Source organism: Salvelinus fontinalis, chromosome 33 (assembly GCF_029448725.1).
Source record: "Salvelinus fontinalis isolate EN_2023a chromosome 33, ASM2944872v1, whole genome shotgun sequence".
NCBI classification, from domain to species: Eukaryota; Metazoa; Chordata; class Actinopteri; order Salmoniformes; family Salmonidae; genus Salvelinus; species Salvelinus fontinalis.
The window spans coordinates 14,866,741-14,938,829 of NC_074697.1; the positions used below are offsets into that span (position 1 = coordinate 14,866,741).

General features: G+C 43.7%; 2 protein-coding genes across 2 annotated transcripts; one reads left to right on the plus strand and one right to left on the minus strand.

Annotated features, from left to right (window-relative positions):
• Positions 1–7,820: 7,820 nt before the first annotated feature.
• Positions 7,821–36,879, minus strand: bicra (BRD4 interacting chromatin remodeling complex associated protein). Its single transcript, XM_055895163.1, has 6 exons — positions 36,799–36,879; positions 33,447–33,492; positions 21,447–21,492; positions 19,883–19,948; positions 17,574–19,493; positions 7,821–8,646 (listed from the first exon to the last, which is right to left on the minus strand). Exons 1-6 carry the CDS (start codon positions 36,857–36,859, stop codon positions 8,440–8,442), a joined length of 2,346 nt encoding a protein of 781 aa, XP_055751138.1. The 5' UTR covers positions 36,860–36,879; the 3' UTR covers positions 7,821–8,439.
• A 14,531-nt stretch (positions 36,880–51,410) lies between these two features.
• napab (N-ethylmaleimide-sensitive factor attachment protein, alpha b) lies at positions 51,411–67,589 on the plus strand. The gene is made up of 11 exons (XM_055895166.1): positions 51,411–51,604; positions 56,145–56,224; positions 58,874–58,990; positions 59,295–59,341; positions 60,759–60,836; positions 62,494–62,549; positions 63,843–63,927; positions 64,035–64,139; positions 64,237–64,305; positions 64,438–64,488; positions 64,846–67,589. The coding sequence occupies exons 1-11, from the start codon at positions 51,507–51,509 to the stop codon at positions 64,945–64,947; spliced, it is 888 nt and encodes a 295-aa protein (XP_055751141.1). The 5' UTR covers positions 51,411–51,506; the 3' UTR covers positions 64,948–67,589.
• The last annotated feature ends 4,500 nt before the right edge of the window (positions 67,590–72,089 follow it).

Consider the following 72,089-nt stretch of genomic DNA (forward strand, 5'->3'; position numbering starts at 1 on the left):
GTGAGGTCTACTACACCTGTTGTATTCAGCATTTCACTGTGAGGTCTACTACACCTGTTGTATTCAGCGTTTCACTGTGAGGTCCAATACACCTGTTGTATTCAGCGTTTCACTGTGAGGTCTACTACACCTGTTGTATTCAGCATTTCACTGTAAGGTCTACTACACCTGTTGTATTCAGCATTTCACTGTGAGGTCTACTACACCTGTTGTATTCAGCATTTCACTGTGAGGTCTACTACACCTGTTGTATTCAGCATTTCACTGTGAGGTCTACTACACCTGTTGTATTCAGCATTTCACTGTGAGGTCTACTACACCTGTTGTATTCAGCATTTCACTGTAAGGTCTACTACACCTGTTGTATTCAGCATTTCACTGTAAGGTCTACTACACCTGTTGTATTCAGCATTTCACTGTGAGGTCTACTACACCTGTTGTATTCAGCATTTCACTGTAAGGTCTACTACACCTGTTGTATTCAGCATTTCACTGTGAGGTCTACTACACCTGTTGTATTCAGCATTTCACTGTGAAGTCTACTACACCTGTTGTATTCAGCATTTCACTGTGAGGTCTACTACACCTGTTGTATTCAGCATTTCACTGTGAGGTCTACTACACCTGTTGTATTCAGCATTTCACTGTAAGGTCTACTACACCTGTTGTATTCAGCATTTCACTGTGAGGTCTACTACACCTGTTGTATTCAGCATTTCACTGTGAGGTCTACTACACCTGTTGTATTCAGCATTTCACTGTGAGGTCTACTACACCTGTTGTATTCAGCATTTCACTGTGAGGTCTACTACACCTGTTGTATTCAGCATTTCACTGTAAGGTCTACTACACCTGTTGTATTCAGCATTTCACTGTGAGGTCTACTACACCTGTTGTATTCAGCATTTCACTGTGAGGTCTACTACACCTGTTGTATTCAGCATTTCACTGTGAGGTCTAGTACACCTGTTGTATTCAGCATTTCACTGTAATGTCTACTACACCTGTTGTATTCAGCATTTCACTGTGAGGTCTACTACACCTGTTGTATTCAGCATTTCACTGTGAGGTCTACTACACCTGTTGTATTCAGCATTTCACTGTAAGGTCTACTACACCTGTTGTATTCAGCATTTCACTGTGAGGTCTACTATACCTGTTGTATTCAGCATTTCACTGTAAGGTCTACTACACCTGTTGTATTCAGCATTTCACTGTGAGGTCTACTACACCTGTTGTATTCAGCATTTCACTGTCAGGTCTACTACACCTGTTGTATTCAGTATTTCACTGTAAGGTCTACACTTGTTGTATTCAGCATTTCACTGTGAGGTCTACTACACCTGTTGTATTCAGCATTTCACTGTGAGGTCTACTACACCTGTTGTATTCAGCATTTCACTGTGAGGTCTACTACACCTGTTGTATTCAGCATTTCACTGTAAAGTCTCCACCTGTTGTATTCAGCATTTCACTGTAAGGTCTACTACACCTGTTGTATTCAGCATTTCACTGTAAGGTCTACTACACCTGTTGTATTCAGCATTTCACTGTAAGGTCTACCTACACCTGTTGTATTCAGCATTTCACTGTGAGGTCTACTACACCTGTTGTATTCAGTATTTCACTGTGAGGTCTACTACACCTGTTGTATTCAGCATTTCACTGTAAGGTCTACTACACCTGTTGTATTCAGCATTTCACTGTAAGGTCTACTACACCTGTTGTATTTAGCATTTCACTGTAAGGTCTACTACACCTGTTGTATTCAGCATTTCACTGTAAGGTCTACTACACCTGTTGTATTCAGCATTTCACTGTAAGGTCTACTACACCTGTTGTATTCAGCATTTCACTGTGAGGTCTACTACACCTGTTGTATTCGGCATTTCACTGTGAGGTCTACTACACCTGTTGTATTCAGCATTTCACTGTGAGGTCTACTACACCTGTTGTATTCAGCATTTCACTGTGAGGTCTACTACACCTGTTGTATTCAGCATTTCACTGTGAGGTCTACTACACCTGTTGTATTCAGCATTTCACTGTGAGGTCTACACCTGTTGTATTCAGCATTTCACTGTAAGGTCTACTACACCTGTTGTATTCAGCATTTCACTGTGAGGTCTACTACACCTGTTGTATTCAGCATTTCACTGTAAGGTCTACTACACCTGTTGTATTCAGCATTTCACTGTAAGGTCTACTACACCTGTTGTATTCAGCATTTCAATGTAAGGTCTACTACACCTGTTGTATTCAGCATTTCACTGTAAGGTCTACTACACCTGTTGTATTCAGCATTTCACTGTGAGGTCTACTACACCTGTTGTATTCATCATTTCACTAAGGTCTACTACACCTGTTGTATTCAGCATTTCACTAAGGTCTACTACACCTGTTGTATTCAGCATTTCACTGTGAGGTCTACTATACCTGTTGTATTCAGCATTTCACTGTAAGGTCTACTACACCTGTTGTATTCGGCGCATGTGGCAAATAAACTGTGATTTGATCAATTAAATTAACAACCAATCAAAACATCTGAGGAGTGAGAGAAGTGTTAGGGTGTGTCCCTTCACACCTGGTGTAGTTTCTGTTGTGGAGAGGACTGAGCGATTGGCTGAGCGATGGGCTGAGCGATGGACAGAGCCTGGAGCTGCAGTGGGACCTGGGTCTTCACCACTCCACCGCCGGGGGCCCCCACCTCGGGCACCGTGAATTGGAACCCTGCAGGAGGGCCCTGGAGAGTCTGTGGGGGTTTGGGGGAACAGGTGGGAGGGGGGACGTCAGGTTGGTAGAGAGCAGGCTGGGAGGGGGGCCGGGACTGGATGTGCTGCTGTTGTTGGGCAGGCTGGGGGGAGCCAGGGATCTGGTTGTGGATAATGAACATTGGGGGAAGAGATGAGGGGGTACAGGAGCGGACGGGGGTCTGTGGCTGGGAGGGGGTGCGGGACTGGCCATGGTGGTGGGGGGACTGCAGGGGGAAGGGGGAGGGCTGAGGGCTGTCCGACAGACGGGGAGCAGTGTGGGAGGCCAGGGGCTGGGAGGGGGACAGGCTCTGGAGCTTCAACTGCTGTCCAGCCGCCTGGGGCATCTAGGGTTAGAGGTCAAAACAGACAGGAAACACGTCAGATACAGAGGTACCAAATAATACCAGACTTTAAGAAAATAAAACATGTGAAAACAGCATTATAACATCATCAAGGAGGAGCAGAGAGGAGTGAGGACAGAGGAGGTGAGGAGAGCAAAGGGGAGCAGAGGCAGGTATAGGACATCAAGCTAAAACAGGAGAGGAGTAGAGAGGAGTGAGGACAGAGGAGGAAAGAGGACAGAGGAGGTGAGGAGAGCAGCGAGGAGCAGAGGAGGAGGAGAGCAGCGAGGAGCAGAGAGGAGAGCAGAGAGGAGAGAGAGGACAGGAGAGCAGCGAGTAGCAGAGGAGGAGAGAGGAGAGAAGAGAGCAGAGAAGAGAGAGAGGACAGGAGAGCAGCGAGTAGCAGAGAAGGAGGAGAGAGGAGAGGCAGGTACAGGACATCAGGCAGAAAACAGGATCATCTTTCAGAGAGAACAGGTTGTGAGGACAGAGGAGGAAAGAGGAGAAGACATCAGGCAGAAAACAGGATCATCTTTCAGAGAGAACAGGTTGTGAGGACAGAGGAGGAAAGAGGAGAAGACATCAGGCAGAAAACAGGATCAACTTTGAGAGAGAACAGGTTGTGAGGACCACACAGAGACACAAGCACCCTGTCGGTTTCTACAGGAACACTAGAGGCTGGTTTTATACTCCTTCACTACTGCCCATGGAAAAGAACAAGTCCGTCCTCCAGCCTGAAACACAAGGTGTAGCATTCTGCCTGGCCTGCGAGAGACAGTTGAGAGGAGGAGAGATGATCTTGTGTTATTATGCTGAGGGGAACCAGTGAACACGGGGGAGGGTTCTGGGAATAGAAGGGGGTGGGCATCTTGGTTTGGGGCAAAACCCAGTTGTTGCATGAGAGGGGTAGAGAGACTGAAGCAAAGAGGGGTGGAGGAGGGAGAAAGAGCAGGAGGAGGGGAGAGTGCAGGATGAGAGAGGAGAGAGCAGGAGAAGGGGGGAGGGCAGGATGAGAGAGGAGGAGAGGGCAGGAGGGGGGAGAAAGAGCAGGAGGAGGGGAGAGGGCAGGAGGGGGGAGAAAGAGCAGGAGGAGGGGAGAAAGAGCAGGAGGAGGGGAGAGAGAGCAAGAGGAGGGGAGAGCAGGAGGGGGAGAAAGAGCAAGAGGAGGAGAGAGCAGGAGGGGGGAGAAAGAGCAGGAGGAGGAGAGAGAGCAGGAGGGGGGAGAAAGAGCAGGAGGAGGAGAGAGAGCAGGAGGAGGAGAGAGAGCAGGAGGGGGGAGAGAGAGCAGGAGGGGGGAGAGAGAGCAGGAGGGGGGAGAGAGAGCAAGAGGAGGGGAGGGCAGGATGAGAGAGGAGGAAAGGGCAGGAGGGAGGAGAAAGAGCAGGAGGAGGGGAGAGGGCAGGAGGGGGGAGAGAGTGCAAGAGGAGGAGAGAGGGCAGGATGAGAGGGCAGGATGAGAGAGGAGGAGGGGGCAGGAGGGGGGAGAAAGAGCAGGAGGAGGGGAGAGGGCAGGAAGGGGGGGGGGGGCAGGAAGGGGGAGAGAGAGAGCAGGAGGGGGGAGAGAGAGAGCAGGTGGGGGGAGAGAGAGCAGGAGGGGGGAGAGAGAGCAGGAGGGGGGAGAGAGAGCAGGAGGGGGGAGAGAGAGCAGGAGGGGGGAGAGAGAGCAGGAGGGGGGGGAGAGGGCAGGAAGGGGGAGAGAGAGCAGGAGGGGGGAGAGAGAGCAGGAGGGGGGAGAGAGAGCAGGAGGGGGGAGAGAGAGCAGGAGGGGGGAGAGAGAGCAGAATGATGTGTCACGGACTCCGTTGTCTGTAGCGCAGAAGAACGATGGAGTGTGTGGATAGGTGAGAGAGAGAAAAGGGGTGAGAGAAAAGGGGTGAGAGAGAGAGGGGTAAGTCAGTTTACTAGATGGTCATGCCATGCAAAGAGAAGAGACTGAGACCTAGATATGACAGGTCGAGATATGACAGGTGTAGTATTATGAGATATGACAGGTCTAGTATTATGAGATATGACAGGTCTAGTATTATGAGATATGACAGGTCTAGTATTATGAGATATGACAGGTCTAGTATTATGAGATATGACAGGTGTAGTATTATGAGATATGACAGGTCTAGTATTATGAGATATGACAGGTCTAGTATTATGAGATATGACAGGTCTAGTATTATGAGATATGACAGGTCTAGTATTATGAGATATGACAGGTCTAGTATTATGAGATATGACAGGTCTAGTATTATGAGATATGACAGGTCTAGTATTATGAGATATGACAGGTCTAGTATTATGAGATATGACAGGTCTAGTATTATGAGATATGACAGGTCTAGTATTATGAGATATTGACAGGTGTAGTATTCTACGATGAGATATGACAGGTCTAGTATTCTACGATGAGATATGACAGGTGTAGTATTATGAGATATGACAGATGTAGTATTCTACGATGAGATATTGACAGGTCTAGTATTCTACGATGAGATATGACAGGTGTAGTATTCTACGATGAGATATTGACAGGTCTAGTATTCTACGATGAGAGATGACAGGTGTAGTATTATGAGATATGACAGGTGTAGTATTCTACGATGAGATATGACAGGTGTAGTATTATGAGATATGACAGGTCTAGTATTCTACGATGAGATATGACAGGTCTAGTATTATGAGATATGACAGGTCTAGTATTATGAGATATGACAGGTCTAGTATTATGAGATATGACAGGTCTAGTATTATGAGATATGACAGGTCTAGTATTATGAGATATGACAGGTCTAGTATTATGAGATATGACAGGTCTAGTATTATGAGATATGACAGGTCTAGTATTATGAGATATGACAGGTCTAGTATTATGAGATATGACAGGTCTAGTATTATGAGATATGACAGGTCTAGTATTATGAGATATGACAGGTCTAGTATTATGAGATATGACAGGTCTAGTATTATGAGATATGACAGGTCTAGTATTATGAGATATGACAGGTCTAGTATTATGAGATATGACAGGTCTAGTATTATGAGATATGACAGGTCTAGTATTATGAGATATGACAGGTCTAGTATTATGAGATATGACAGGTCTAGTATTATGAGATATGACAGGTCTAGTATTATGAGATATTGACAGGTGTAGTATTCTACGATGAGATATGACAGGTCTAGTATTCTACGATGAGATATGACAGGTCTAGTATTCTACGATGAGATATGACAGGTGTAGTATTATGAGATATGACAGATCTAGTATTATGAGATATGACAGATCTAGTATTATGAGATATGACATGTCTAGTATTATGAGATATGACAGGTCTAGTATTATGAGATATGACAGGTCTAGTATTATGAGATATGACAGGTCTAGTATTCTACGATGAGATATGACAGGTCTAGTATTCTACGATGAGATATGACAGGTCTAGTATTCTACGATGAGATATGACAGGTCTAGTATTATGAGATATGACAGGTCTAGTATTATGAGATATGACAGGTCTAGTATTATGAGATATGACAGGTCTAGTATTATGAGATATGACAGGTGTAGTATTCTACGATGAGATATGACAGGTCTAGTATTATGAGATATGACAGGTCTAGTATTATGAGATATGACAGGTCTAGTATTATGAGATATGACAGGTCTAGTATTATGAGATATGACAGGTCTAGTATTATGAGATATGACAGGTCTAGTATTATGAGATATGACAGGTCTAGTATTCTACGATGAGATATGACAGGTCTAGTATTATGAGATATGACAGGTCTAGTATTCTACGATGAGATATGACAGGTGTAGTATTCTACGATGAGATATGACAGGTCTAGTATTCTACGATGAGATATGACAGGTCTAGTATTCTACGATGAGATATGACAGGTCTAGTATTATGAGATATGACAGGTCTAGTATTATGAGATATGACAGGTCTAGTATTATGAGATATGACAGGTCTAGTATTATGAGATATGACAGGTCTAGTATTATGAGATATGACAGGTCTAGTATTATGAGATATTGACAGGTGTAGTATTCTACGATGAGATATTGACAGGTCTAGTATTCTACGATGAGAGATGACAGGTGTAGTATTATGAGATATGACAGATGTAGTATTCTACGATGAGATATTGACAGGTCTAGTATTCTACGATGAGAGATGACAGGTGTAGTATTATGAGATATGACAGGTGTAGTATTCTACGATGAGATATGACAGGTCTAGTATTCTACGATGAGATATGACAGGTCTAGTATTCTACGATGAGATATGACAGGTCTAGTATTATGAGATATGACAGGTCTAGTATTATGAGATATGACAGGTCTAGTATTCTACGATGAGATATGACAGGTCTAGTATTATGAGATATGACAGGTCTAGTATTCTACGATGGGATATGACAGGTCTAGTATTCTACGATGAGATATGACAGGTCTAGTATTCTACGATGAGATATGACAGGTCTAGTATTCTACGATGAGATATGACAGATGTAGTATTCTACGATGGGATATGACAGGTCTAGTATTCTACGATGAGATATTGACAGGTGTAGTATTCTACGATGAGATATGACAGGTCTAGTATTATGAGATATGACAGGTCTAGTATTATGAGATATGACAGGTCTAGTATTATGAGATATGACAGGTCTAGTATTATGAGATATGACAGGTCTAGTATTATGAGATATGACAGGTCTAGTATTATGAGATATGACAGGTCTAGTATTATGAGATATGACAGGTCTAGTATTATGAGATATGACAGGTGTAGTATTATGAGATATGACAGGTCTAGTATTATGAGATATGACAGGTCTAGTATTATGAGATATGACAGGTCTAGTATTATGAGATATGACAGGTCTAGTATTATGAGATATGACAGGTCTAGTATTCTACGATCAGTCCAATCCACCACTGTCCTCCCATATCTCATGAGTAGTGATGTCACATTCAGGAACACATGCACGTTTGATAATATATTTATCTCTAGATTGTTTATAATAATACAGGAAATGTTTCTACATCTTCTATGCGTCCACAACCATACGACCCACTATAATCCATACTCAGCCATGCATGTCCATGACTGGAGAGGGTGAGACAGAGACAGACAGACAACCTCTGACACATGGGCAGTGACAGTACATAGAAAGCAGGGCTGGAAACCCACTTCAGACACACCCAAACACAAGCGGCAGAGACGTGAGGGTGAAGAGATAAACAAAGTGAGAGTTATGACAACAGACTGGTGATTTAGAGGAAACAAATTGTGCAGAGAGAGAGAGAGAGAGAGAGAGTGAGCGAGGCAGACAATGTTCTAACAGAGTGGCAGTGGCAGCAACAGGGGGTGGGGCTTAGCATTAAGGGGCGTATTGTCTACCTGGTTTACCACTGCTGCCTCAGCTAATTGGCTGTCAAGACCCGAGGGTGTGTGGCCAGAGCTGCTGTTGCTGCTGACGATAACGGACGCTGGCACGCCCACTGAGAGAGAGGGGGCGGGGTCATTCTCTGTCTGTCGCTGGTCCTGACATGGGCACATTAACGATTCAGGAAGAGAGGGAGGAGAGAGAGGGGTGAGGGAGGGAGAGAGAGGGATGAGGGAGGGAGGTAGGAATTGGGATGAAGGGAGGGAGAAGAAAGAGAAAGAGGGATGAGGGAGGCAGGGAGAGAGGGAGGTAAGATGCAGGGAGAGAGAGAGAGAGAGAGAGAGGAGGAGGAGATGGGCAGTAAAATAGGAAACCAGAGGTAGGTAGGTCAGACCAGGATACCATTGGAATCAGTATCATCCATGATGCATCACTCTGTTATCTAGTTGGCCAATGTTAACTGTTCACTTCAGATCAACAACAATGTCAACAGAGACAGGAGTGGTAGAGGAGGCGAGAAGAGGTAGAGGAGGAGAGAAGAGGTAGAGGAGGAGAGAAGAAGTAGAGGAGGAGAGAAGAGGTAGAGAGGAGAGAAGAGGTAGAGGAGGAGAGAAGAGGTAGAGGTAGAGGAGGAGAGAAGAGGTAGAGGAGGAGAGAAGAGGTAGAGGAGGAGAGAAGAGGTAGAGGAGGAGAGAAGAGGTAGAGAGGAAAGCGGTAGAGGAGAGGTGGAGAGTTCTAGAGGACAGGTATAGAGTAGGGGTGGAGGTAGAGAGGTAAATAGGAGAGGTAGAGAGTAGGGCTGTTGCGGTGACAGTATTCCTGCCATACCGGCAGTCATGAGTCCAGACCACATTCAAACCGTGACCGTCGAACCACTGCAATCTCCTCTTATGCACCCTGGACATACGTTGGTAGTACTAACGACCATCAGGTCCTAATGGCCTGGGACTCAGGGCTCTAACAACCATCAAGTCCTAATGGCCTGGGACTCAGGGCTCTAACAACCATCAGGTCCTAATGGCCTGGGACTCCGGGCTCTAACGACCATTAGGTCCTAATGGCCTGGGACTCCGGGCTCTAACAACCATCAGGTCCTAATGGCCTGGGACTCCGGGCTCTAACAACCATCAAGTCCTAATGGCCTGGGACTCAGGGCTCTAACGACCATCAGGTCCTAATGGCCTGGGACTCAGGGCTCTAACGACCATCAGGTCCTAATGGCCTGGGACTCCGGGCTCTAACAACCATCAGGTCCTAATGGCCTGGGACTCCGGGCTCTAACAACCATCAGGTCCTAATGGCCTGGGACTCCGGGCTCTAACAACCATCAGGTCCTAATGGCCTGGTACTCAGGGCTCTAACAACCATCAAGTCCTAATGGCCTGGTACTCAGGGCTCTAACGACCATCAGGTCCTAATGGCCTGGTACTCAGAGCTCTAACGACCAACAGGTCCTAATGGCCTGGGACTCAGGGCTCTAACAACCATCAAGTCCTAATGGCCTGGTACTCAGGGCTCTAACGACCATCAGGTCCTAATGGCCTGGTACTCAGAGCTCTAACGACCAACAGGTCCTAATGGCCTGGGACTCAGGGCTCTAACAACCATCAAGTCCTAATGGCCTGGTACTCAGGGCTCTACTGCCCCTCAAACTACTCTGACAAGGCACCTAAAGGACTCTCAGACCATGAGAAACAAGATTCTCTGGTCTGATGAAACCAAGATTGAACTCTTTGGCCTGAATGCCAAGCATCACATCTGGAGGAAACCTGGCACCATCCCTACGGTGAAGCATGGTGGTGGCAGCATCATGTTGTGGGGATGTTTTTCAGCGGCAGGGACTGGTAGACTAGTCAGGATCGAGGAAAATATGAACGGAGCAAAGTACAGAGTGATCCTTGATGAAAACCTGCTCCAGAGCGCTCAGGACCTCAGACTGGGGCGAAGGTTCACCTTCCAACAGGACAACAACCCTAAGCACACAGCCAAGACAACACAGGAGTGGCTTTGGGACAAGTCTCTGAATGTCTTTGAGTGGCCCAACCAGAGCCCGGACTTGAACCCGATCGAACATCTCTGGAGATACCTGAAAATAGCTGTGCAGCAACGCTCCCCATCCAACCTGACAGAGCTTGAGAGGATCTGCAGAGAAGAATGGGAGAAACTCCCCAAATACAGGTGTGCCAAACTGAGTAAAGAGTCCGAATATTTATGTAAATGTGATATTTTAGTTTTAATAAATTCGATTCTTTCCCCTCTAAAATTCTGTTTTTGCTTTGTTATTATGCGGTATTGTGATGCCATTATGGGGTATTGTGATGCCATTATGCGGTATTGTGATGCCATTATGGGGTATTGTGATGCCATTATGGGGTATTGTGATGCCATTATGGGGTATTGTGATGCCATTATGGGGTATTGTGATGCCATTATGGGGTATTGTGATGCCATTATGGGGTATTGTGATGCCATTATGGGGTATTGTGATGCCATTATGGGGTATTGTGATGCCATTATGGGGTATTGTGATGTCATTATGCGGTATTGTGATCCCATTATGCGGTATTGTGTGTAGATTGATAAGGAAAAACATTAATGTAATCCATTTTAGAATTAAGCTGTAACGTAACAAAATGTGTAAAAACAGAAGGGGTCTGAACACTTTCAAAATGCACTCCGTTACTATTGATGTTCTCGAACAGATTTCACTTGGTATCCCCAAATGAAGCACTAGGGGGCAGCAGAGTTGGAGAGCCCAGTTTGGGCGGGATATCACCAACATGTCACCTGTCCCGCAGCAAAATAACACAAGTAGCCATCCAGACATGAGAGAAAAACCTACCGGAGGGAAAGTGGCCTCCATTCACTATTCGAGTGCATAATCTATTTTTCTTCTTGACCCTGTTCCTGCCCATTTGATACATCGGCCATTTTAAATCACAACTAAATTGTACATATTAGGTAAAGACAATATTCAACTGAGAATAGTCTGATGGGTGAAAATATGATGCCTTGATGAGAGAACAGCTTGTGCAGCCTGAGGCGAGGAACCGAGAGCAAACTTACTGAAATCATCAATAGTCTGTAGTCCCACCATGCAGCAGATATATCTAACTTCCTGAAATCAATAGTCTGTAGTCCCACCATGCAGCCAATATATCTAACTTCCTGAAATCATCAATAGTCTGTAGTCCCACCATGCAGCCAATATATCTAACTTCCTGAAATCATCAATAGTCTGTAGTCCCACCATGCAGCCAATATATCTAACTTCCTGAAATCATCAATAGTCTGTAGTCCCACCATGCAGCCGATATATCTAACTTCCTGAAATCATCAATAGTCTGTAGTCCCACCATGCAGCCGATATATCTAACTTCCTGAAATCATCAATAGTCTGTAGTCCCACCATGCAGCCGATATATCTAACTTCCTGAAATCATCAATAGTCTGTAGTCCCACCATGCAGCCGATATATCTAACTTCCTGAAATCATCAATAGTCTGTAGTCCCACCATGCAGCCGATATATCTAACTTCCTGAAATCATCAATAGTCTGTAGTCCCACCATGCAGCCGATATATCTAACTTCCTGAAATCATCAATAGTCTGTAGTCCCACCATGCAGCCGATATATCTAACTTCCTGAAATCATCAATAGTCTGTAGTCCCACCATGCAGCCGATATATCTAACTTCCTGAAATCATCAATAGTCTGTAGTCCCACCATGCAGCCGATATATCTAACTTCCTGAAATCATCAATAGTCTGTAGTCCCACCATGCAGCCGATATATCTAACTTCCTGAAATCATCAATAGTCTGTAGTCCCACCATGCAGCCGATATATCTAACTTCCTGAAATCACCAATAGTCTGTAGTCCCACCATGCAGCCGATATATCTAACTTCCTGAAATCATCAATAGTCTGTAGTCCCACCATGCAGCAGATATATCTAACTTCCTGAAATCATCAATAGTCTGTAGTCCCACCATGCAGCCGATATATCTAACTTCCTGAAATCATCAATAGTCTGTAGTCCCACCATGCAGCCGATATATCTAACTTATATATCATATCAAGTCTACAGTCTATATCATAGCCAAATAACATACAGTATCCTGTCAGCTAAATGAACTAGTCTACAGTCTATATCATAGATTACATACAGTATCTAGTCTGATAAATGAACAAGTCTACAGTCTATATCATAGATAACATACAGTATCTAGTCTGATAAATTAACAAGCCTACAGTCTATATCATAGATAACATACAGTATCTAGTCTGATAAATTAACAAGCCTACAGTCTATATCATATGTTATGTTAACTGTATGTTATCGGCTTCCTATTTCACAACAAAGCATCCTTCACTCATGCTGCCAAACATACCCTTGTAAAACTGACCATCCTACCAATCCTCGACTTCGGTGATGTCATTTACAAAATAGCCTCCAAAACACTACTCAATAAATTGGATGCAGTCTATCACAGTGCCATCCGTTTTGTCACCAAAGCCCCTTACACTACCCACCACTGCGACCTGTACACTCTCGTTGGCTGGCCCTCGCTTCATACTCGTCGCCAAACCCACTGGCTCCAGGTCATCTACAAGACCCTGCTAGGTAAAGTCCCCCTTTATCTCAGCTCGCTGGTCACCATAGCAACGCCCACCCGTAGCACGCGCTCCAGCAGGTATATCTCTCTGGTCACCCCCAAAACCAATTCTTCCTTTGGTCGTCTTTCCTTCCAGTTCTCTGCTGCCAATGACTGGAACGAACTACAAAAATCTCTGAAACTGGAAACACTTATCTCCCTCACTAGCTTTAAGCACCAGCTGTCAGAGCAGCTCATAGATTACTGCACCTGTACATAGCCCATCTACAATTTAGCCCAAACAACTACCTCTTCACCTACTGTATTTATTTTGCTCCTTTGCACCCCATTATTTCTATCTCTACTTTGCACATTCTTCCACTGCAAACCAACCATTCCAGTGTTTTTTTACTTGCTATATTGTATTTACTTCGCCACCATGGCCTTTTTATATATATTTTTTTATTTTATTTATATATATATTTTGTTTGCCTTCACCTCCCTTATCTCACCTCACTTGCTCACATTGTATATAGACTTATTTTCACTGTATTATTGACTGTATGTTTGTTTTACTCCATGTGTAACTCTGTGTTGTTGTATGTGTCGAACTGCTTTGCTTTATCTTGGCCAGGTCGCAGTTGTAAATGAGAACGTGTTCTCAACTTGCCTACCTGGTTAAATAAAGGTGAAATAAAATAAATAAATAAATAAATATCATAGCCAGATAACATACAGTATCTAGTCTGATAAATGAACAAGTCTACAGTCTATATCATAGATAACATACAGTATCTAGTCTGATAAATGAACAAGTCTACAGTCTATATCATAGATAACACAGTATCTAGTCTGATAAATGAACAAGTCTACAGTCTATATCATAGCCAGATAACACAGTATCTAGTCTGATAAATGAACAAGTCTACAGTCTATATCATAGCCAGATAACACAGTATCTAGTCTGATAAATGAACAAGTCTACAGTCTATATCATAGCCAGATAACATACAGTATCTAGTCTGATAAATGAACAAGTCTACAGTCTATATCATAGCCAGATAACATACAGTAGGACAACTCATATTCTGTTCTTCTGAAATGCATTTTTTCCATCATGTTTCTTTTGACCTAAAATAAATAATGTATTTTATTGTGACTGTGTTTTTAGATTCATTAGACTTTATTTAGACTTTATTTAAATGGGAATACCCAAGGTGCAGCTTGTTCGGGTTACGGCCTGGAGAGGCTCAACGGGTCTGTTAATTAACGGTCAATTACCAATAAACCAGCTGACAACATGTCATAACTGTCACCGCCCAAGTAGAGGGGTAGAGAGGTAGAGAGGTAGACAGGTAGTGAGGTAGAGAGGTAGTGAGGTAGACAGGTAGAGAGGTAGAGAGGTAGAGAGGTAGAGAGGTGAGGTAGAGAGGTATAGAGGTGGTGAGGTAGAGAGGTATAGAGGTGGTGAGGTAGAGAGGTATAGAGGTGGTGAGGTAGAGAGGTGAGGTAGTGAGATAGAGAGGTGGTGAGGTAGACAGGTAGTGAGGTAGTGAGGTAGTGAGGTAGAGAGGTAGAGAGGTGAGGTAGTGAGATAGAGAGGTAGTGAGGTAGACAGGTAGTGAGGTAGTGAGGTAGAGAGGTAGAGAGGTGAGGTAGTGAGATAGAGAGGTGGTGAGGTAGAGAGGTAGAGAGGTGGTGAGGTAGAGAGGTAGAGAGGTGGTGAGGTAGAGAGGTGGTGAGGTAGAGAGGTAGAGAGGTGGTGAGGTAGAGAGGTGGTGAGGTAGAGAGGTAGAGAGGTAGAGAGGTAGAGAGGTAGAGAGGTAGAGAGGTAGAGAGGTAGTGAGGTAGTCAGGTAAAGAGGTGAGGTAGAGAGGTAGAGAGGTGGTGAGGTAGAGAGGTGGTGAGGTAGAGAGGTAGAGAGGTGGTGAGGTAGAGAGGTAGAGAGGTGGTGAGGTAGAGAGGTAGAGAGGTGGTGAGGTAGAGAGGTAGAGAGGTAGAGAGGTAGAGAGGTAGAGAGGTAGAGAGGTAGAGAGGTAGAGAGGTAGAGAGGTAGAGCGGTAGAGAGGTAGAGAGGTAGAGAGGTAGTGAGGTAGAGAGGTAGTGAGGTAGTGAGGTAGTCAGGTAAAGAGGTGAGGTAGAGAGGTAGAGAGGTAGAGAGGTGGTGAGGTAGAGAGGTAGAGAGGTGGTGAGGTAGAGAGGTAGTGAGGTAGACAGGTAGTGAGGTAGAGAGGTAGAGAGGTGAGGTAGTGAGATAGAGAGGTGGTGAGGTAGAGAGGTAGAGAGGTGGTGAGGTAGAGAGGTAGAGAGGTGGTGAGGTAGAGAGGTGGTGAGGTAGAGAGGTAGAGAGGTGGTGAGGTAGAGAGGTGGTGAGGTAGAGAGGTAGAGAGGTGGTGAGGTAGAGAGGTAGAGAGGTAGAGAGGTAGAGAGGTAGAGAGGTAGAGAGGTAGAGAGGTAGAGAGGTAGAGAGGTAGTGAGGTAGAGAGGTAGAGAGGTAGAGAGGTAGAGAGGTAGAGAGGTAGAGAGGTGGTGAGGTAGAGAGGTAGAGAGGTAGAGAGGTGGTGAGGTAGAGAGGTAGAGAGGTATTTATTTTTATTTATTTTTTTATTTAACCTTTATTTAACCAGGTAGGCAAATTGAGAACACGTTCTCATTTACAATTGCGACCTGGCCAAGATAAAGCAAAGCAGTTCGACACATACAACAACACAGAGTTACACATGGAGTAAAAACAAACATATAGTCAATAATACAGTGAAAAAGATAAAAAAAATAAGTCTATATACAATGTGAGCAAGTGAGGTGAGATAAGGGAGGTGAAGGCAAACAGATATATGTATAAATAAATAAAAATATAAAAAGGCCATGGAGGCGAAGTAAATACAACACAGCAAGTAAAATAAAAACTAAAAAAAACACTGGAATGGTTGGTTTGCAGTGGAAGAATGTGCAAAGTAGAGATAGAAATAATGGGGTGCAAAGGAGCAAAATAAATTAATAAATAAATACAGTAGGTAAAGAGGTAGTTGTTTGGGCTAAATTGTAGATGGGTTATGTACAGGTGCAGTAATCTATGAGCTGCTCTGACAGCTGGTGCTTAAAGCTAGTGAGGGAGATAAGTGTTTCCAGTTTCAGAGATTTTTGTAGTTCGTTCCAGTCATTGGCAGCAGAGAACTGGAAGGAGAGGCGGCCAAAGGAAGAATTGGTTTTGGGGGTGACTAGAGAGATATACCTGCTGGAGCGCGTGCTACGGGTAGGTGCTGCTATGGTGACCAGCGAGCTGAGATAAGGGGGGACTTTACCTAGCAGGGTCTTGTAGATGACCTGGAACCAATGGGTTTGGCGACGAGTATGAAGCGAGGGCCAGCCAACGAGAGTGTACAGGTCGCAGTGGTGGGTAGTATATGGGGCTTTGGTGACAAAACGGATGGCACTGTGATAGACTGCATCCAATTTATTGAGTAGGGTTTTGGAGGCTATTTTGTAAATGACATCACCGAAGTCGAGGATTGGTAGGATGGTCAGTTTTACAAGGGTATGTTTGGCAGCATGAGTAAAGGATGCTTTGTTGCGGAATAGGAAGCCAATTCTAGATTTGACTTTGGATTGGAGATGTTTGATGTGGGTCTGGAAGGAGAGTTTACAGTCTAACCAGACACCTAGGTATTTGTAGTTGTCCACATATTCTAAGTCAGAGCCGTCCAAAGTAGTGATGTTGGACAGGCGGGCCGGAGCAGGCAGCGATCGGTTGAAGAGCATGCATTTGGTTTTACTTGTATTTAAGAGCAGTTGGAGGCCACGGAAGGAGAGTTGTATGGCATTGAAGCTCGCCTGGAGGGTTGTTAACACAGTGTCAAAAGAAGGGCCAGAAGTATACAGAATAGTGTCGTCTGCGTAGAGGTGGATCAGAGAATCACCAGCAGCAAGAGCGACATCATTGATGTAAACAGAGAAGAGAGTCGGTCCAAGAATTGAACCCTGTGGCACCCCCATAGAGACTGCCAGAGGCCCGGACAACAGACCCTCCGATTTGACACACTGAACTCTATCAGAGAAGTAGTTGGTGAACCAGGCGAGGCAATCATTAGAGAAACCAAGGCTGTCGAGTCTGCCAATGAGGATGTGGTGATTGACAGAGTCAAAAGCCTTGGCCAGGTCAATGAATACGGCTGCACAGTATTGTTTCCTATCGATGGCGGTTACGATATCGTTTATGACCTTGAGCGTGGCTGAGGTGCACCCATGACCAGCTCTGAAACCAGATTGCATAGCGGAGAAGGTATGGTGGGATTCGAAATGGTCGGTGATCTGTTTGTTGACTTGGCTTTCGAAGACCTTAGAAAGGCAGAGCAGGGTAGATATAGGTAGAGAGGTAGAGAGGTAGAGAGGTGGTGAGGTAGAGAGGTAGAGAGGTGGTGAGGTAGTGAGGTAGTGAGGTAGAGAGGTAGTGAGGTAGAGAGGTGAGGTAGAAGCTGGGCCATACTGACCTGCTGAAGGAACATCTGAAGGTGTTCCTGGCTGAGGATCATGCTGGAGCCTTGTGGCCCTGTGAAGAGCACCCTGCTCCCAGGGCTGTGCTGCTGCTGGGCTGACGTGGTGGACACAGATAAGGATGGAGAAGAGGAGGGGACAGAGACAGCCACAGAGACAGAGGGCCCAGTCTGCATAGAGAGGATGGAGGAGTGCTGTGGGGGTTGTCCAGGATGGGCTGCCTGGTCTGTACAGCTCCCACTCTCCCCAGGCTGGCCCTGTGCCATGGCAGCCGCCCCGCCCATCCCGCTGCTGGGAACGCCCCCCGGCTGCGGTTGCAGAGCGGGCTGCAGACTGACAGCAGGACTCACCCCCTCCACCTGGCTCAGCATGGCCAGGGAGTTCTGCAAGGGCATGCCCTGGATCACCGTGTGGGCCTGGTGGCCCGTGACCGGGTGGGTCTGGCTCTGCGACAGGGTAACAGGCATCTGGAAAAGCTGATGTCCAACCCCCATCTGACCCGGCTGCAGTTGGATGTGGCCCTGAGACATCAACACCTGGCCCAGGTTGATGTTCTGGTGCTGAGCCAGGATCTGATTGGCTATCAGCTGGCCCCCAGGCCCCTGGGAGGTGATGATGTGGCCCCCAGGGTGCTGCGTGAGTATCTGACCCCCGGCTAGCTGCTGCGGCAAGAGGAACTGGTGGCTCTGCCCCCCCAGCATGATGCTGCCGGGCTGATTGAGCAGATGGACACTGAGCGCTTTCCCAGAAGGGTGGTGAGCTGTCTGCTGTTTGAACAGTGCCTGCTGGGAAACCCCTGCCTGGGAGGTCAGGACCACGTTAGAACCAGGCTTGCCTGTCAGGAAGGTTACATTCTGGGCAGCGGAGACAGGTACCTGACCCCCAAGAGGCTTGTTGGAATCGTTCTGGAAGGCGTGGGGCTGGGTCTGCTGCTGCTTAAACAGTTTGGGCTGGATGGCCGCGCCCCCTTGAGGGGGTTTGGGCTGGATGGGGGTCGGAGTCCGCTGGATGATCAGGTTCTGCATGATCTGTCCTTGGGGATGGTTTTGCCCATGTTGTGCCAGTCCGGGGCTACTGAACCCAACCAAGGTTCCTGTGGTACCGCTGCCGCCACACACCGCTGGTCCGTTTAAAGCAGGAGAACCCAGAGTGGCTTTACCCCCTTGGATCAGAAGCCCCCCTCCCAGTCCGCCCTGCCCACCAGCCACCTGTGCCTCGGGGCCAGGCTGGTGCAGCTGGTATCCTCCCATACCTTTGGCCAGCATGGGCTGTCCTGATTGGTTCATAGTCATCACGGTGGGCTGGCCCATCACCTGTATCTGTCCCAGTCCCAGGTGTCCTGACTGACAGCCGTTAGGTAGAGCCTGAAGGGAGGTGATTGGCTGAAGGGTGACGTTACCCAGGCCTGCTACCTGCTGCATGAACGGCTGCATACTGATGGCCTGGGCCTTGTTCATGACCTGGGGCCCAAACTCCAGGCCCTGTTGGGTCAGCACCGAGCCCAGCATGTCAGCTGTGGCCTGGGGAGGGGTGGCGGAGGAGTCTGGAGCTCCAGGGAAGATGGGGAGCCCCACCCCCACAGCGATCCCTCCAGGCCCAGTCAGGCTGTCTGTACAGGGCAGGGTCTGTACCACCTGAGTCAGGCCTGGCATGGTGAGGTCGAAGGAGCCCAGGTCCAGCTCTGCCTCGGCCTCCTGCAGGCTCTGCTCTGTAATGTTAGCCTCCGCCAGGCTCTGTTGCAGAATGTCACATGGCACCATGGCGTTGCCGCCGATGCCGTTGCTACCGTCGTCGCCTGGCGACCCGCCCAGGATGACGTCATCTTCCAGGAAGTCCAGGTCCACGCTGACCCGGGGCAGGCCTTGCTGCTCATTGGACGACAGCTGGACTGGGGGTGGTACCTCTGGAACGTGGCACTAGGAAGGAGAGAGAAGGAAGAACAGTGAAGCTCTGCGATGGAGGACGAGAAGGGAAGAGGAGAGCTGAGTAGAGATGAGATGAGAAGGAAATGGGTTGAGTTGAACTGAGCAGGCCTGAGATCAGCCTGGACAGGTCTCACACGTGGAGATGTTGACCAGACAGACCCCCTCAGACAGGACCCTTAGACCCCCACAGTGTCAAGGCTCCTACCAACCAGTCCAGGGCCATCAGAGCTTGGTGTGTGTGGATGTGTTACTGGAAGGGTGGGGTGGCAGGGTGAGGTGGCAGGGTGAGGTGGCAGGGTGGGTGGCAGAGAGATGCATGCTACATTTATGAATGGAGACAGGAGAGTCAGAGGTCAGAGTGGGGAAGAGCCGTTACTCACCCCAACAGAAGAGAAGAACGAGCTGGAGGGGTCGTTAGAGCCATCCAAAAGGTCGTCAGTGTCCAGCTACAGACAGACACGACAGACGCAGCCAGGATAGGACAGAACGACAGACAGACACAGCCAGGAGGGAGGTCACACCACAAGGACAGACAAAAATGCAGTCATGCAGGCGTGCAGAGAGAGAGAGAGAGAGACAGACAGAGAGAGAGAGAGACAGACAGAGAGACAGAGAGACAGACAGAGAGACAGAGAGAGACAGAGAGACAGAGAGACAGAGAGACAGAGAGACAGAGAGACAGAGAGAGAGAGAGAGAGAGACAGAGAGAGAGAGAGACAGAGAGAGAGAGAGAGAGAGACAGGGAGAGAGAGAGAGAGAGACAGGGAGAGAGAGAGAGAGAGACAGGGAGAGAGAGAGAGAGAGAGAGACAGACAGACAGACAGACAGACAGACAGACAGACAGACAGACAGACAGACAGACAGACAGACAGACAGAGACAGAGACAGACAGAGACAGACAGAGACAGACAGAGACAGACAGAGAGAGAGACAGAGACAGAGACAGACAGAGACAGACAGAGACAGACAGAGACAGACAGACAGAGAGACAGAGAGACAGAGAGACAGAGAGACAGAGAGACAGACAGAGAGACAGAGAGAGAGACAGAGAGAGACAGACAAACCCACCGATGACCCGGAATTGAGGAGGGGCAGCAAAGTGGTTTAAAGGTGAGAATAGAGGGAGGGAGGGAGGGAGGAAGGGAGGGAGGGAGGGAGGGAGGGAGGGAGAAAGCGAAGCAGAAGAGGGCTAGTGTTAGACTAGTACTGGTCATTGTGGATTAATCAGGTGACAAGGCAGGGTTGAAATCACACGGACCAGCCACACGGACCAGCCACACGGACCAGCCACACGGACCAGCCACACGGACCAGCCACACGGACCAGCCACACGGACCAGTCACACGGACCAGCCACACGGACCAGCCACACGGACCAGCCACACGGACCAGCCACACGGACCAGCCACACGGACCAGCCACACGGACCAGCCACACGGACCAGCCACACGGACCAGCCACACGGACCAGCCACACGGACCAGCCACACGGACCAGCCACACGGACCAGCCACAGGGACCAACCACACGGACCAGTCACACGGACCAGCCACACGGACCAACCACACAGACCAACCACACAGACCAACCACACAGACCAACCACACAGACCAGTCACAAAGACCAGTCACACGGACCAACCACAAACCAAGAAATCATAAGCAGTAGCAGAGGGCAACAAAACCCCATTGGAGAGGGACGGGGAGGTGTGTGTGTGTGTGTGTGTGTGTGGTAGCCAGTGTACGTGGTGACCTCATTGTGTCACTGACACTACGCCCAAGAGAAGTAGCCTGTTCTGTTAGCTGATATCGGGTGCTTGGAAGTCAACCACACCCATCCTTGTTGTCAAGTCAACTGCTATGAAACACAATCCAGCCAAGTCCTTAGCTTGGTAAGTACAACAGAAGCATCGTAACCATCTTTGCAGGGAAATAGCAGCCACTTACGTGTATCTCTGATCCATGAAGAAAATCGTTGAGTGCTTCTGGGTCACTGTGGAGAGAGGAATATCGGTCAGACAGACAGGCAAGGTAGTCGTTGAGGTCACATCTATTGCTCTGCCCCAGTATTCCACGCTTACTACCTAGTAGAGTTGAGCGGTATACAGATGTTCATATCGTCATTACCGTCCTTCTCTCATCCTGGGATTTACGCTATTACTGCCGAAATTCACAAGGGGGCGCTCAAAAAAAAAAAACACCCACTGGCCATTTATTATCAGAACACTAACCAAAATTTTTAAAAAAGGTGAGAGGGACAAAAATTGGCACAAGTACTAACGAATTTCCACAGAGGCTGCTAGCTAAATATGCTAATGAGCACGAAAATGAAAATAAACAAATTACAAAAAGACATCTATAACTTGAGCTGGATTGCCTCTATTAGGTAGTAGCTAACAATTTTTTATTTTTTTTGGGTGAGTTTCGAAATTTACAAGAGAATATGAACGAGAGGGATTGTATAAATGGCATGTCTGAAGGAAGAACAGCAGTGGATCTGGAACAGCATGTGTACCTGCTGTGTCTGTGTGGAGTCTGGAGTCGCTAGGGCAACGGGCCTGTCTGCTCTGCTCGGGCAGAGAACGAAGAGGAGAAAATAGGCAAGGAAATCAAGACCGTAGCGGCAGCTGTACAGATAATTCATCCAAAGCTCTAGGGACTTCTCAAAACACAACAGAAATCTAACACTGTATGATGCAGTGGAGGCTGCTGAGGTGAGGACTGGCTCATCATAATGTCTGGAACGGAGCGAACGGAACGGCATTAAACACATGGAAACCATGGAAACCATGTTTGATGTATTTGAACCCATTCCACCCATTTCTGCTCCAGCCATTACCACGGGCCCGTCCTCCCCAAATAAGATGTCACCAACCTCCTGCGATACGATGCCCTGTCTCCTTATTAAAAGTTAGCTACTTACTGGAGATAACTAGCAAGTTACACAGCTGGATTCACCAGCTCCTGCATTCTCCCGTTGTGCCATTTACAACAACAAAAAACACGTGACTGGCTCAACTGTTCTGGGGAACAACGGTGAGCTTCATAATGTCAAATAATGTGACACCTGAAATGAAGATCACAATCTGCTTTATCTCCTAACGTATTGCACAAGTTGACTGCAGGTATTTACTTTAAAAGTAGATACAAATATTCCAATTTATTGAAAAACTTCAAAGACATTATTTTAACATTAAGTAGGTCCGTTTTTTTTCCCGAAAGCTCGGCACTTTTCCCTGCCCCCCAGAAATGGTATGTAAAACCATTTTTACCTTATTGTATGATGCAAGGAACCACTTTACAAATATAAAATCTTTTACCATATTTTTTAACAGAGAATCAAACAAAATGGAGGCTACACTCTGCCCATTGGCTTCTCTCCATATTCAGCCGGGCTCAAAATACAACACTGCCCCTTTAAATTTATCCTGGAGGATGGTTGGCCACCCTATCAAAATATTACAATTACAACTAAATAACACACTTGGTAGCCTAAGCGCGAATGTTCCAGAATGAAATTAGCGGATAAACCCCAAAAGCACACCACAGGCTGTTTCATGTGACAGAGAAGAAAATATTCATTAGAAATTAAGAGAGGAGATCTGAAAGATGCATCAATAAGACCGGAATTAATAAAACCAGGATTAATAAAACCAGGATTAATAAAACCGAGATTAATAAAACCAGGATTAATAAAAACGGGATTAATAAAAACCGGGATTAATAAAAACCGGAATTAATAAAAACCGGGATTAATAAAACCGGGATTAATAAAACCGGGATTAATAAAAACCGGGATTAATAAAAACCGGGATTAATAAAACCGAGACTAAGCCTTTGGCTGCTGGACAATAAATGAAAGTCGATTTGAAAATAGAACATGAGAGAAATGCTGGTTTCAACGGCATGTTAGGTTTTTATGAAATAATTCCATCAACATTTCTATGGCCGTATTTTAGCTAGGCTAGTTTGAAACTAAGACAGACATGCTTCATAAAATTACATAAAACATCCAGGTTTTAAACAATTAAGTTTATGGTTAAATTGTTTCCAAAATGCTGACCGTCTCTGCTCTGATTCAAGGTGGGTAATGTGCACGGCCCTTTACTCTTGGGTCTGGTGACCATTTGATCAGAACGATCCGTGCCTCGCGTATGTCCACAGAATCAAGTCTTTAGGATGTTCAAATGGTAATTATCTGTCACAATTGGCATAGCGTCGTCCGGGTTAGGGAGGGTTTGGCCGGTAGGGATATCCTTGTCTCAGTATGTAAAAATGTAATAAAATGTACTCTATGTACTCTACTGTAAGTCGCTCTGGATAAGAGCGTCTGCTAAATGACTAAAATGTAAAAATTTAATTATATTAGTCAAACATGACTGTCCTTTAGCCTGCCTATAGCCTGCCGTATTCCACATTTTGTTGTGTTACAGCCCGAATTAAATTGTCCCGTCCCCCGTCCCCCCATCCCATCTACACACAATACCCCATAATGACAAAGTGAAAAGGGGGACTTCTGATCCAAGGGGGAAAAGCCACTCTGGGTTAGGGTTAGGGTTAAGGTTAGGGTTAGCTGCACCAGCCTGGCCCCGAGGCACAGGTGGCTGGTGGGCAGGGCGGACTGGGAGGGGGACTTCTGATCCAAGGGGGCAAAGCCACTCTGGGTTAGGGTTAGGGTTAGCTGCACCAGCCTGGCCCCGAGGCACAGGTGGCTGGTGGGCAGGGCGGACTGGGAGGGGGGCTTCTGATCCAAGGGGGCAAAGCCACTCTGGGTCCTCCTGCTTTAAACGGACCAGCGGTGTGTGGCGGCAGCGGTACCACAGGAACCTTTGTCGGGTTCAGTAGCCCCGGACTGTTTAGACATTTTTGCAAATTTATTTAAAATAAAATACAGAAATATCTTTTACATAAGTATTCACACCCGAGTCAATACTTTGTAGAAGCTTTGAGTGTGATTACAGCTGTGAGTCTGAGTAAGTGTCTAAGAGCTTTCCACGTGTGGATTGTGCAACATTTGCTCATTATTCTTTAAAAGAAAATTCTTCAAGTTGTTTGTTGATCATTGCTAGACAACAATTTTCAGGTTTTGCCAGATTTTCAAGTAGATTTAAGTCAAAACTGTAACTCTGCCACTCTGGGAACATTCCCTGTCATCATGATAAGCAACGCCAGCGTAAATTTGGCCTTGTGTTTTAGGTTATTGTCCTGCTGAAAGGTGAATTCATCTTCAAGCATCTGGTGGAAAGCCGTTTTTTTCCTCGAGGATTTTGCCTGTGCTTCAACTCCATTCCCTTTCGGTTTTTGTTCTGAAAAACTCCCCAGTTCTTAACTGACTTTAAAAACAGTTTAACGGCTGTGATCGTTTTCAACTACATTGTAGTTACTTCATAATACTAACCTAAAATGACAGAGTGAAAAGAACAAAACCTGTAAAGAAAAACAATATTCCAAAACGTGCATCCGGTTTGCAACAAGGCACTGAAGCAATACTGGAAAGCAATTAACTTTACGTTTGGGGAAAATCCAATAAAACACATTACAAAGTACCACTCTCCATGTTTTCAAGCATAATGGTGGCTGCGTCATGTTATGGGTATGCTTGTAATTGTTAAGGACTGGAGAGTTTAACAGAACAAAAAAAGAAAAGAAATTTCAATTAATTAGCAGTCATTTCTAAAAACATGTCACTGTGTCATTATGGGGTATTGTGTGTAGGGCGAGAAATCCATTTTGAATTTTGTGAATTTAACGCAACAAAATGTGGAAGAAGTCAAGGGGTATGACTACATCCTGAAGGCACTGTCAATGGCGGTGAGCTTTACACCACTCCAGCCGAAGCTTGGCATTGCGCGTGGTGATCTTAGGCTTGTGTGCGGCTGCTCGGCCACGGAAACACATTTTCACGAAGCTCCCGACGAACAGTTCTTGTGCTGACGTTGCTTCCAGAGGCAGTTTGGAACTCGGTAATGGGGCCAATGTTTGACATTGAAATCAAAATGGATTGAAACAGAAAAATACAAATTATATTTATGCAGTTCCTCGTGTGTACTTAGAGGTATACTTGTCCATAACTATACCAATACAAAAACATAGGACTATGTGACTACTATTAACATGTTAAGAAGGGCTCGTACAGATATTGGCAAGAGAAATCCAATGACTTTCAGCAACTTTTTAACACCTTTCTAGCGCCGGCGTTCCGCTAGCGGAACCCCTCGACGACATTCCGCTAGCGGAACCCCTCGACGACATTCCGCTAGCGGAACCCCTCGACGACATTCCGCTAGCGGAACCCCTCGACAACATTCCGCTAGCGGAACCCCTCGACAACATTCCGCTAGCGGAACCCCTCGACAACATTCCGCTAGCGGAACCCCCCTCTGAAAAGGCAGTGCGGGAAATTCAAAAATATTTTGGGGAAATATGTAACTTTCACACATTAACAAGTCTAATACAGCAAATAAAAATATTAACAAGATGTTTATCTACCCATCGTGTCCGATTGCAAAAAGGCTTTACAGCGAAAGCACAACATATGATTATGTTAGTTCAGAGCCAAGTCAAAAAAACACAGCCATTTTCCAGCCAAAGATAGGAATCACAAAAAGCAGAAATATAGATAAAATTAATCACTAACCTTTGATGATCTTCATCAGATGACACTCATAGGACATCATGTTACACAATACATGTGTTTTGTTCGATAATGTGCATATTTATATGCAAAAATCTCAGTTTACATTGGTGCGTTACGTGCAGTAATGTTTTGATTCCAAAACATCTAGTGATCTTGCAGAGAGCCACATCATTTCACAGAAATACTCACAATAAACACCGATAAAAGATACAAGTGTTAATCACAGAATTAAAGATAGACTTCTCCTTTATGCAACCGCTGTGTCAGATTTTTTTTTTAACTTTACGGAAAAAGCATAATCTGAGTACGGCGCTCAGAGCCAAATGCAGCCAGAAAAATTGCCGCCGTGTTGGAGTCAACAAAAGTTAGAAATAACATGATAAATATTCACTTACCTTTGATGATCTTCATCAGAATGCACTCCCGGGAATCCCAGTTCGACAATAAATTACTGATTTGTTCCATAAAGTTCCATAAAGTCCATCATTTATGTACAAATAGCCACTAGTTGTTAGCGTGTTCAGCCTAGTAATCCATCTTCATGAGCACTAGGTCCAGACAAAAACTCGAAAAGTTCCGTTACAGGTCGTAGAAACATATCAAACGATGTATGGAATCAATCGTTAGGATGTTTTTAACATAAATCATCAATCATTTTCCAACCGGAGAATTCCATTGTCTGTAGCAAAGGACTGGAATGAGAGCTAACTCTGTCGGGAGCGCACGTCACAAGCCCGAGACACTCTGCCAGACCACTGACTCAAACAGGTCTCATGAGCCCCTCCTTTATAGCAGAAGCCTAAAACAAGTTTCTAAAGACGGTTGACATCTAGTGGAAGCCTTAGGAAGTGCAACTTAACCCCATAGACACTGTGTATTCGGTAGGCCAAGCTTTGAAAAACTACAAACCTCAGATTTCCCACTTCCTGGTTGGATTTTTCTCGAGTTTTCGCCTGCCATATGAGTTCTGTTGTACTCACAGACATCATTCAAACAGTTTTAGAAACTTCAGAGTGTTTGTTATCCAATACTACTAATAATATGCATATATTAGCATCTGGGACAGAGTAGCAGGCAGTTTACTCTAGGCACGGATTTCATGCAAAAGTGAAAATGCTGCCCCCTATCCCAAACAGGTTTTAAGCACTTAATTGTAATTTTGATAGACCTCAATGTTATACAATCGTATAATTGATATAATAATTGTACATGTAGGGCTTTACATATATGGTTTTATGTTGCGCAACACTCTAAAATTGAAGCGGCGGGGGGGGCGGAAGTGGCAACATCTCGCACAAAAAACAAGGGAACAAGGAGAACTTATAAATTGGCTAGAATAATTACAAGGACAATTCAAACTCCAAATTCAACGTCAAGGATGCAAACTGGCGAGGCCCCAAAACAGGTGACCATTTTTTGTGTTGCACCGAAACAGGCAAAAAAAATCCCTGCTAGGGGAAAATGCAGGTTTTAACTAATTAAACAACACAGAATATGACCTACATCATCAGTCTTTGTGTGTAAAATAAAAAGTGGTTCATGTGAACCTGACTCAGAGCTAAAAAATGTAAAGAAAGCAATCCTATGTTATTTGTTGCCTAGACTTTACTGCTAATGACACTCAAGTCTTGAGAAAAAAACTACACTAATATTGCAGTAAGCCGCGACAGCCTTTACAACAGAACGCTCGTTACCGCGACAGCCTTTACAACAGAACGCTCGTTACCGCGACAGCCTTTACAACAGAACGCTCGTTACCGCGACAGCCTTTACAACAGAACGCTCGTTACCGCGACAGCCTTTACAACAGAACGCTCGTTACCGCGACAGCCTTTACAACAGAACGCTCGTTACCGCGACAGCCTTTACAACAGAACGCTCGTTACCGCGACAGCCTTTACAACAGAGCGCTCGTTACCGCGACAGCCTTTACAACAGAACGCTCCTTACCGCGACAGCCTTTACAACAGAGCGCTCGTTACCGCGACAGCCTTTACAACAGAACGCTCGTTACCGCGACAGCCTTTACAACAGAACGCTCGTTACCGCGACAGCCTTTATAATTAGAACGCTTGTGATCACACACATCTAAATATTGCACTTGGGGGGGGGGGGGGGGGGGGACATCTTAAAGTAGAAATAGAATGAAACAAACAGCCATTCTATTGTTGCTCTATTATAGTGGCCACTATAGACATTGATCAAGTGTGTGGAAAAAATAACGTTCACTCAGTAAACCGCCCCCCCCCTCACTCACACACGTGTTACTGTCAAGTTCAACACTCTCTTTGGGCTACACTGCAGGTTCTTACACTGTACACTTTCTGCCTGTGGACATCAGATCTACAATGTGCCAGCAGAGCATGATACCCTTTGTTGGTATAATTGATCTCTTTGTCTCACAGGCAGAGAGTACACCTGGCATACCCCCTTTTTATCCACTGTATTGAAAGAGGGAAAGTGTGTGCTGTTTCTTTCACCTCTATAGGTTTCCAGTTTAAGCCAGGCCCAGCTACACTTCATCCCTGAATCCACTTAACAAGCCACGCCTCATTTTCACCTAATTCTCTCATTCTGAAAATGAACCACCTACTGTAGAGGGAAAAGATGAGTTAGTTTGTTAACATTTCACACAGATTGCCAGGGTCCAGTAAGCAACTAACGCGCTATAACTTGAGGAACGGTGTCGTGCCAAAAAATCTCCCCCCTGACATTATTTGGCATTGCCATTTCTCTAGCCACAAGAGTAAGAAAATTAGAGGGGGGGGGGGGTATTTCGGCAAGGCCATTTTCATGCATGCCTCCACCCTCCCCCCTCTAATTTCCTTAATTTTGCAGCTAGAGTCAAATAATTTCTGTGGCACACACTACTGGTCAACATGAGCTACCAAAATTATTCTGTAGTGTGCCAGGCCTTGCAGTCCCAAGATAGGAGGGGGGGGGGGGGGTCAATGTGTGTTATATTAAACAGAGGGAGTTAAATGCAGGCAAGCAATAAACATTTCACAACAACTACTAGTTGAATAATACATGGGAGAGAGATTACGATTTTTGGCTAAGAGATGTATTTATAGACTAATAAACTTGAAACATAATAGCCAAACCTAAAACTGCAAACATTACTAGTGCCTCCCCGGGATCAAACCTCCATAAAAAAAAATGACATGAAACGCAGCCTAACGTGATCACTGACAGCTGCCTTGAAGAACACAAATAAAAATAGCTTTCTGCTACTGAAATCAGTGATATGAAGGTTAAACTGAGCAGAAATCTCAACTAGCAAGCAAGTTGCAGCAATGAAGAATTGAGTGTGTGCGCGTCCACGCGATAGGGGGTGCACAACAAGGCAAGGAAGGAGTCTTATACAGTACCAGTCAATACTATAGCGCATTGGTTAAGTTACCACCGTTAGCTTATCGGATGTTGTAACATTAGCTATCTTGCTGTCTGACTTTATTAGCCGGCTAATTTTCAAACAAACTCAATGATTTGATCAGTTAAGTTGGCTAAATGTTTCTCCACATTTCTTTGGCTAGCTAACGGAGAATTCGATCCAGCTACTATAGGAAGATTACTTAGCAATGCTAACAAATACTTGTTCCACCACACTTTCTCCCTCATCTCAAATTTTCCAAAAGCGAGTTGTTTTTCGGTTACAGCTCATGAAGTAGCGGCTTCATACCCCGGTCTCCGTGGTCAGTATTCTTGCCTACCTCTTCGTTATCGTTCAGGGACGCGCTGCTGTAAAATTAACTGACAAACTGCTGTCTTTTTAATGCTGTAACTAGTAAATTGGTTGTCTCTCCTCTCTTCAGTTTCATGCTGCATTCTGTTGATATGGGAATGATTGGCTGAGCCTTGGATACAGCTAGTATTGCTGCAAACGCGCTTCACTCGTTCGCTTACAAACGCGCTTCACTCGTTCGCTTACAAACGCGCTTCACTCGTTCGCTTACAAACGCGCTTCACTCGTTCGCTTACAAACGCGCTTCACTCGTTCGCTTACAAACGCGCTTCACTCGTTCGCTTACAAACGCGCTTCACTCGTTCGCTTACAAACGCGCTTCACTCGTTCGCTTACAAACGCGCTTCACTCGTTCGCTTACAAACGCGCTTCACTCGTTCGCTTACAAACGCGCTTCACTCGTTCGCTTACAAACGCGCTTCACTCGTTCGCTTACAAACGCGCTTCACTCGTTCGCTTACAGCCAGTAGTGATCCAAAGCCCCCCCCCCCCAAATATTTTCTCATCTGATCTACACGATTCACTGTAGGTGAACTATTTTGGATATTAAAACGGCGAATTTCGCCGAAAAGTGACTAGTTTGTATCCCTGAAGTAGACTACGTCAAGCCCCTTGGTATTGTTGAAAATCGCTGGAAACCAAAATGTATTTGTCATGATATTTCATTATCAGATCATACTGTGAAGCCCACTAGCCTGCCATTTGTTGTCATTATATACAGAATAAGTCATAGGAATAGTGTATCCTAAATAATTGCGCACAGTAGGCCCGGTGTCCAATCCGAGGCACAAAACACTATGAAAATATTACCTTGATGCTTTCTCTGTTAAATCTAACGAGACCCTGCTGTAAATGAAGCAGACAACAACAGATAATCAACATATCAGGTCACTAGGGATATTAGATCCAACGTCTTCGCCGCATAACAAATGAGATGGCAACATTTTTATGGATATTCCTCAGACACTTTTTTTTTGGTTCACATGGGCTGTTGTCGCATTGGATGCACTATCACAACAGCTTGTCATCACTTGACTGTCATTCAAACAAAACAAATCCTTAAAATGGTTCAGATGATGTGTGAAAATATCACAATTTAATTAAAAACAGCCCCGACATCAAATCGTATTTGTCACATGTGCGGAATACAAGAGTAGACCTCACCGTGAAATGCAGACTTACAAGGCCTTAACCAACAAGGCAGTTCAATGAATAGAGTTAAGAAAATATTTACTAAAAAAAAGACTAAAGTAAAAAAAAATGTAATTAAAATGAACAATAACGAGGCTATATACAGGGGGTACCGGGTACAGAGTCAATGTGCGGAGGTAAAGGTTAGTTGAGGTAATTACTACATGTAGGTAGGGGTAAAGTGACTATGCATAGATAACAAACAGCGAGTATCAGCAGTGTAAAAACAAAAAGGGGGGGGTGTCATTGTAAATAGTTCGGGTGGCCATTTGATTAATTGATAATTAGTCTTATGGATTGGGAGTAGAAGCTGTTAATAAGGAGTCGTTTGGTCCTACACTTGGCACTCTGGTCCCGCTTGCCGTGCGGTAACAGAGAGAACAGTCTGACTTGGGTGACTGAAGTCTTTGACAATTTTTGGGGCATTCCTCTGACACAGCCTAGTATAGAGGTCCTGGATGGCACAGGAAGCTTGGCCCCAGTGGTGTACTGGGCCATTCGCACTACCCTCTGTAGCACCTTACGGTCAAGATGCCGAGCAGTTACCATACCAGGCGGTGATGCAACCAGTCAGGATGCGCTCGATGGTGCAGCTGTAGAACTTTTTGAGGATCTGGGGACCCATGCCAAATCTTTTCAGCCTCCTGGGGGGGAAAAGGTGTTGTCGTGGGCTTCTTCACGATTGTTTTGGTGTGTTTGGATCATGATGGTTTGTTTGTTGATGTGGACACCAAGGAACTTGAAGCTCTCAACCTGCTCTACTACAGCCCCGTCGATCAGAATGGGGTGTGTTCGGCCCCCCTTTTCCTGTAGTCCACGATCAGCTCCTTTGTCTTGATCACGTTGAGGGAGAGGTTGTTGTCCTGGCACCACTCCTCCCTATAGGCCGTCTCATCGCTGTTGGTGATCAGGCCTACCCCTGTTGTGTCATCAGAAAACTTAATGGTGTTGGAGTCGTGGGTGAACAGGGAGTACAGGAGGGGACTGAGCGCGCACCCCTGAGGGGCCCCCGTGTTGAGGATCAGTGTGGCAGATGTGTTGTTCCCTACCCTCACCACCTGGGGGCGGCCTGTCAGGAAGTCCAGGATCCAGTTGCAGAGGGAGGTGTTTAGTCCCAGTGTCCTTAGCTTAGTGATAAGCTATTAGGGCACTAAGGTGTTGAACGCTGAGCTGTAGTCAATGAACAGCATTCTCACGTAGGTGTTCCTTTTGTCCAGGTGGGAAAGGGCAGTGTGGACTGCGATTGAGATTGCATCATCTGTGGATCTGTTGGGGCGGTATGCAAATTGGAGTGGGTCTGGGATTTCCGGGATGATTGTGTTGATGCGAACCATGACGAGGCTTTCAAAACACTTCATGGCTACCAACATGAGTGCTACGGGGCAGTAGTCATTTAGGCAGATTACCTTCACTTTTTTGTGCACAGGGACAATGGTGGTCGGCTTGAAATATACTGGTATTACAGACTCGGTCAGGGAGAGGTTGAAAATGTCAGTGAAGACACTTGCCAGTTGGTCCGCGCATGCTTTGAGTACACATCCTGGTAATCCGTCTGGCAAATGCGCTTCCAATAGGTATTCTGTCACGGTAATGACACTATCGATTTGGCTTTTAAGTATCAAGGTGACTCTTTCGGTGTGAAGCATTCGATTTTACAATTGCGTACATTTTGGGGGATTTGTGAGTCCACGAAAACTGTTTTCACCCCATAACATAAGGAGACACTAAATGTTACGTAGTTACACTGTATTTCTGAACACTGTCTGACAGCTAGATTCCAAGATTCTTACAGGGTTCCATTTCAATGTCTAATTTAACTGATGAATCTACGATATAAGGACAACTTTCACTGCCATACATGTAAGGACAGAAAAGTAAATGTTTTATGTCAAACCATTTTGGACAAATCCGTCAAGAAATCAACCACGATAAAGGGCTAAACATAGGTTTTTAAATCAACTCGTGAATTGTATTGAATACACCCATGTTCCCCCCTATATCTTCATGTATTGACATGAGAATAAATTGGCAGATTATTATCAATGACTTATCAACAGCTGTAACAAGTTGTCCAGTGTAGGAAATTCTTACTGGTACCTTACTTTCTAAAGACCCATAGGTAAAACAGATTGAAATATTTTTCCACTGTTAGTCTCTATGATCTAAGTAATGGATATGGTTAATGTCGAACCCTGTGACAAAAAAATCCTGTGGCTATTTTAGAAATACCCACCCAGGTATAGGGTAGTATAACCGCCCAAACCTACTACATAGACTGAACCAATGTCTTGGTCAGGTATACTAGATATTGTGTACAGTGGATACATAAATCAATAGTTTGATGAGGATGAATAGCTTGGATATATGGACTCACCAAATGACATCTAGCAGGCACCTGCCATCTTCATCGTCCATGTCAACTGAAAACACATTAAACAAACACACACACCCAAAAAAGCAATATTTAGTTCAATACATCAATCATTATATTTCACCACTCCAGTATAAATAGAGGTTTACAAAACTATTTCCTTCAGATTTTCTATTCAGACAAGCTGCAATCAAACTGACAACAATACTGCCTTGTCTGTTGTTGGGGGGGACACTTAAAGTGTAAAGTGGTAGGCTATATCAAACAGAGCTTGTGTAATCCTTTTTGTAAACCAATATACTTTTAACAAGGTTAGGCCTATATTTGGGATACAAAGATACGAGCAACTATGTAAATAAAGACAAAACTGCATCATTATTGCAAGAATATTAATTTCTAATGTGTATCTCTTTAAAGTTTTTTTTATAAGTTCACAGAATCCAACCATCCAGGAAGTGCTGTAAGGAGGTTCTCTGTTTAATTGTAGGAAAACTGAAACCTGTTCTTCCAACTTGGCTGCAGTGAAAGTCTGATAACTGTTTTTAGGGGGAAGTTGTATTTTTCTACATTTTCTGTTCTGGTCGATATAAAAATACTTCCACCGAGGTCCTAGGCTACAGTACATGTTAGTTACAATGTTCTGAAACTAAACAAAGCATTGTGATAACACGATACTTGATTTTCCCCCCAAAAAAGAAAACATCACCAAAATGATGCCAGTGTATTGGATGTGTCCAGAAGGTTTTCATTTGTTGTGATTCTGAATGGTCAGATAGCTAGCAACGATGACAAGAAGCTAGCAACGATGACAAGAAGCTAGCAACGATGACAAGAAGCTAGCAACGATGACAAGAAGCTAGCAACGATGACAAGAAGCTAGCAACGATGACAAGAAGCTAGCAACGATGACAAGAAGCTAGCAACGATGACAAGAAGCTAGCAACGATGACAAGAAGCTAGCAACGATGACAAGAAGCCAGCAACGATGACAAGAAGCCAGCAACGATGACAAGAAGCCAGCAACGATGACAAGAAGCCAGCAACGATGACAAGAAGCCAGCAACGATGACAAGAAGCTAGCAACGATGACAAGAAGCTAGCAACGATGACAAGAAGCTAGCAACGATGACAAGAAGCTAGCAACGATGACAAGAAGCTAGCAACGATGACAAGAAGCTAGCAACGATGACAAGAAGCTAGCAACGATGACAAGAAGCTAGCAACGATGACAAGAAGCTAGCAACGATGACAAGAAGCTAGCAACGATGACAAGAAGCTAGCAACGATGACAAGAAGCCAGCAACGATGACAAGAAGCCAGCAACGATGACAAGAAGCCAGCAACGATGACAAGAAGCCAGCAACGATGACAAGAAGCTAGCAACGATGACAAGAAGCTAGCAACGATGACAAGAAGCTAGCAACGATGACAAGAAGCTAGCAACGATGACAAGAAGCTGTCAAGTGGGGGAGTCGTAGGTGGTTCTTTCAGCTAGTTGTATCTTGTTGTTGATACCATGTCTTGTTTTGAGGTGTTTTGACTGATGTCATGTCTATGCTAATATTGCTCAAATTCGCTAGCAAGCTAACCAACAACTAACAATATATTTGAGATACAAGCGTAAAATGTATTTATGTTTTAATAAACATTTCGAGACTAAATTGAGTTTAAGTGTTATCAACAATCTAAGCCAAACCGGTCTGTTTTGCCCCATAGTTGCCCAGGGGTTGGTTGTAAAACAGATGGGGTTGGCTTAGGTTGTTGTTAACATGGAAACTATATGTTGTCTTCCAATGTTTATTGAAAACATAAATAAAGCTGCACAATGTTCACTTGTCTCTCAAATACATCGTTACAGTTGGTTGACGTTTGCTTCCTAGCAAATATGAGCATAAACGTGACATCAGTCAAAACTCCTCATGGTATCAAGATCAAACGAGCTACTTACGACTCGTCACAGATCTGAGCAGAACATAGCATTTTGAAAACAACATAGCGAAGTATGTAAAGCTTCACCACACTGAAACCACCAGAGAACAACCAGGTTGAAATATTGATGGGACAGGAACATTTTTTTAAACTTTCCAGATTTATGTAACTTGTCTCACCCAGAACGTCAGGACTAATGACATACATAGCCTATTGATTATCAGTGATCTGAAATCTTAATTGATGCTCTTAAATAGTTATCTTGCTATTAAAATCTTTAAAAAAATGTGAGCATTACAATAAAAAGTAATTTTTGTAGGCAAAGTTAAGCATGCATGAACAGAACATATCCGCTTGAATATCACCACTACCTGATCACAATAAAATGTGATGCTCTTCCTTGAGCAAACCACCTTCTGGGTTAAAAACGCGCGTTTTTCACTCACTCGGTTATCTTTCAATGTTCAGATATATATTTTTTTATACAAGTAGAGAGAAGACTAATAGCTAAATTCATTGAGGCCGACTGTTTATGTTACCAGTAAACAGTACGGTGATGTTGCTGAAACCAGCTAGGTTTTTAAATCTCTCTGCTCTCTGATCTTCTCGACAAAAACAAGCAGAGTAGATTCTGAGATTAGGTAGGCGGAGACGAGAGCAGCGGACTTGCGCCGAAAAAAACACTGTTCGATATATATAGAGGACAAATCTCCATTTGCCGCTCTCCATAATGTTGGTTGGTAGCTGAAGCGGTCGTAGCCATTGCACAGCCAGCAGGGCAGAGAAGAGCGGTGCGCAGCATATGAATGGAGGGATACAGCGAGCGGCTAACTAGCTTTGGTGGTTTCACTTAACGTTGTATGCCTCCAATGCAGTTACATTATCATATAATTGTTTTTGCCCTGTTGCTACTGGGTTTCCTCTAAAACAATTCGCATGTTCGTTTGATGTCTATTTGTCTGAATCTGCTAGCTATTTTGAACCTTTTGATGCATAGCTTTCATTTCGTTAGCATTAGCTGCTAGGTAGCTAACATTCTATCAACATTCTGGTGTTAACAGATTCCGACATTTGTATACGTTTGACATGTAAAACATCACAAGCGGGTTTACTATCGAAACACTTGTAATGCACGGTAGCGTTGCATCTTAGCTTCCCCGATGCATTATTTTGTTTGCCTTAAATGCAATTGCGTAGCCAGCTCTCCTTGCAAGCAAAATATGAGTTAATGTTGGAATACTCTTGGACCAGGGGGTATGCTTGGGAATTCGTTGGAAAATGAAACGGTTTGCCTCGCCGTGCGGGACTACGGCATTTAGATCAAGGCAGATGCGAGGTTTGTATACCGCTTGCAGTACGCAAATGTTGCAGCTTTAATATAGTTATTCAGATTAATAGAGAAATTGCTACATTGTAACAAACTCACCCGAGACGATAGAGGTGCAGGCAGCGCGGGGTCTCCGGGACAGCCTTGCACGGGCTTCCATACAGGACCCAGCTACAGGCAGGAAACAGAGGACTGTTGAGTTCGCCTGTTCAAAATCATTGTTTTGTGTGCAATAGAAAAAATCCCTCAACCTTTCATGAACCTTGAGCGCCAGTTTATCTATCATAGTAAAACTACTGATCTACACTGAAGTGCTTCTACACCTGCATTGCTTGCTGTTTGGGGTTTTAGGCTGGGTTTTCTGTACAGCACTTCGAGATATTAGCTGATGTAAGAAGGGCTATATAAAATAAACTTGATTTGATTTGATAAAACAGCCAATGATCCAGTTTAGGCAAGTTAAAAATGATTTCTCTCTCATACAGATAATTATATGGCTGCAAACCTTTATTTAACAGAACATATTTAAACAGTGTGCAGTTTTGTAATAGCTTTAAGCATATATCCACTGTTAGAATCTAATAGAGACATTATCGCTTCTTTTACCATCATAATTCAACTGGGTTGAGGTTATGCTATTAGCATTTCATGTCTGAGATTGTGGTATTAACCAATCCATGTCTCAAGGCTTAAAAATCCTTCTTTAACCTGTCTTCTCCCCTTCATCTACAGCTGCAGGACGATTTCTTTCTTGAGCGGATGGTCAGAGTCCCGAACATAATTACAAATAATTTGTAGATTGCAAATTGAAATGCAAGAAGCCCAAACATATATAATATTGGACTAAAACATAATAATTTCAAACTTTGTTTACATTTGTATACAATCACGTGTCTCTATTATGTGTGAGAATTACTAGGGAACAGAGTTGTAAAAATGTAAATAACTTAGAGCTGATTTCCTTAAGTTTTTACAGTCTTTTATGTTCAACCATGAAAATAAATAAATGTTGTTTTTTTTTGCTCTGAAAACTTGAGTGGCCAAATAAAATCACCTGCGGGGCTGCCAGTTGAGGAACCCTGATCTACACTAAAGTAAACTTAACAAGTCATCATAGCTTTCACCTGGTCAGTCCATGTCATGGAAACAACCGATGTTCTTAATGTTTTGTCCACAGCATTAAAATACCAGTAGTTATGTGTCCTGAAGTAAATACACAGCTATCCATCTCTGCCTCAGAGCTGCATTAGTGACAAAGCTATTTGTGATGAAATATATCTTGTTATGTGATTGGCCAATATCCCCCCACACCCCCAAAAAAAGGGCATAATCAGTTAAACGATGACTACAAAAGATGTGTTAGGTCATATACCTCCAGCATACAGGGATTGGCAGTTTTAAAGAGCTATTTTTCCTGGGGGCGTGGTTTGGGTTGTTGTTTACACTCGGTGATTGGTTGAATTTGAATGAGGACTAGAGATCATTGGTCCATTTGGGTGTGGTTACAGAATGTTCTTCTAGTTGATTTTGACACTACATTCAAATCATATATTATGAAAATTTTACATTTACATAAATTTTCATAAAAATCATATACCCGTGGTGTTGAATGAAACATGTCGTTTGTCATTTATTTAGAGGACCTTTAGAATATCCGACCGCTGGCCTGTGGCCAACTCTGAGAAAGGTCATATCACTCACCATACTATTACCAGCAACGATATTTTGCAAGCTATTTCCTTGATATCTATGCATGTTTAACCATCAGTGGTGACCCATCATTCAGGAGGTTGCCTGTTTTGCATGTTATTTTGGCATTAATTACGTGTCACATATCAGTTTGTTAACAATGCAAAAAAATATATATAATTCATTGAGTTAATAAAGCCGCATACAAACATGGTCTCTTTTTTGCATTCTTGAATATGGCAGCTCCAACATGCAGGTGTTTCAGCCTAGCTCAGAGCTTTCTGTGGTGGTGGTGCAGCCAGCGGAAAATACGGAGAGTAGGGGTTGGTAATGTTCTCTAGTTGTGCCGTGATTGGCTCAGTGTTCTGTCACTCATGGGGACACTACGTCACTGCAAAATCTATGGGTAGAACTCGAACATTCAAGCCCCTTGAGTGCTGCCATAGAGTTCCATTAGAAGTGCCCATCCAAGAAGGCTCAAGGTCATTGGCCACAGATAAAATGACGTCAAATCACGTTATATCGACAGTAGCTTTGATTAGACTGATCATGTCAACATCGTACTTTCAAAATCTTAGCTAGCAAGCTAGCAGTCATCATAATGAATCAAGTCGACAATCTATTGGCTAATCCTTTTCAATCCTTGTCATATGAAGAGAAATAATTAAGAGAAATTATAGATAAAACGTATCGGTTCTCATCGGCCATTGGACATAAACATTACACAACAAGTTGGAAATCGCAAATTCAACAATGACTGGTTTGGAAGGAATCAACGGCTAACTGCAAGCATTGCAAAGCAATCACTAGCCTAGCTATTCAGTGGAGTGGGTGTGTGGTCCCAATTCTGTGTTTAAGGGTCTCTTTTCCAAGTTTAAAATGATAAACATCCAACATTGGCCATGCTGTCAATCCAGCATGATTTCTGCCGTGCTCAAAACAACTGTTAACTCGGAACTGGGAAATTTGACTTCAGTGAGTTCAAGACAACTGGGAACTCTAGAAAAACCGAGCTCCGACTGGTAAAATACGTTTTGAACGGTCATCCAACTTGGAATTGTAAATCGGGAACTCGGGTCTCTTTCTAGAGCTACGACCTGAAGATCACTGACATCATCATGATTCGACCTTGTTTTTTTCCCAGAGTTCCCAGTTGTTTTGAAAGCACATTAAATACAGAGAATGACAGACTTTGATGACAAATTATGATGATAAAATTTGCCCACGAAGGACTGCCGCGCCACCGTTCTGTTCAAGTGAGCACAGGTGAGTGCAAAAATGTGCTGCTGCATAAATTATGTAATATGCCACGGAGATATGTATACTGTAGCTAAGAAAATAACACTAAGTGTATGTTGTGTAGTAAGCTGTTAGTAGCCCATATGCCTCAACCTAATAATTTGGTCTATTTCCCCACATAACATTATTAAGATTAGTTAATAAAATAAATTAATGATACATTATTAGTATCATTAACATCATTTCACCTACTGTTCTAACTTGGTGGTGCACATGTAGTTTATAACCTGTTTTAGAGAAATGTAATCATTGAATATTGTAAGAGCTTTCATTGTCTGCTTATATGCCCCCTTTAATTATCTTACGGTTTTGACTTGGTATACAGGGAGAATACTGTAAGAATGGCCCATGTTCTAAATTCTGTCGCTGTACATTTCAAAAGTGCTGAACAAATTGTTAAATTGACTATGTCCATCTTAGCTCGCTCATTTGTGTCTTAATTGAAATTACGGATTGCCTCTTATTCGCTCATCGTCCCCTTATGCCATAGTTTGTACATCTCAATTGTCAGTAGAAATCACATTTGTTTAAGCAAGTCAGTCATACTTCTCTGATCGAGTTCAGTGTGTCAAATCGGAGGGTCTGTTGTCCGGGCCTCTGGCAGTCTCCATGGGGGTGCCACAGGGTTCAATTCTTGCACCGACTCTCTTCTCTGTATACATCAATGATGTCGCTCTTGCTGCTGGTGATTCTCTGATCCACCTCTACGCAGACGACACTATTCTGTATACTTCTGGCCCTTCTTTTGACACTGTGTTAACAACCCTCCAGGCGAGCTTCAATGCCATACAACTCTCCTTCCGTGGCCTCCAATTGCTCTTAAATACAAGTAAAACTAAATGCATGCTCTTCAACCGATCGCTGCCTGCACCTGCCCGCCTGTCCAACATCACTACTCTGGACGGCTCTGACTTAGAATATGTGGACAACTACAAATACCTAGGTGTCTGGTTAGACTGTAAACTCTCCTTCCAGACTCACATCAAGCATCTCCAATCCAAAGTTAAATCTAGAATTGGCTTCCTATTCCGCAACAAAGCATCCTTCACTCATGCTGCCAAACATACCCTTGTAAAACTGACCATCCTACCAATCCTCGACTTCGGTGATGTCATTTACAAAATAGCCTCCAAAACCCTACTCAATAAATTGGATGCAGTCTATCACAGTGCCATCCGTTTTGTCACCAAAGCCCCATATACTACCCACCACTGCGACCTGTACACTCTCGTTGGCTGGCCCTCGCTTCATACTCGTCGCCAAACCCACTGGTTCCAGGTCATCTACAAGACCCTGCTAGGTAAAGTCCCCCCTTATCTCAGCTCGCTGGTCACCATAGCAACACCTACCTGTAGCACGCGCTCCAGCAGGTTTATCTCTCTGGTCACCCCCAAAACCAATTCTTCCTTTGGCCGCCTCTCCTTCCAGTTCTCTGCTGCCAATGACTGGAACGAACTACAAAAATCTCTGAAACTGGAAACACTTATCTCCCTCACTAGCTTTAAGCACCAGCTGTCAGAGCAGCTCATAGATTACTGCACCTGTACATAGCCCATCTATAATTTAGCCCAAACAACTACCTCTTTACCTACTGTATTTATTTATTTATTTTGCTCCTTTGCACCCCATTATTTCTGTCTCTACTTTGCGCTTTCTTCCACTGCAAACCAACCATTCCAGTGTTTTTAGTTTTTATTTTACTTGCTGTGTTGTATTTACTTCGCCACCATGGCCTTTTTATATTTTTATTTATTTATACATATATTTGTTTGCCTTCACCTCCCTTATCTCACCTCACTTGCTCACATTGTATATAGACTTATTTTTTTTCACTGTATCATTGACTATATGTTTGTTTTACTCCATGTGTGACTATGTGTTGTTGTATGTGTCGAACTGCTCTGCTTTATCTTGGCCAGGTCGCAATTGTAAATGAGAACGTGTTCTCAATTTGCCTACCTGGTTAAATAAAGGTTAAATAAATAAAATAAAATAAATAAAATATCAGCTATGTTTTTTTTTTAAAGCAGTAAATGAGGCTGAATTTTGCTGCCAGACAAGGCTCCACTGATAGCCAGGTGTAGCAGTGGTAAGGTGTTGGGACTCTGCTGTTGGGACAGCTTTATGTAGGCCCTAACAGTTTGTGGTCACAGTTTGTCACCGTTATAGTGCAATTAATGTATTCTTTTCATTTTTTTTTATTTCACCTTTATTTAACCAGGTAAGCTAGTTGAAAACAAGTTCTCATTTACAACCAAGGAATGAGTGTTGTATGGCATTGAAGCTTGTTTGGAGGTTAGATAGCACAGTGTCCAAAGAAGGGCCAGAAGTATACAGAATGGTGTCATCTGCATAGAGGTGGATCAGAGAATCACCCGCAGCAAGAGCGACATCGTTGATATACACAGAGAAAAGAGTCGGTCCGAGAATTGAACCCTGTGGCACCCCCATGGAGACTGCCAACAGGCCCTCCGATTTGACACACTGAACTCTGTCTGCGAAGTAGTTGGTGAACCAGGCGAGGCAGTCATTTGAGAAACCAAGGCTATTGAGTGTGTCGATAAGAATACGGTGATTGACAGAGTTTAGTGTTGTGTAGTGGCTTTCGTTGGCATGCATCCCCCAATTTTTGTTTGCGCCACTTTTAACCAAGCATTTAGAAACTTACGGTTATAAATTGAACATACACAGATGATGTCCTCAGCTCTTCTGCACCTCTATTTTACATACATTCTCCACTAGAGGGCGCAAACCGATTGATTTCAGCAGCATTTTCAAGTACAGGTAGTAAATCATATTATCCAGACCAGAGCCTTCATGCCTGTTATCAGCAGAGCTGTGCTACAGTAGGTATATCAATTTGAGCTGACATTAAATGGTTAATCCAGAGATTCTTACCTTTGTCACAATTCGGCAGTTTTGTCCAGAACATCATGGTATTTGTAGTTCTTTATGATAGCCACATTAGCAGCTAATTAGCATTCCATTTTTTTGGGGGGGGGGGGGGGTGTAAATACATCCAAATATATTGATAAAAGTCACCTTGTCCTAACGAGATTTACTAGGTTATCAAAATGTCATGTCAGGGTAAGCCGACACACAACACAGCCCTTGTTTTAAGCGCTTCCAAAATGAGAAAAATGAATAGTGGGAAAACTATTGGAACCATTTCCTTGTTTGACTGCTAGGTGTTATGGGTATTATGCCTCATACTGTTGTACTCTATAGCTAGGGCATATCTCTAATCTAGCAATAGACACTGTTGGTTTTTTGCTGTGTAGCATCATTTAATAAGATGACCAATGGTTAGCTAGGTAGCTAGGCTATATCTGTCAGCTAAACAATTACAGTAACAGCATTTCATAATTTTTATTTAATAAAAATATATATTTCACCTTTATTTAAACCAGGTAGGCTAGTTGAGAAAAAGTTCTCATTTGCAACTGCGACCTGGCCAAGAATATAGCAAAGCAGTGCGACACACAACAACACAGAGTTACACATGGAATAAACAAACATACAGTCAATAATACAGTAGAACAAAAGAAAAGAAAAAGTCTATATACAGTGAGTGCAAATGAGGTAAGATAAGGGAGTTAAGAGAGATTTTTGCAGTTCGTTCCAGTCATTGGCAGCAGAGAACTGGAAGGAAAGACGACCAAAGGAGGAATTGGCTTTGGGGGTGACCAGTGAGATATACCTGCTGGAGCGCGTGCTACGAGTGAGTGCTGCTATGGTGACCAGTGAGCTGAGATAAGGCGGGGCTTTACCTAGCAAAGACTTGTAAAATAACGCAATAGAAAAATCTATGCACACTGTGTGCAAATGTAGAAGAGTATGATATAAAGGGGGAACATAGATACATTCAATATAATTCATGAGTTAAATCATAACCTGTGTTTAAACCCTTTCTCATACTTGAAGTCTTCATGGATTTGGCAAATATCATGTGACATAAAACACTGTCTTTCTTTCCTTGCATTGATGATACTGCTTTTTGTTGTTATATGGTATACTAAGCATTTTAACAATTGATTTACACATTGACCTTGATCTTGTGAAATTCCTGGATATTGCTTGTCAGACTCTTTTTAGTGTGGAGATCTGGGAAGTGGACTTTGACCTCATAACATTTAGTGTTTGGATTGACAATGATTTACCGTTTAAAAAGCATACGAACTAACTTGTTAAAGAAGCTAAGTAGCCTTTTTTTTATAGAAAGATCTTGCCTCTCGCTAGTCAACAGGAAGCACATTGTGCAGTCAACCTTTCTACCTGTTCTTGATTATGGTAATACAAGTCTTAAACCCCTGGATGTCGTTTATGAGCTCCCTTCGTTTTTATCACAGGAGACGGTTTTATTACTACATTCTTTAACAAAAAGTTGGCTGGACCTCTTTAAAGTCATGCAGGTCAATCACATCATTACATGATGTTTGTTTACAAAGCCCTGCTCCATAAGCAGAGCTTATGGACTTACCTAACATCATTGTTAAGATTTAACAATCAAACCCGTTCACAGGGTTGGTTAAAGTTGAAAACTCCTTTGTCGTCTACAGAGTTAGGTTAACTCCCTTGCACCCTGTGTTTGGAATACGTAACACCCTGATCTGTTTCACCTGTCTTTGTGCTCGTCTCCACCCCCCTCCTGGTGTCGCCCATCTTCCCCATTATCCCCTGTGTATTTATTCAGCACTTTTGAAATGTACAGCGACAGAATTTAGAACATGGGCCGTTCTTACAGTGTTCTCCCTGTACACCAAGTCAGAACCGTAAGATAATTAAAGGGGGCATATAAGCAGACAATGAAAGCTCTTACAATATTCAATGTGTTCTCTGTTTGTCTGTTGCCAGTTCGTCTTGTCAGGTCTTATCAGCGTTCTTTCTCGCCTTCCTGTTTCTCTAGTTCTGTTTCCTAGTTTTCCCGGTTCTGACCATTCTGCCTGCCCTGAACCCGAGCCTGCCTGCCGTCCTGTACCTGCCTAACTCTGACCCGATTACGAACCGTTGCCTGCCCTCGACCTGCCCTTTGCATGCCCCGTGTTTCTAATTAAACATCTGAGAACTGTACTATCCGCCTCCCGTGTCTGCATCTGGGTCACATCCTGAGTCGTGATTGAATAATCTACAAAATACGTTTTAATTGGATGCTTTGAAGTCCCTAGGGCAATTCATACAGCTAAAAGAGGATTTTTATCATGAAAAATGGGTTTGTTTTAATTGACTGTTTTGAATCTTAATGTGCATATTGTCTATATTTATGTTTATCCATTGTTGTATGTGCTTATTTTTGTATTGTGCTGGGCTCATTTGTAAAAAAGACTTTAGACTCAATATGAATTCCCTGTTGAAATAAAAGTAAATAATATTTTGATACTTGAGTGCAGTCGATATAGCAGAGCTTGTCATGTAGTGTGTACGATATCACAAATGTAATTATATGAAAATGCTATAATACTACAGAATTCTAAGACGTGTATGTTATGTATGCAGGATAGATCCTGTGGTGGACTGCACTAGCATCGAATAGTCCCCGCGATATGCAACTGTTCAGGGAAGTCAGGAACCAACACACGCAGTCAGTCAGGAAAGCAAAGGCTAGCTTTTTCAAACAGAAATTTGCATCCTGTAGCTCTAACTCCAAAACGTTTTGGGGACACTGTAAAGTTCATGGAGAATAAGAGCACCTCCTCCCAGCTGCCCACTGCACTGAGGCTAGGAAACACTGTCACCACCGATAAATCCACGATAATCGAGAATTTCAATAAGCATTTATCTACGGCTGGCCATGCTTTCCTCCTGGCTACCCCAACCCCTGCCAACAGCTCCGCACCCCCCGCAGCTACTTGCCCAAGCCTCCCCAGCTTCTCCTTCACCCAAATCCAGACAGCAGATGTTCTGAAAGAGCTGCAAAATCTGGACCCGTACAAATTAGCTGGGCTAGACAATCTGGACCCTCTCTGTCTAAAATTATCCGCTGTCATTGTTGCAACCCTTATTACCAGTCTGTTAAACCTCTCTTTCGTATCGTCCGAGATCCCTAAAGATTGGAAAGCTGTCGCGGTCACCCCCCTCTTCAAAGGGGGAGACACTCTAGACCCAAACTGTTATAGACCTATATCTATCCTACCCTGCCTTTCTAAAGTCTATGAAAGCCAAGTTAACAAACAGATCACTGACCATTTTGAATCCCACCGTACCTTCTCTGCTGTGCAATCCGGTTTCCGAGTTGGTCATGGGTGCACCTCAGCCACGCTCAAGGTCCTAAACGATATCATAACCTCCATCGTTAAAAGACAGTACTGTGCAGCTGTCTTCATCGACCTGGCCATACAACACTCCTTCTGTGGCCTCCAAGTGCTCTTAAACGCTAGTAAAACCAAATGCACGTTTTTCAACCGTTCGCTACCCGCACCCGCCCGCCCGACTAGCATCACCACCCTGGACGGTTCTGACCTAGAATATGTGGACAACTACAAATACCCAGGTGTCTGGCTAGACTGTAAACTCTCCTTCCGGGCTCCTTCCGGGCACATTAAGCATCTCCAATCCAAAATTAAATCTAGAATTGGCTTCCTATTTCACAAAAAAGCCTCCTTCACTCACGCCGCCAAAAATACCCTTGTAAAACTGATTATCCTACCGATCCTCGACTTTGGCGATGACATTTACAAAATAGCTTCCAATACTCTACTCAGCAAACTAGATGCAGTCTATCACAGTGCCATCCGTTTTGTCACCAAAGCCCCATATACCACCCACCACTGCGACCTGTATGCTCTCGTTGGCTGGCCCTCGCTTCATACTCGTCGCCAAACCCACTGACTCCAGGTCATCTATAAGTCTCTGCTAGGTAAAGCCCCGTCTTATCTCAGCTCACTGGTCACGACAACAACACCCACTCGTAGCACGCGCTCCAGCAGAAAGTAAAGATGTGTTTAGAATGATTTTTGTTGTATTAATGCTATTTAATCTCTCCTCAGACTAATATTATTCTGTTTGTCCTGTGGGTACCTGACTGTCTGTGTCTATCAGACAGTTGTATTAATGCTATTTAATCTCTCCTCAGACTAATATTATTCTGTTTGTCCTGTGGGTACCTGACTGTCTGTGTCTATCAGACAGTTGTATTAATGCTATTTAATCTCTCCTCAGACTAATATTATTCTGTTTGTCCTGTGGGTACCTGACTGTCTGTGTCTATCAGACAGTTGTATTAATGCTATTTAATCTCTCCTCAGACTAATATTATTCTGTTTGTCCTGTGGTTACCTTTGTCACTGTTCCACCCCTTGTGTATTGCGCTGTCATGGTGAATTGTTGGAGAACAATCACAAGAATCCATTTTCAGTTTGAATTATATCTTAACCCAAACAATTCAACAAGGCTGACCTGACTCCGTTCCAGTGGCTCCGCTCCGTTCTGTGTTGTTTGTCACACTGCTTTGCTTTATCTTGGCCAGGTCGCAGTTGTAAATGAGAACGTGTTCTCAACTGGCATACCTGGTTAAATAAAGGTGAAATATATATATATTTTTAATTCAACCTCAGGTAAACAGCTCTCTGTTGGCCTGTCTACTGTACCTTCACAAGTAATATATGGACCAACTGGTCCAACTCACTGGTCACCCCCAAAGCCAACACCTCCTTTACCCGCCTTTCCTTCCAGTTCTCTGCTGCCAATGACTGGAACGAATTGCAAAAATCGCTGAAGCTGGAGACTTATATTTCCCTCACTAACTTTAAACATCAGCTATCTGAGCAGCTAACCGATCGCTGCAGCTGTACATAGCCCATCTGTAAATAGCCCACCCAAACTACCTACCTCATCCCCATATTGTTTTTATTTACTCTTCTGCTCTTTTGCACACCAGTATCACCACTTACACATCATCATCTGCTCATCTATCACTCCAGTGTTAATCTGCTAAATTGTAATTACTTTGCTACTATGGCCTATTTATTGCCTTACCTCCTCAAGCCATTTGGACACACTGTATATAGACCTTCTCTATTGTATTATTGACTGTATGTTTGTTTTACTCCATGTGTAACTCTGTGTTGTTGTTTGTCACACTGCTTTGCTTTATCTTGGCCAGGTCGCAGTTGTAAATGAGAACGTGTTCTCAACTGGCCTACCTGGTTAAATAAAGGTGAAACATATATATATTTTTAATTCAAGCTCTTAGGTAAACAGCTCTCTGCTGTCCTGTATCTACACATCTACACAAGTAATATATGGACCAAGGATTACATTAAAAGCTTGACAACTGAAAGTTATTAGCAGTATTACATGTTCTACAAATCTACTTCTTGCAGTGAAATTAATTATTTGACGCCTCTTTCTCAAATATGACTCGTTTCAACTATTCGTTGTTTTTTTTACCCTGGCTATACATGGCTTTCTTGCACTGACTGTAATTTGGGGAGCATAAACTGTCAATGTGGAGGAGAACCTTGGATAATAAATGTGCAGGTAGCATTTCCTTCACAAAATAATTTATAAATGTCACACACGTCACTGTGTTGAAGAAGTGTCTGTGTAGTCGGCCCTGTTTTCACAGCATCCAACTGTGAAAGGACTTTTCTCAATTTGCTGATTTGGACTCATAGGGTTTTCATTAAGTGATCTTTTTGTGACATTCTTTGAAAGTGGATATTTTCTTCAGAAATGTCAAAACAGGAAAGGCTTGACCCTCAAGATAATTGATGGAATAGTTACATGTTGGAATAACATCAATACCGGAACTCATTACGTTATTCATGAAACTATATAACTCCTGCTGGGTTCTCAATGTTTGTAGATTCTATAGAGAGGACGGTTATCAGCCGTAATAATTAAAAGAGTCAAATATAAAGACTGGTGTCCACTGGTGTCCTTTCTTGCTGTTCATCCCTGAATGACAGACTCCTGACCTCTGTCAGTAGGTCAACCTCTCATTGCCAACTGCTGGAAGATCATTAAAGTGAGATGGGGATACAGGGTTTCACATTACAAAATGGTGACTTTTGATTTACTCGGAGAAACTGAAAGTTCTAGAACAGGGGTGTCAAACTCATTCCACGGAGGGCCTAGTGTCTGCAGGTTTTTGGTTTTTCCTTTCAATAAAGCCCTAGACAACCAGGTGTGGGGAGTTCCTAACTAATTAGTGATGTTAATTCATCAATCAAGTACAAGGGAGGAGCGAAAACCTGCAGACACTCGGCCCTCCGTGGAATGAGTTTGACACCTGTGTTCTAGAATATCTAGAGTGCTGGTCCAAATGGTTGTTCTACTGCTGCACATTTACCGCTTGTCACTTTGTAATAATTCGCTTTTAAAAGAACGTCAAGTCTTTTGTGTTTGCAAGTGGAACGCTAAACATTGACGTTTCTAAAAGGACAAGTAATAATCACTTGTATTTTCTCACAAATTACAATTTGTAGATGTCACGTTCCTGACCTATTTCTGTTAGTTTGTTGTATGCTTAGTTGGTCAGGACGTGAGTTTGGGTGGGCATTCTATGTTTTCCATTTCTATGTTGGTTTATGGGTTGCCTGGTATGGCTCTTAATTAGAGGCAGGTGTTTGGCGTTCCTCTAATTAAGAGTCATATTTAGGTAGGTGTTTTCACAGTGTTCGTTGTGGGTGGTTGTCTCCTGTGTCTGTGTATGTCGTTGCGCCACACGGGACTGTTTTCGGTTTGTTTGTTTTTTCGGTTTATGTAGTCTGTTCCTGTTTCATGCGTTCTTCGTTATATGTAAGTTCTTATGTTCAGGTGCATCTACGTCGTTTGTTGTTTTGTTAGTGTATTAGTCGAGTTCGTGTTTTCTTTAATAAATAATGTCTTCAAACTCCGCTGCATATTGGTTCAATCCCTGCTCCTCCTCTTCTGATGAAGAGGAAGAGGAAAGCCGTTACAGTAGAGATGGGCTGTGATCCATGAATCAATCCAAGACCCAAGTCCAAGAGGCCAAACTTTGAATTAATTGTGACCAAGCTGGGTTTAAGAAAGTTGTTGGAAGGCTATGCATAATTGGGGTGATATAAACCTATAGCAACATGATTTGTTTTTGATATATGTTTTTTGTCAGGCCAAGCCGATTGACCTGATGCATTTTTTGGCACATATCAAGGCTGGCCTTGCACTGATTTTAATGTGTAGAGGTTCTCCATCACCATGACGATTTGGTTAATCTAGGTTGTTAAGAGGTATTTTTTAAAAGAAATAATAATTTCACCTTTATTTATCTAGGCAAGTCAGTTAAGAACAAGTTCTTATTTTCAATGACAGCCTAGGAACAGTGGGTTAACTGCCTTGTTCAGGGCCAGAATGACAGATTTTTACCTTTTCAGCTCTGGGATTCAATCTTGCAACCTTTTGGTTACTAGTCCAACACTCTTACCACTAGGCTACCTGCCACCATGGTATGAGCCATCATTAGGTTAATCTATGTTAACAGGTATGGATCATCATTGGGTTAAACTATGTTAATAGGTATGGATCATCATTAGGTTAATCTAGGCTGTTAACAGGTATGGATCATCATTGGGTTAAACTATGTTAACAGGTATGGATCATCATTAGGTTAAACTATGTTAACAGGTATGGATCATCATTGGGTTAAACTATGTTAACAGGTATGGATCATCATTTGGTTAAACTATGTTAACAGGTATGGATCATCATTAGGTTAAACTATGTTAACAGGTATGGATCATCATTGGGTTAAACTATGTTAACAGGTATGGATCATCATTGGGTTAATCTATGTTAACAGGTATGGATCATCATTAGGTTAAACTATGTTAACAGGTATGGATCATCATTGGGTTAAACTATGTTAACAGGTATGGATCATCATTAGGTTAAACTATGTTAACAGGTATGGATCATCATTAGGTTAAACTAGGCTGTTAACAGGTATGGATCATCATTAGGTTAAACTATGTTAACAGGTATGGATCATCATTAGGTTAAACTATGTTAACAGGTATGGATCATCATTGGGTTAATCTATGTTAACAGGTATGGATCATCATTAGGTTAAACTATGTTAACAGGTATGGATCATCATTGGGTTAAACTATGTTAACAGGTATGGATCATCATTGGGTTAAACTATGTTAACAGGTATGGATCATCATTAGGTTAAACTATGTTAACAGGTATGGATCATCATTAGGTTAAACTATGTTAACAGGTATGGATCATCATTGGGTTAATCTATGTTAACAGGTATGGATCATCATTGGGTTAGTGGTTAAAAACAAACGGCAAGAGTTGTGGAACAGGGAGGCAAAAGAAAGACACTTGTATAAGATTTAGGAAAAGGTGGTGGCAGGGAGGTCATCAAGCCGAGAGAGATGGAAGGAAAGTGTAATCACAAGGCTGAAACTGGGACACACAAAGCTCAATAGTACCGTTAAATTGGTGGGGGAACATCCGACTGGGAGGTGTGATCATTGTCAGGAAGAGATGGAGACAGTGGAACACGTTCTACTTCAGTGACAGAAATATGTGAGGGAAAGGGAGCGATTGTTATTAGATTTGAGGAGTAATGGGGTTTAACAGCCAGGATTAAGTGAACTGCTGGGGAAATCACCAGGGGATGTCGTATTTAATGATGTATTTCGTTTCCTTAGCGAGACAAGAATATTGGTTTGGAGTTAGACCTTTCCTGTCTCTGGTCTACACTCTAGTCCAGTTGGTGGCGGTAATGCACCTTTAAAGTTGGGTGCCAACCGCCATAAAAAAAAATCCACAGAAGAAGAAGACGAAGAAGAAAAAGACAGCTGCTGCTTTACTAAATTTCTAAAGTATACCTAGTTGTTACAAACATGGACAACTCTGGAAAAGAGAAGGAAGCCTCGGCTCTGATTGCTGAGGCTGAAAAGAAACTGAAATCGTCTCAGTCGTTTTTTGGGGCGTTGTTTGGGTGAGCATTCCGGCTAGCTAGCCCCGGTAGTTTAGCTAAAAATCGCAAATAGTACAGTGAGTAACGTTAGGTACTGTTTGCTAATTATCTTACTGTTAGCTATTAGTTACCAAATACAATTTAACGTTTATTGTCGAAGAAAAACAAGTAATCTACTATTGGTCTACTAACGTTAGTGCAATTTCATCATCCAGCTAACAGCAGTTAGCTTAGCTAGCAAACAAGTCAACAAAGTAATTTAGCTAGCTAACTTTAGCCTGTTGGACAACCAAAAAAAAGTACCCAAAAACTGTTGAAATTAGGTGAGGTATTTTTTGACTTGGACTAAGTTGTATTTCTATATTGGCTGGTAACACATGAGAGTAAAGTAAAGCAAACGTATTTTTCTATTTTATTCTATGGCCCCTTGTTTACTGGTATTCTGCCAGCAGTACAAACGGTGACGTCACGTTGGTATGGTAATGACGAAATCTTTCAAATAAAAGTCTGCGTTTAAAAAACAATGTAATGTGGATAACTCGTTCAAAAGATATTGGGATTTTAATCAATATCTACTTTTATCGTGCAAAAAGAAAATCTAGTAAGTATTTTATGAAAACAAATAGGAAAGATGCCTAGATTTATTTTAAGGCCAATAAAAAAAAGACAGTGATACTGGTATGTTGAGAATATTGGACTGTAGAGAACGTTTCTACTTGTCTCAGCTGAAGTAGGTGGGAAATACTCAGCAGGGTCTCTACTAACCAAATAGGGTTACTTTTGAAGGTGGACTGTTACCCAGCAGCACTTTGTTCTCCACAGTTCCTAATGCCAGCAGCATACCAACCTGCATACCACTGCTGGCTTGCTTCTGAAGCTAAGCAGGGTTGGTCCTGGTCAGGCCCTGGATGGGAGACCAGATGCTGCTGGAAGTGGTGTTGGAGGGCCAGTAGGAGGCACTCTTTCCTCTGGTCTAAAAATATATATATATATCCCAATGCCCCAGGGCAGTGATTGGGGATACTGCCCTGTGTAGGGTGCCGTCTTTCGGATGGGACGTTAAACGGGTGTCCTGACTCTCTGAGGTCATTAAAGATCCCATGGCACTTATCGTAAGAGTAGGGGTGTTAACCCCGGTGTCCTGGCTAAATTCCCAATCTGGCCCTCAAACCATCATGGTCACCTAATAATCCCCAGTTTACAATTGGCTCATTCATCCCCCTCCTCTCCCCTGTAACTATTCCCCAGGTTGTTGCTGCAAATGAGAATGTGTTCTCAGTCGACTTACCTGGTAAAATAACGGTAAAAAAAAAAAAAATGCAAAACACTGTAATAGACAGTACATGGGATAACCCTCATATTGCCTTGTAGAGAGATGTCAACAAAGACACTGATGGACTGGCATGCCTGTTAACCTAGATTAACCTAATGATGATGATCCATACCTGTTCACAAGGCAAGCCTTGACATGTGCCCAAGAAATGCATCAGGACAATTGCATGGCCTGACCCAGAAAATTGTTGAGCTAGTATCCTCGTAAAATCATGTTGCTATAGGTTTATATCACCCCAATTATGCATAGCCTTCCAACAACTTTCTTAAGCCCAGCTTGGTCACAATTAATTCAAAGGTTGGCCTCTTGGACTTGGGTCTTGGATTGATTCATGGATCACAGCCCATCTCTACAAATTGTAATTTGTGAGAAAATACAAGTGATTATTACTTGTCCTTTTAGAAACGTCAAACATAAAAGGCTTGACGTTCTTTTAAAAGCAAATTATTACAAAGTGACAAGCGGTAAATGTGCAGCAGTAGAACAACCAATTGGACCAGCACTCTAGATATTCTAGAACTTTCAGTTTCTCCGAGTAAATCAAAAGTTACCATTTTGTAATGTGAAACCCTGTATCCCCATCTCACTTTAATGATCTTCCAGCAGTTGGCAATGAGAGGTTGACCTACTGACAGAGGTCAGGAGTCTGTCATTCAGGGATGAACAGCAAGAAAGGACACCAGTGGACACCAGTCTTTATATTTGACTCTTTTAATTATTACGGCTGATAACCGTCCTCTCTATAGAATCTACGAACATTGAGAACCCAGCAGGAGTTATATAGTTTCATGAATAACGTAATGAGTTCCGGTATTGATGTTATTCCAACATGTAACTATTCCATCAATTATCTTGAGGGTCAAGCCTTTCCTGTTTTGACATTTCTGAAGAAAATATCCACTTTCAAAGAATGTCACAAAAAGATCACTTAATGAAAACCCTATGAGTCCAAATCAGCAAATTGAGAAAAGTCCTTTCACAGTTGGATGCTGTGAAAACAGGGCCGACTACACAGACACTTCTTCAACACAGTGACGTGTGTGACATTTATAAATTATTTTGTTAAGGAAATGCTACCTGCACATTTATTATCCAAGGTTCTCCTCCACATTGACAGTTTATGCTCCCCAAATTACAGTCAGTGCAAGAAAGCCATGTATAGCCAGGGTAAAAAAAACAACGAATAGTTGAAACGAGTCATATTTGAGAAAGAGGCGTCAAATAATTAATTTCACTGCAAGAAGTAGATTTGTAGAACATGTAATACTACTAATAACTTTCAGTTGTCAAGCTTTTAATGTAATCCTTGGTCCATATATTACGTGTGTAGATGTGTAGATACAGGACAGCAGAGAGCTGTTTACCTAAGAGCTTGAATCTATCCTGCATATATAACAAACACATCTAAGAATTCTGTAGTATTCTAACGAGCTCTACTATATCATGTATCAAAATCAAGTCTGGGCTTTACCTTAGAAATGGTCTAATAACTTCTGAACAAGTCTTTCTGTCTGGTATCATACCAGAAGAAATGGTGGAACAGTACTACGTACAGAAATAATCGTACCAGGAGAAACTGTGGAACAGTACTATGTTCAGAAAGACTAAAGTAATATGTGCACTGACAAATGCTCAAAGAACGACTCGTCTGGGTCTAAAGGTCTAATTCCGAAGACAACCAAAACTTCCATCTCCACATACTAAAGAGGATTATAACCTGTGAATGATCTTTTGAAATCACATCCTTAAGGAATAGTGTGTTAATGTCACCTGTTTTTTTGGTGGTTTTTTTGAGAGTCGGGAATTACATTGTTTGTTTTGTGACAGCAAATAGGTTACGCCAAATGTGCCCTTGGAACTAAAGTTTCTCGCTCTACAAGCCAATATGATGGCTATCCAATGTACAGTGTATTGCATTAGGGGGGGGGGGGGGGGTTATGGAGGGGAGAGGGTGGAGTGAAAAGCCAGCAGCAGGCCGTGCGACACAGTCCCTCTCCAAAAATGATCCATACTTGGTTAGTAGAGACCGTACTGAGTATTCCCCACCTCACTTTAGCTGAGACAGGTAGATAAGTTCCCTCTCTACAAGCCAATATGTATCCCATGTACATTTACATTTAAGTCATTTAGCAGACGCTCTTATCCAGAGCGACTTACAAGTACATACATTCATACTTTTTTTTGTACTGGCCCCCCGTGGGAATCGAACCCACAACCCTGGCGTTGCAAGCGCCATGCTCTACCAACTGAGCTACACAGGGCTATGTACTGTCTAATACATTGGGATCTATGGAGGGTGTGGAGAACAACATGCTGCTGGGTGACAGTCCCCCCCCCCCCCCCCCCCCCCCCCTCCAAAAACAAACCCTATTTGCTTAGTAGAGACCCTGCTGAGTTATTTCCCACCCACTTTAGCTGAGACGGTTAGAAATGTTCTCTCTACAAGCCAGTAAGTATCTCATGTACCCTGTATTGCATTGCAGTGGGGGGAATCATCAGTACTCTGTATTAAACCAGTTGCCCAGCACAAGAGACCCATTTAAGTTATGCAGACTCTATTGAGTAATAAAAACATATTTTTTTAAAGTATACTTATTTTCAGTATAGCCTGTCCTACACAATTAGCTTTCAGCATACCAGTATTTGTGTAATCTTTCAAATAAATGCTGGTATGAATAATACAATATTCAAAACAAAATGCATTAAATTACCCCCCCCCCCCCCCCCCCCCAGTGCTAGAATGCAAAATTATGTGGTATTCCCAAAGTTAGGTCTTTGCAGTTGGACTCTTATTTTGGAGGGGGGAAAAACTATTCTGCGATTGTGCAGTCAGCATAATGTGCTGCTATTGTGAAATGACCTCACAGCCTGTCCATCATCAGTTGATTTAAACATGATGGTGTCTGTGTTAGACACTGATTCTTACATTCTGTTCCCCAATCCACTACGGAATACCTTTTTTGTCTTCACACTTTATTTTGAAACATCAACAATGATTGCTTACTCATAATGTTTCTCAATCATACCTTGGGTTGTTTAGTTAATAGGTCTAGTTGTTGTCTCATCTCATGCACACATTTGAACTGCTATTCTGACAGTAGTTTTTTGCCAATTACAGTCAGTGATATACTTGACAATATTTTAAACAAAGCCTAAACTGTGTTACTAGTCCTGATACTACATGTTTAGTGCCTCTGGCTCACTGCTACTCTTCTTCTGTTGATGCAGAGGCTCATCCAAGATGGAGGAGGCCTGTGATATGTACGCCAGGGCTGCCAACATGTACAAGATGGCGAAGAACTGGTGTGGTGAGAACACTGTCTTGTAACCATATAGAACTGGTGTGGTGAGAACACTGTCTTGTAACCATATAGAACTGGTGTGGTGAACACTGTCTTGTAACCATATAGAACTGGTGTGGTGAGAACACTTTTGTAGCCTTTCTGGCAGCCTGAAGGGGGTGGGGTTTCCACCTGTAGCGGGTGGTGCTGCTATGGTGACCAGTGAGATATACCTGCTGGAGTGCGTGCTACGGGTGATGCTGCTATTGTGACCAGTGAGCTGAGATAAGGCGGGGCTTTACCTAGCAAGGACTCATCGATGACCTGAAGCCAGTGGGTTTGGCGACGAATATGTAGTGAGGGCCAGCCAGCGAGAGCATACAGGTCGCATTGGTGGGTAGAATATGGGGCTTTGGTGACTAAACGGATGGCACTGTGATAGACTGCATCCATATAGAATCGGTTTGGTGATAACACTGCTTTTTATCCATATAGATGTGGTAATGAGGCCAATGGAACTCGACCAAAACAATGGGAATGAAACACTTGTTGGAAAGATTCTGAATCTCCTCATAGCCTCTATTTAGGTTATTGTCTCTGTGTTTTACACTATGTTGAGGTAAAAATCAGAATATAACCCTTGTATGAATGTCATCGTCACCAATCAACTGCATTGCAGTTAAAAAATGACTGGCTACCACCACCCAATTTTATTTATGCTAGCTATGCTATGCTACCAGTTTATACGAAAAGGAGTTAGTGTTTTAGCGAAAAGGAGTGGCTGTATTGTGATAGTTGGTTGTGATAGTAGGATAGTATGGCTGTATTGTGATAGTTGGTTGTGATAGTAGGCTAATATGGCTGTATTGTGATAGTAGGATAGTATGCCTGTATTGTGATAGTAGGATAATATGGCTGTATTGTGATAGGTGGATAATATGGCTGTATTGTGATAGTAGGATAGTATGGCTGTATTGTGATAGTAGGATAGTATGGCTGTATTGTGATAGTTGGTTGTGATAGTAGGCTAATATGGCTGTATTGTGATAGTAGGATAGTATGGCTGTATTGTGATAGTTGGTTGTGATAGTAGGATAGTATGGCTGTATTGTGATAGTAGGATAGTATGGCTGTATTGTGATAGTTGGTTGTGATAGTAGGCTAATATGGCTGTATTGTGATAGTAGGATAGTATGGCTGTATTGTGATAGTTGGTTGTGATAGTAGGATAGTATGGCTGTATTGTGATAGTTGGTTGTGATAGTAGGATAGTATGGCTGTGTTGTGATAGTAGGATAGTATGGCTGTATTGTGATAGTTGGTTGTGATAGTAGGATAGTATGGCTGTATTGTGATAGTTGGTTGTGATAGTAGGATAGTATGGCTGTATTGTGATAGTAGGATAATATGGCTGTATTGTGATAGTTGGTTGTGATAGTGGGCTAATATGGCTGTATTGTGATAGTAGGATCATATGGCTGTATTGTCATAGTAGGATCATATGGCTGTATTGTGATAGTTGGTTGTGATAGTGGGCTAATATGGCTGTATTGTGATAGTAGGATCATATGGCTGTATTGTCATAGTAGGATCATATGGCTGTATTGTCATAGTAGAATCATATGGCTGTATTGTCATAGTAGGATCATATGGCTGTATTGTCATAGTAGGATCATATGGCTGTATTGTCATAGTAGGATCATATGGCTGTATTGTCATAGTAGGATCATATGGCTGTATTGTCATAGTAGGATCATATGGCTGTATTGTCATAGTAGGATCATATGGCTGTATTGTCATAGTTGGATCATATGGCTGTATTGTCATAGTTGGATCATATGGCTGTATTGTCATAGTAGGATAATATGGCTGTATTGTGATAGTTGGTTGTGATAGTAGGATAGTATGGCTGTATTGTGATAGTTGGATAATATGGCTGTATTGTGATAGTTGGATAATATGGCTGTATTGTGATAGTTGGATAATATGGCTGTATTGTGATAGTAGGATAATATGACTGTATTGTGATAGTAGGATAATATGGATGTATTGTGATAGTAGGATAATATGGCTGTATTGTGATAGTTGGTTGTGATAGTAGGATAATATGGCTGTATTGTGATAGTAGGATAATATGGCTGTATTGTGATAGTAGGATAATATGGCTGTATTGTGATAGTAGGATAATATGGCTGTATTGTGATAGTAGGATAATATGGCTGTATTGTGATGGTAGGATAATATGGCTGTATTGTGATAGTAGGATAATATGGCTGTATTGTGATAGTAGGATAATATGGCTGTATTGTGATAGTAGGATAATATGACTGTATTGTGATAGTAGGATAATATGGCTCTATTGTGATAGTAGGATAATATGGCTCTATTGTGATAGTTGGGTAATATGATTGTTTTGTGATAGTAGGATAATATGGCTGTATTGTGATAGTAGGATAATATGGCTGTATTGTGATAGTAGGATAATATGGCTGTATTGTGATAGTAGGATAATATGGCTGTATTGTGATAGTTGGATAATATGGCTGTATTGTGATAGTTGGATAATATGGCTGTATTGTGATAGTTGGTTGTGATAGTAGGATAACATGGCTGCATTGTGATAGTAGGATAGTATGGCTGTATTGTGATAGTAGGATAATATGACTGTGTTTTCAGCTGCAGGTAACGCGTTCTCGCAGGCGGCCCGTCTCCACCTGCAGATGCAGAGTAAACACGATGCTGCTACTAACTTCATAGACGCTGGAAACGCCTTCAAAAAAGCTGACCCGCAAGGTATTCCACTTACACACACACACACACACACACACACACACACACACACACACACACACACACACACACACACACACACACACACACACACACACACACACACCATGGACTTTACAACCATTACCTCCTTCCATGTTAGAGCTCTCTTTACCCTACCACTGTCGACACTCAACCAAACACTAAAAGAGCTGTGAAGAATGTTTCTCAGAAGAAATTAAACATTACCTTGGTATTTTCCTGCAAATCAGAGTGAATGAAAGGGTCTCTGTGAGTTGATAATGCATCTGATGTACCCTCCCTACAGAGGCTATCAACTGTCTGAACCGAGCCATCGAGATCTACACGGACATGGTGAGAAGTGTTAGTGTGGATAGAGGCCTGATACCCTCCTCTTTGACTGTACCTATTGGTTCAACACACTAAAACAATGGGCAGCGTGTATCTCAAGTATTTCACCAGTAACATAGAGAGCTGATATGAGCCTGGTGTTCTGTTGCTTCTCTCATCCTTCTTTTTGTTTCTGCTTCCTGTTTTCCTCCTCTCTTTCTGCTTCTTCTGTTTTACTCCTCTCTTTCTGCTGCTGCTTCTGTTTTACTCCTCTCTTTCTGCTGCTGCTTCTGTTTTACTCCTCTCTTTCTGCTGCTGCTTCTGTTTTACTCCTCTCTTTCTGCTGCTGCTTCTGTTTTACTCCTCTCTTTCTGCTGCTGCTTCTGTTTTACTCCTCTCTTTCTGCTGCTGCTTCTGTTTTACTCCTCTCTTTCTGCTGCTGCTTCTGTTTTACTCCTCTCTTTCTGCTGCTGCTTCTGTTTTACTCCTCTCTTTCTGCTGCTGCTTCTGTTTTACTCCTCTCTTTCTGCTGCTGCTTCTGTTTTACTCCTCTCTTTCTGCTGCTGCTTCTGTTTTACTCCTCTCTTTCTGCTGCTGCTTCTGTTTTACTCCTCTCTTTCTGCTGCTGCTTCTGTTTTACTCCTCTCTTTCTGCTGCTGCTTCTGTTTTACTCCTCTCTTTCTGCTGCTGTTTTACTCCTCTCTTTCTGCTGCTGCTTCTGTTTTACTCCTCTCTTTCTGCTGCTGCTTCTGTTTTACTCCTCTCTTTCTGCTGCTGCTTCTGTTTTACTCCTCTCTTTCTGCTGCTGCTTCTGTTTTACTCCTCTCTTTCTGCTGCTGTTTTACTCCTCTCTTTCTGCTGCTGTTTTACTCCTCTCTTTCTGCTGCTGTTTTACTCCTCTCTTTCTGCTGCTGTTTTACTCCTCTCTTTCTGCTGCTGTTTTACTCCTCTCTTTCTGCTGCTGTTTTACTCCTCTCTTTCTGCTGCTGTTTTACTCCTCTCTTTCTGCTGCTGTTTTACTCCTCTCTTTCTGCTGCTGTTTTACTCCTCTCTTTCTGCTGCTGTTTTACTCCTCTCTTTCTGCTGCTGTTTTACTCCTCTCTTTCTGCTGCTGTTTTACTCCTCTCTTTCTGCTGCTGTTTTACTCCTCTCTTTCTGCTGCTGTTTTACTCCTCTCTTTCTGCTGCTGTTTTACTCCTCTCTTTCTGCTGCTGTTTTACTCCTCTCTTTCTGCTGCTGTTTTACTCCTCTCTTTCTGCTGCTGTTTTACTCCTCTCTTTCTGCTGCTGTTTTACTCCTCTCTTTCTGCTGCTGTTTTACTCCTCTCTTTCTGCTGCTGTTTTACTCCTCTCTTTCTGCTGCTGTTTTACTCCTCTCTTTCTGCTGCTGTTTTACTCCTCTCTTTCTGCTGCTGTTTTACTCCTCTCTTTGAACTCATTAGGGACGGTTCACCATCGCAGCCAAACATCACATCTCCATCGCAGAGATCTACGAGACGGAGCTGGTGGACATCGATACGGTCAGACCTATGGGCCCTGGTCAAAAAGTAGTGCATTTATAATAGGCATTGAGGGGACACACAGCCTGTATCTGTCCTCCAGCTAGCCTGGGATAGTCACTACTGTCTTGTATAGGTCTGAACTGAATAGACTGGGAGAATCAGCCCCCTATGAGTAAAGATGCAAAATCATTTGTGGTCAGATATAATAGCACATTTGCACTCATAGCCAGGTGTACCAGGATGTACTTGTCTGGATCAGATGTATCTCTCCAGATGCTTGTCTGGAGGCTGTACTTCACTTTTTTACATAACCCCTTTTTAAAAAATTTGAATGAAATCTTCCATTCATATTATACAACTGGATCCTGGACTTCCTGACGGGCCGCAAACCCCAGGTGGTAAGGTTAGGGCAACAACACCTCTGCCACGCTGGTCCTCAACACGGGAGGGCCCTCAGGGGTGCGTGCTTAGTCCCCCTCCTATACTCCTTGTTGATCCATGACTGCGTGAACTGCTCCAACAACCGTTAAGTTGGCTAGCGACACAAATGGTCGTTTTTTTATGAATGAAATGATCTGTTGTTTCAACACAACAACCTCAGATGATGTAAAGTAGGGGCTAAGCTATAACACGTGAATCTGAAAAACAAATCAAGAGTTTAAGCGTGTTTTTTTTTTAACATAATTGACGTTAAAGGTATAAAAAACATATTATAAATATTTGTTTTATTTTAAAAAAGAACCCTGTTTGTAAGTTTTTAAATTATATCAAACTCAACCATTTATATTTTCCAGCAATGAAGACACCCATGTCACATGGTATGATGGGGTATGGAAAATGAGTCCACTTTGAGCCCCTTTGTATCTCTTGAATGTTTTGTCATTCAGGTTCCTAAAAGTCTCTGACCACTTCTACAATCAGCAAACGTACGCAAAGTTTTGTTTAAATCACAAGGGATGCTGTCTAAAAGTGATTTGAATTCAAAATGGATTTTTTACTTGTTGGTCGGGTGTATCTGAATATTGTGTTAGGGTGAGGGGGGAGGATTGTGTGGGTCGGGTGGGGGGATTGTGTGGGTCAGGTGTGATTGGGGGGGGGGGGGGTTGTGTGGGTCAGGTGTGATGGGGGGGGGGAGACTGTGTGGGTCAGGTGTGATGGGGGGGGGGATTGTGTGGGTCAGGTGTGATGGGGGGGGGGGGAGACTGTGTGGGTCAGGTGTGATGGGGGGGGGGGGGGGGAGACTGTGTGGATCAGGTGTGAGAGGAGGACTGTGTGGATCAGGTGTGAGAGGAGGACTGTGTGGATCAGGTGTGAGAGGAGGACTGTGTGGATCAGGTGTGAGAGGAGGACTGTGTGGATCAGGTGTGAGAGGAGGACTGTGTGGATCAGGTGTGAGAGGAGGACTGTGTGGATCAGGTGTGAGAGGAGGACTGTGTGGATCAGGTGTGAGAGGAGGACTGTGTGGGGGATTGTGTGGGTCAGGTGTGATGGGGGGGGGGAGACTGTGTGGATCAGGTGTGAGAGGAGGACTGTGTGGATCAGGTGTGAGAGGAGGACTGTGTGGATCAGGTGTGAGAGGAGGACTGTGTGGGTCAGGTGTGAGAGGAGGACTGTGGGTCAGGGGGGGGGGGGGCTGTGTGGGTGAGGCGTGTCTAAATGTTGTCTCTGTCTGCAGGCTATAGCTCACTATGAACAGGCGGCAGACTACTACAAAGGAGAAGAGTCCACAAGGTAGGAACCATAGACAATATATCCATCATTTTTGGGGGGGAAGGTCTTTTTTAAGGAGTAGGGCATTCCCACTCCTTAATTGTGTAGCTTAATTAAAGAGCTGGAACCGTGTTGGGGAGGAGGGGTCAGAGGGCACTGGTCCGGATTCCAACCCACACCGAGTCTGGCGTACATGTGCCGGGGTCAGAGGCTTCTCCCGCTGGACCACACATCAGCTCTATGGGGTTTTATATCTATGGTGGGAGCTATGGAGAGACATGTAATGAATAGAGCCCACGTGACTCCTTACCGTGACTCCTTACCGTGACTCCTTACCGTGACTCCTTACCGTGACTCCTTACCGTGACTCCTTACCGTAACTCCTTACCGTAACTCCTTACCGTAACTCCTTACCGTAACTCCTTACCGTAACTCCTTACCGTGACTCCTTACCGTGACTCCTTACCGTGACTCCTTACCGTGACTCCTTACCGTGACTCCTTACCGTGACTCCTTACCGTGACTCCTTACCGTGACTCCTTACCGTGACTCCTTACCGTGCTGTATCAGACCCGGTTTTATTTGGGTTCTGTCCTGCTGAATCAGACCTGGTTTTATTTGGGTTCTGTCCTACTGAATCAGACCCGGTTTTATTTGGGATCTGTCCTGCTGAATCAGACCCGGTTTTATTTGGGTTCTGTCCTGCTGAATCAGACCCGGTTTTATTTGGGTTCTGTCCTGCTGAATCAGACCCGGTTTTATTTGGGTTCTGTCCTGTTGTATCAGACCCGGTTTTATTTGGGTTCTGTCCTGCTGAATCAGACCCGGTTTTATTTGGGTTCTGTCCTGCTGTATCAGACCCGGTTTTATTTGGGTTCTGTCCTACTGAATCAGACCCGGTTTTATTTGGATTCTGTCCTGCTGAATCAGACCCGGTTTTATTTTGGTTCTGTCCTGCTGTATCAGACCCGGTTTTATTTGGGTTCTGTCCTGTTGAATCAGACCCGGTTTTATTTGGGTTCTGTCCTGTTGAATCAGACCCGGTTTTATTTTGGTTCTGTCCTGTTGAATCAGACCCGGTTTTATTTTGGTTCTGTCCTGTTGAATCAGACCCGGTTTTATTTTGGTTCTGTCCTGCTGTATCAGACCCGGTTTTATTTGGGTTCTGTCCTACTGAATCAGACCCGGTTTTATTTGGGTTCTGTCCTACTGAATCAGTCCCGGTTTCATTTTGACTGTATGTTGTGTGACTGGTTGTCCTAATTCCTCTCTCTCTCCCTGTACCTCTACCTCCCTTTCTCCTTGTCCTCTCAGCTCTGCTAACAAGTGTCTTCTGAAGGTGGCCGTCTATGCAGCTCAGCTGGAGCAGTACCAGAAGGCCATAGAGATCTATGAACAGGTGACAGCTGACCAAACAGTGTTGCAGGAGGCAGTTCCTTGTAAATATGTTCTATGTAATTGTTATCGACTGTTTAACAATCCTGTTTTGGTCTGTTTTTTTTTAAGGTTGGGACCAATGCGATGGACAGCACACTGCTAAAGTATAGCGGCAAGGACTACTTCTTCAAGGCAGCTCTCTGTCACTTCTGTGTGGACATGCTCAATGCCAAAGTAAACCCTAAAAACTGACTTGTGTCTGTTTTTCAAATCCTCCACGAGGTTTCTAGGTTTCTTCTCTGACTAAACTGCTCTTTCTCCTGGCATCTAGCTGGCCTTACAGAAGTATGAAGAAATGTTCCCTGCCTTCTCAGATTCTCGTGAATGTAAACTGCTGAAGGTAAGGAAGTAGGGTTGTTTTCTGATAGGGCCTCTGTTTTAGTCTTATCCAACCCCCTCGTCTTTTCTCTTAAGCCTTTCGACTCCAACATATATGTATTCTAACAGAATACATGTCTTTATTTCTCTGCAGAAACTTCTAGATGCGTGTGAAGAACAGAATGTTGATGTATATACTGATGCAGTGAGTAGTACTCTCAAAAGTATTGTTTTGTGTCTTTTTATTTGTGAATGAGGAAGTCATTACTGAAGTCATGAAAATAAATGAAAAGATAGGGAACGCTGAACTGAGGAAGTCCCACATGAACTAAAACTGAAACCATTTTGAACAAGAAAGGGAAATCAATTACTAGAAACTGGAAGTTAACTTGTTTTCTTGTCTCACCTCCCTTCCTCCCTCCCCATCCTTCTCCTCATCGCTCTTTCTTTCTTTCTCTCCGTCTGTCCTTCTCGGCCTCATCTCCCCTTCCATATCTATCTCCGTCTCCCCTCCCCCTCCATATCTCTGTCTGTCTCCATCTCCCCTCTCTCTGTCTCTCAGGTGAAGGAATATGACACTATCTCTAGGTTGGACCAGTGGCTGACCACTATGCTCCTCCGCATCAAGAAGACTATAGAGGAAGACGAGAGTGACCTGCGTTAATGGTCTTGATGTCACTAGACACCTAACCCCCCCCCCAGACCCCCTATACCCCCTAGGGCTGTTAAAGTGACCGTATTACCACCTCCCCAGCAGTCACCAGTCATGATTGCAGTCAAATTCCACATGAGTCAAGGTAACTAGGCTTCTCCCCAAACGACGCTGTGTTGCCGCCGATGGTAATTGGTACTCGGCGCTCTATTGTCCCTGTAATCACTCAATGCAAATACAGCGGAGAATCAAATCAAACACTTCCTGAGAGCCCTGGCAGTCAGAGTTAGGCGGAATAGGATCACCTGATCAACCAGCCAGCTCCTCATAGCTGGTTGATGCATGGAGTTAAATATGTGCTCCTGGCGGGTCAACATTTCTACAGCCTACACTATGCAATGGCCTCTATTAAAAAGAGGAGGATCCTATCAGCTTTCTATAGGCCTACTATATTTATTTCTCAACTTTCCTAATAAGAAGCACATTGCTTTGCCTTACGACCAGAGTAGCCTACCTGGCTGTCATGAAAAATGAACCATGGGAAAAGCGTCCTCCATTTGCCATTCAAGTGCATACAGATGACTTTATTAAAAAATAAATAATAATAATTGCCCGTTCAGACAGGTGCATGATAATGGCCCATTCTAAATCAGAACTCATTTCACACACATTATTTAGTATTTGTAAAGACAAAATTAAACGGAAAATAGTCTGATGGGTGAAAATATTGTCACTTGGGAATGATGCCAAAATTATTATTATTATTATTATTATAAAAATGATTCATTAATAATTAATTTATGGTGTAGGCTATATTAAACGGATTTATTAGACTTTTTTAAAATGGAGACATTCCAATAGGAGCACGACAACGATGGCGTGTCGTCCCGGAGATGCTTAACGTGTTTATCTTCATTAACGGTCAATTTGGCGTGAGACCCGACAGTTATTTGCATGACAGTTACCAGTTGACAAAATGTAATGACCGTCACAGCTCTACCCCAGGGTTTCCCAAACTCGGTCCTCTGGACCACAAGGGGAGCATGTTCGGTTTTGCCCTACCACTACACAGCTGATTTAAAAAAAATAAATAAAATGTAAAACCAACTAAGCATCCAGCCTTAATCATTTTGAATGTGCTGTGTAGTGCTAGGGCAAAAACCAAATAGTTTAGGGAACCGAGTTACGGAAAAGCTGCCATACCCCCCCCCCCCCCCCCCCCCCCCTGTTGCCTCAGGCACTACACACAGGCGTCTGCTCTTCTCCTTACTCTTGTGCCTTTTTTAACAGCAGATAGCTCATCTTGCCTTTGCAGTGTGTATCTCTTCTCGCCTTTGCAGTGTGTATCTCCTCCTCATCACCCCGGTGTTGATCAGTCATCAACGCAGGTCCTAGTGCCTCTCCTGTTCCACAGACCCACGGTCGGTGTTTTACAGAGCTAGCCTCTCCTGTTCCTCAGACCCACGGTCGGTGTTTTACAGAGCTAGCCTCTCCTGTTCCACAGACCCACGATCGGTGTTTTACAGAGCTAGCCTCTCCTGTTCCTCAGACCCACGGTCGGTGTTTTACAGAGCTAGCCTCTCCTGTTCCACAGACCCACGGTCGGTGTTTTACAGAGCTAGCTTCTCCTGTTCCTCAGACTCACTGTCGGTGTTTTACAGAGCTAGCTTCTCCTGTTCCACAGACCCACGGTCAGTGTTTTACAGAGCTAGCCTCTCCTGTTCCACAGACTCACCGTCGGTGTTTTACAGAGCTAGCCTCTCCTGTTCCACAGACCCACGGTCGGTGTTTTACAGAGCTAGCCTCTCCTGTTCCACAGACTCACGGTCGGTGTTTTAAAGAGCTAGCCTCTCCTGCTAAACATGGTGCAAAACTGTACCACCGGCAGTGATAGCTGTGGTCATCTGTCCACTGCAGACGCTAAGGAACACTAACCTGTAGACTGTACCATGGTGGGAGAGTTATTACAGAATGCCTTCACAATGAAACCAGCCAATCATGAGGTGCTGTGGACTGCACACTACGAAGTGCAGAGCTCGTCGGAAGGTGAATCTCCCTGATTATAAAACCCTGTTGTCTTCCTGCTTTGGGACGTCTCAGGAATGCTGGACCCGATTTAGGAAATGCATGTATTCACACAGTGGCCTTGAAAGACCTTTAATATTGATAATAAGATGTAATTTATAAAGTATTTTAAGACCAGGTTACAGAGAAACAACCATAGCAATGATTATAAAGGAATAAATTGCCCATACAGATAATAACCTAGTTATGGTTTTAAAATTATTTTTTGCAACGTTCCATTCTATTCCAAATCTCTTATTTCTTTTATTTTCCTTCAATGATACTTGTGTTTTATGTCCATTCACTCCCTCTCTACTTTGTGTTACCGACTATACTAGCTTAATATACCTTTTTTTTTTTTTTTTTTTAAAGCTATTTTTATTGGATAGCTATTGATTTCAACTTATTTTGACATGTAAAGATGGACAAGCTTTTGATTTAAAGGACGTTTGTTTTAGTCCGTGTATAAGTATTGGTCTCTTCTCTACAGACGATTACAGATTAATAAACCCATAAAGAGAAAAGGTTGTGACTCTGTAATTCTATATTTTTTTTGTTTGTTGTGGAAAATAAAACATATGATCCCGTTGTTTGACGAGTGAATTCTTCAGCTGCTCTTATCTAAACCGTCCAGTGCTATATCGCATCCGTGGGGCCCGTTTTGAAGTTAGGTAGGTAGGGTTTAGGGTAGGGACATGCGAAGAAGTCTAGATAGCGTTGATCCCGTGGTGTAGCGTTTGACCGACGTGAGGGGTATGGGTAGCCAGGCAACATATGCAGCTTATAAAGATGGTGGATAACGAGGATGAGTTCTCTAGCTATTGTCGTGGAAATTCATACTGAGAGAGAGACTGTCATTTTATTCAAACAATCATCTTTATTTCATATCGGATTTAATTATTGCAATAATGAGGCTGGTCGACACCCTCCCACCCTTGAGTGTTGGACCGAGTAACCCAACCTTTACACAAATGCACAGTTCTTTATATAGCTGACACTAAGAATGCTTAGGCATGGAGACCAAGGAGCATCATATTCCACTCTGGGTTCATCCTATCTTTACCTGGGTTGTCTTAGCCCCACCCTGGCTCAGTTTCCCAGATGCAAGGACGATTTAGAGAATGAGGGATTGTTCTACTCCTAAACTATCTCTAGTAAAACAACATTCTTGTCTATGTAATGCAGTCTTTAGCTCAAGCCATCTCTGGTAACCATACGCCCAGATTAGCTGCAGGGAACTAAAGTTGGAGACCATAAAAACACAGACACTAGTAGGACAGAAATGTCTTACTATTAGTTAAATATTCATTGTTAACTATTAACAACAAATAGATCAGGTAAATACAGCATTTTTCTATCACCCTATCTCTATGGAACTATCTTTGTAGCTGTGCCATTAGAGATTCTGCGACAGCATGGGCAGTGTCAATGAGGCTCTCTCTATCTCCATTTTGAAGTTGTACATGTTCTTCTTTACGATTGGCTGATCCCTCCTGATGACACCAGGAGGGATCAGCCAATTAAGTTGGAAGTCCCACCCAGTTGACTACATTAAAAATGGTGGAAGCCCTCAATGGCACTGCCCATGCTCTTAGGCCAATAAAGGCCTCTATCATGCTCTATGCATAGTTCATACAGGCCTTTAGCAATTGGGGGGGGGGGGGGGGGGGGTGTATCTCTACTTGAGCTAACGATGGTGAGGTGGGACTGCGATCTGGTCTGCTTATTGCCCCCGCACTGCCTAAGGTGGTTCTGTTGCCAAGACATGTAACATCCTCCTCAAAGGCAAAGGAACCTCTGTGGGGCGGGGCTAATAAGCAGACCAAATCAAAGTTTATTTGTCACGTGCGCCGAATACAATAGGTGTAGGTTCACCTTACAGTGAAATGCTGAATACAACAAATAAACTTTGATTTGGTTCACCTTACAGTGAAATGCTGAATACAACAAATAAACTTTGATTTGGTTCACCTTACAGTGAAATGCTTACTTACAGGCTCTAACCAATAGTGCAAAAAAGGTATTAGGTGAACAATAGGTAAGTAAAGAAATAAAACAACAGTAAAAAGACAGGCTATATACAGTAGAGGCTATATACAGTAGAGAGGCTATATACAGTAGAGAGGCTATATACAGTAGAGAGGCTATGTACAGTAGAGAGGCTATATAGAATAGAGAGGCTATATAGAATAGAGAGGCTATATACAGTAGAGAGGCTATATACAGTAGAGAGGCTATATACAGTAGAGGTTATATACAGTAGAGAGGCTATATACAGTAGAGAGGCTATATACAGTAGAGAGGCTATATACAGTAGAGAGGTTATATACAGTAGAGAGGTTACATACAGTAGTGAGGCTACATACAGTAGTGAGGCTACATACAGTAGTGAGGCTACATACAGTAGAGAGGCTATATACAGTAGTGAGGCTACATACAGTAGAGAGGCTACATACAGACACCGGTTAGTCAGGCTGATTGAGGTAGGGCCTTCCTCTGACACCGCCTGGTATAGAGGTCCTGGATGGCAGGAAGCTTGGCCCCGGTGATGTACTGGGGTGTACGCATTACCCTCTGTAGTGCCTTGCGGTCGGAGGCCGAGCAATTGCCGTACCAGGCGGTGATGTAACCAGGATGCTCTCGATGTTGCAGCTGTAGAACCTTTTGAGGATCTCAGGACCCATGCCAAATCTTTTTAGTTTCCTGAGGGGGAATAGGTTTTGTCGTGCCCTCTTCATGACTGTCTTGGTGTGCTTGGACCATTCTAGTTTGTTGGTGATGTGGATGCCAAGGAACTTGAAGCTCTCAACCTGCTCCACTGCAGCCCCGTCGATGAGAATGGGGGCGTGCTCGGTCCTACTTTTCCTGTAGTCCACAATCATCTCCTTTGTCTTGATCACGTTGAGGGAGAGGTTGTTATTCTGGCACCACACTGCCAGGTCTATGACCTCCCTATAGGCTGTCTCATCGTTGTCGGTGATCAGGCCTACTACTGTTGTGTCGTCTGCAAACTTAATGATGGTGTTGGAGTCATGCAGTCAGGAGTGAAAAGAGAGTACAGGAGGGGACTGAGCACGCACCCCTGAGGGGCTCCAGTGTTGAGGATCAGCGTGGCAGATGTGTTGCTACCTACCCTCACCACCTGGGGGCGGCCCGTCAGAAAGTCCAGGATCCAGTTGCAGAGGGAGGTGTTTAGTCCCAGGATCCTTAGCTTAGTGATGAGCTTTGAAGGTACTATGTTGTTGAAAGCTGAGCTGTAGTCAATGAATAGCATTCTCACATAGGTGTTCCTTTTGTTCAGGTGTTAAAGGCCAGTGTGGTGTGCAATAGAGAATGCGTCATCTGTTTGGGCGTCTGTTTGGGCGGTATGCAAATTGGAGTGGGGTCTAGAGTTTCTGGGATAATGGTGTTGATGTGAGCCGTTACCAGCCTTTCAAAGCACTTCATAGTTACGGACGTGAGTGCTACGGGTCTGTAGTCATTTAGGCAGGTTACCTTAGTGTTCTTGGGCACAGGGACTAAACATCTTACGAGTGGAGTGTCTTGACTTCTGTGTTGGCTGACCCTCGCTTCATACTCGTCGCCAAACCCACTGGCTCCAGGTCATCTACAAGTAATAACACATAACACCTAGCGGTCAAACGGAAATTATTTTCAATCCATATTTCCTAGAGAAATGTACACGGTTATCAAAACAACATTCCAGGGCTTTCACAAAACACAGCCCCTTATTTTAGATGTTTCTACAAACAAAACTATGGGAAAAATGGATGGAATCATTTCCTTATTTTGACCGCTATGTTTTATGGGTATTATGACTCGAGGACTGTATCAGTAGGCTACCTGCATATCAGAGGGGGCTGGTGGGAGGAGCTATAGGAGGGACGGGCTCATTGTAATGGCTGGAATGGATTAAACGGAACGGATCAAACATATGGAAATCACGCGTTTGACTCTGTTCCATTGATTCCATTCATTACAATGAGCCCGTTGTAACCGATGTGACATGGCTAGCTAATTAGCGGTGGTGCGCGCTAGTAGCGTTTCAATCGGTGACGTCACTTCGATCTGAGACCTTGAAGTAGTTGTTTTCTTTGCTCTGCAAGGGCCGCGGGCTTTTGTGGAGCGATGGTTAACGATGCTTCGAGGGTGGCTGTTGTCGACGTGTTCCTGGTTCGAGGGTGGCTGTTGTCGACGAGTTCCTGGTTCGAGGGTGGCTGTTGTCGACGTGTTCCTGGTTCGAGGGTGGCTGTTGTCGACGTGTTCCTGGTTCGAGGGTGGCTGTTGTCGATGTGTTCCTGGTTCGAGGGTGGCTGTTGTCGACGTGTTCCTGATTCGAGGGTGGCTGTTGTCGATGTGTTCCTGGTTCGAGGGTGGCTGTTGTCGATGTGCTCCTGCTTCGAGGGTGGCTGTTGTCGACGTGTTCCTGGTTCGAGGGTGGCTGTTGTCGATGTGTTCCTGGTTCGAGGGTGGCTGTTGTCGACGTGTTCCTGGTTCGAGGGTGGCTGTTGTCGATGTGTTCCTGGTTCGAGGGTGGCTGTTGTCGACGTGTTCCTGGTTCGAGGCTGGCTGTTGTCGATGTGTTCCTGGTTCGAGGGTGGCTGTTGTCGATGTGTTCCTGGTTCGAGGGTGGCTGTTGTCGACGTGTTCCTGGTTCGAGGCTGGCTGTTGTCGATGTGTTCCTGGTTCGAGGGTGGCTGTTGTCGATGTGTTCCTGGTTCGAGGGTGGCTGTTGTCGATGTGTTCCTGGTTCGAGGGTGGCTGTTGTCGATGTGTTCCTGCTTCGAGGGTGGCTGTTGTCGATGTGTTCCTGCTTCGAGGGTGGCTGTTGTCGATGTGTTCCTGGTTCGAGCCCAGGTAGGGGGTGAGGAGAGGGACGGAAAGCTAAACTGTTACACCTGTCCTCCTATAGCTCCTCCCACCAGCCTCCATTGCTGGATATTCAATAGGAGAATTTCAATTGTATACTCCTGGTGTCCTCTCTCCTCAAACCATTGGATGAGAAAGACAGAGGTCTGCCCCTCTGACCTGTCCCTCCAATGGGTTTTGAGGAGGTGGCGAGGAGTGTGCAATTGAGATTCTTTCAGTGT

Excerpts from the sequence above, each read along its gene's own strand:
- bicra (XM_055895163.1), bottom strand. The coding sequence starts at position 36,859 with ATGGAAGCCCGTGCAAGGCTGTCCCGGAGACCCCGCGCTGCCTGCACC. Across the intron at positions 21,493-33,446 it reads TGCCTGCTAGATGTCATTTG|TGACCCAGAAGCACTCAACG; the intron begins GTGAGTCCATAT and ends CTCTCTCCACAG. Across the intron at positions 8,647-17,573 it reads TTCAGATGTTCCTTCAGCAG|GACCAGCGACAGACAGAGAA; the intron begins GTCAGTATGGCC and ends TGCCCATGTCAG.
- napab (XM_055895166.1), top strand. The coding sequence starts at position 51,507 with ATGGACAACTCTGGAAAAGAGAAGGAAGCCTCGGCTCTGATTGCTGAG. Across the intron at positions 56,225-58,873 it reads GATGGCGAAGAACTGGTGTG|CTGCAGGTAACGCGTTCTCG; the intron begins GTGAGAACACTG and ends CTGTGTTTTCAG. Across the intron at positions 64,306-64,437 it reads GTGAATGTAAACTGCTGAAG|AAACTTCTAGATGCGTGTGA; the intron begins GTAAGGAAGTAG and ends ATTTCTCTGCAG.